The sequence below is a fragment of the Sinohyriopsis cumingii genome, chromosome 17 (assembly GCF_028554795.1).
Source record: "Sinohyriopsis cumingii isolate HCF-2022 chromosome 17, ASM2855479v2, whole genome shotgun sequence".
Lineage (NCBI taxonomy): Eukaryota > Metazoa > Mollusca > Bivalvia > Unionida > Unionidae > Sinohyriopsis > Sinohyriopsis cumingii.
The window spans coordinates 36,364,548-36,428,318 of record NC_142977.1 but is presented as its reverse complement, the minus strand read 5'-3'; the positions used below and the strand labels follow the sequence as shown (position 1 = coordinate 36,428,318).

Genomic DNA, 63,771 nt, shown 5'->3' with positions numbered 1-63,771 from the left:
TCTTTGTTTAATTCTATATTCCTCCGCTAATATATCAACTAATACCCTAGTAGGTTGGTTAAATCTGTGCATCACTCGAAAAAGTCTGTAATCCCCAAGAAATCTATCATCATTGAACCATACCACATATTCTTCACCATCTGGTTTATTCTCTATTTTCCAGTGGGGAGGGTTCATATTATATATCCATTGCAAATGATCTTGTCAAGAATTTGGAACTATCGAAGAATAAGGAAGAGCTGTTGGGCTCCATACTACAGTAGTGGAATCTCCTTGGCATGCGATGTTAGTGTTTCCATGTTCCGAGACCATCAAAATCATATTGTCCCATTCTTCATGGAAGGTGATCTCGTAGCCTGTGATGGCAGCCCTCAACATCATTCATGATCCAGGTGAGTGGATGCAGTTCAGCACCACTCGAAGTTCAACTATCAACAACATCAAGTGGTTGAACCAACATAAATGGCAAAAAGAGAAAAATATATATAACCTGAATATACTAAAAGTATAAGTCGTGATGTTTGGCGTAAATATATGTATCGCATTTTCTCTTGAGCTCAGCAGGTCAAAGGTGATGATGAGAATTTTAAACATTTTATCCGGGTACTAGATGAGTATATTGAACAAGTAAAACAGAAAAAAGGAAGAACGACACTAAAAGGAAGATTATAAACTTCAAGAAGTAGAAAAAAAGAAAATCAGGTGTAGAATAACACGTCTATAACAACGAAGGAAAAGAGAAAAACTGAGTCAGAGGCACTACAGCAGCGCTTTCTTGATCCACAAGCAGATCTGAACGACGAATCACTTGAAAAAGCAACTGGAAGTGGCCTTGTCACTCGCGATGTTCAAACTTATCAACGCCATAAAAAACAAATGTCTCATGTGATTTACGATAAACTTTGTCCCAATAACATACTCGCTGTTGTTGATCGACAAGAAATTTGGATTGGTGGAAGACACGTTGGCAATCATTCCCACGAAATCATCAATGAAGCAGCAGCATAGGCTGACATACAGGCAGCGTTTATTCACCGGTGGCTTCATCGATAGCCTCGTCTATCGGGTACTGATCAATGAAATTACCGACGATTGCTACAGTGATTGATCCATTAATAGGCGATAAAAAACAATAACATTCTCATTCACAATGCCCAACTGGACTTGATTTATACTGTAATACCACAACCAACGCGATCTGATTATTCAGCGAGAGAATAAGATTTTCCAAGAGAAACAGAGTACCTGAGACCCTTCTCTGGATGGTTCTATTTGGATAATAATAATAATAATAATGAGGACTTTGTTTAGCGCCTAATCTTTAGAAGCTCTAAGCGCTTTACAACATTAGACAACACCTATAAGATAAGAAACATAATAATATTATTACAAAAACAAACATGAAATTAGAAAAACATTAAAAAATAAAAAAACATGCTGAGAATATTCAAGGTAGGAAACATTATTAGGTCTTTAAGTTTGTTCTTGCTGTCGAAATAAGTGAGTTTTGAGAGCCCTCTTGAATGTGATCACTGTGTCTTTGTGTCTAAGTTCAGTGGGCAATTCATTCCACGTTGCTGGGCCCTCGTATGCAAAAGAACGCTGTCCACATGACTTAGTTTTCATAGTGGGAATAATGAATATACGATTGTCAGAAGAGGAGCGCAAGTATCTTGCTGGTGTGTACACATGGGTGAGGTCAGATAGGTATGTTGGACTAGAGTCCGACAGTGAAATGTAGCACAGAGAACAAACTTTGTGTTTGATTCTGGATCGAATGGATAGCCAGTGTTGGCTACAGAGCAGCGGGGAGGTGTGCTCTGATCATGGTACTCTAAGTATGATCCTGGCAGCTATGTTTTGAACTTTCTGAAGTTTCTGGAGTAGATATTGAGATGAACCAGACAGAATTGAGTTACAATAGTCCAGTCTTGAAAGTACTAATGAACACACAAGTGTTTTAGTGGCATCAACTGAAAGATATTTGCGAATTGAGCTGATGCGTCTCAGCTCAAGTTATCCAGCCCTGCATATGTTCATGACATGTTGGTGCAATGTGAGAGTACTGTCCAGAGTAACACCTAGGTTTCGTACTGATTGTGTGAATTTAATGTTGGCGCTGCTGATATTTATTGTTTGAGGTAAAGGATGTGAATGAGAAAGTCTTTGTGTTGTGATCAGAATGGCCTCAGTTTTATCATCATTCATCTGCAGCTTGTTACAAGTCATCCATGATTTCACATCAGAAATGCACCTCTCTACACCTTGGATAGTAGCATCAACTTCAGTTGGGTGGCTAGATTTGTATATTTGGGTGTCATCAGCGTACAATTGGTAAGACACTGGATGATGATCTATGACACTGGAGAGCGACTGAGTGTACAGAATGAAGAGAACAAGTACAAGAACAGACCCTTGTGGAACACCACAACATAGATCAACTGGGCTGGAGTGTATTCCATTTGCAGATACAATTTGTGTCCTGTTGACCAAGTAAGACTTGAACCACAGTAAGGCTTATCATGAATGCAAAATACATGCTGGGGATGGTGAAGTAATATATCATGGTCTATTGTGTCAAATGCTGCAGACAAATCAAGGAGGGTGAGGACTGTAATCTTTCCGCTATCCAACGCAGAGAGAATGTCATTAACTACTTTTAGAAGAGTAGTTTCAGTACTGTGGCAAGGACGATTGCAGATTATACATTGCTAAAAAGACTGTTTGAATTTAGATGAGATACAAGCTGGGATAGAACAACCTTTTCTAAGATTTTTGAAATGAATGGGAGATTAGAAACTGGCCGGTAGTTCTTTAAATCGTTATGGTCTAGTGTTGGTTTCTTTAGCAGAGGCTTTACAATGGCAGTTTTGAAAAATGATCGGAATTCCCCAGATGAGAGAGAGGTTATTAATAACATCAGTTAGTGAAGGCAATACTGGATCTAAGCACTCAAGCAGCAGTGATGTTGGAATTGGATCAAGTCCACATGACTTTGGTGCACTCTTCATCACGATTGTACGTACGAAATCCATAAAGACAGGTTCAAATGCTGCTAATGGTTGCCGCTCAAATTCTGTATCTCAACTGTATGGTGACGAGTCAATTGATATTGTGGTGTCAAGCTTATCTCTAATAGTTTGTACTTTGTCACGGAAGAAATTTGCAAACATGTCCGGAAGGTCGACTGGAGAGAAAATAGTTGGAAGCGGTGTTGATTTGTTCCTTGACATTAGCTTGTTAGTAATCTTGAAGAGCTCTTTGCAGCTGGAACTTTCCATAATCTTAGTAGTGTAGTGGGCTGATTTCGCTGCATGGACTATATTTGTGACATTCTTCTTAGCGACTTCATAGATTTGCTTATGAATAGTGAGTCTGGTAGAAAGCCTGAGCATCTCAGCTTTACGGCGGTCTCTTTTAGCAGTGCGAAGCTGGTCCCTAACACTGTTGTACCATGGAGAACACTTTTGAATTGATACTCTGCACTTGGTAGCTGGGGCATCTTTGTCAAGTAATGAACACAGACAGTTATCGAGCTGTTCTGCGGTAGGAGGTAAGCAAGTAGCAGAGAAAGGTGGAGGGTTAGGGACTGATACGTCAAGATGGCATATAATGCAGAGGTGATCTGATGCAAGGTCATGGGATACCAGGGAGGACCGTAGAATGTTATCATCAGGTCTATGAAGAATCCAGTCTAAAATGTGTCCATGTTTATGGGTGGGTTGGTTAACTGACTGTTTAAGGTAGAAAACAATATTGGAATCTATGAGTTTTGATGTATTTGAGTTTCCGGGACAGTCAAAGTGAAAGTTGAAATCTCAGGAATAATCAGGTTGCCACCTATCGAATTTCCATAGTCCATGAGATTCGGAAACTGCTCCAAAAAGAGAGAGTCAGCCAGCTTGTTTTTTTCTACTAGGAGGAGGGCGGTATAGGCAGAAAAAATGGACTGACCTTTGCTCCAGTGTGAGTGTGGTTTGGACTAGTTCAAACGATGTGTGGTCGAAACTGAATGTTGTGGTGTAGTTAAGACGTTTCATCATGGCGTTCTTTGTGGTGACAGCAATTCCACCTCCGCGAGAATTACGGGGGAACGACTGGATGGAATAACCAGTGGGTGTTAGATCCGCACACTTGGGCTCATCACCTGATGTCTTTAGCCATGTTTCTGTCAAGAAAAATATGTCAACATTTTCGTCGTTGATAAAATTAACTATTTCTGTGCGCTTTTCCGGTGGTCCTACTGACTGGGTATTGAATAATGCAATGCGCAGAGGTATTTATTGGATAGTTGACACAAAGGTCGACGAATTAATTGGTATTTGAATTAGGTTATCTAAATTAACGGTCGAAATTTTTTTAAATGGTTGTGCCGAAATAAGGGAGATAACTGGAATTCTTCTTCCTGTTCTATGCCGGCCAGCTTTGAAACAACGTTTCTTTTTTCGCTTCTGTTTGCATTTAGGTAATGATGAATGTAGTCCCAGTTCGTTTAGTCTAGAGCACAATGTAGTGTGGAGAGCCAAGGCGCGAACATTTAAAGCAATTAATGAGGGTCCATCGTAGCATAAAAGGGTTGACAGGCAAGTATCACGTGATGGCGGTTTGTTCAAATACAATGGAGCAAGACAACTGAGAAAAAGTCTAATTATTCTCGTTTCCAAAACAAGGAGATGAAGAAACACATACGCATTTAACAGCCAATACATAATGAATACAATAACGATGATGAAAACAGGTAACAAGCACAAATATCAGGAAAACGGCACAAAAAACGGAACAGCTGCTTCAAGCCGGTTAAGCGATAGCGGCCATCTTGTCTCCAAGGAGCATATCAATTCCTCAAGTAGAAGAAACCGCGAGCGCGATTGTATGTGGGCCATTTACGTGATGTTTTAATAGTGTCATGTGATAAAAACAAGATATCACAATGATGAACTTCAGTGGATGTGCTGACATCAAACCGTTCATGCTGAATCGTTTTTGGACGTAGCAGATAAATTTGCAAAATTGCTTGTCGTGGCAACCAATCTGTGACACCTGCTGCATCGGCGAGTTTGCTAATCACTGCTGTACCATTCAAATACCCTTTTGGACTATAATAAATTGACTCAATTATTACTAATTTTTATACAATATATTTCCTGCGTCCACGGCTAAGTTACCAGTCATGGCCGATCTTATGAACCAGTTAGCTAGTGATTGTCGTACATTTTTATTTTCACTTGTTTTAAATTGATCAATAACAACATTACTGGTTCGGCAGGCTTATACTAAGCACACATTAAACAGCCCGTTACACGTATAAACACTGATCGTCTGCTTGCGCTAGTGAAATGTTCTCTCTATGTGAAGTTATAAATTCTTCTGTCTGTCTTTTTCTGAAAAATTCTCTACGTGCGAGGAATTATAAATATCAGTCGGTGAGAAAAACTCTACGTGTGAGGAATTATAAATGTCTGTCTGACTGTGAGAATTCTCTACGTGTGATGAATTCTAAATGTCTGTGAGAATTCTCGACATGGAGAAAATGACTTTGAGCAGCAGGGAGGGTGAACAGACCACATGCTTTAAAGTTCATTTATGAAAAAAAAATTTCATACGAAAAAAATGAAAATTATATTGTCAATAACGCCCAACCAAAATCTCTAACTGAAACCGAGAGTTTCTCTATCTGGGTTAGCTCATTTTGTTACTTCATCTTTGTCGTTAGTGCTTTCAAATTTGCATGCCTGTGTTTGTTTACCTTTCGGACACTCATTTTTGGTTGCACTCTCCCTGTTGCTGTAGTGTGTGAGTAACTAAATCATTATTATATCAATAATGTAATCTCGCACAGCTAGATTCGCTCAAGAGCGATTAGAGTTAATTGAAAAATATATCCTTTTTCATGATGCTCTCAAGCAGCAACTACAAGCTCGTCAAGTCTCGGGTGGAATTTGCAGAATGTACAGAACAGTTTTTCAAACCAATTATCGAACCAACCAAGAAAATTGTTATAGCAACCGAGGCGGCTCATAATGCACTTAAGACATTGCCTGTCGATATTGCTGGCCGTCTTCAAGCAGCCCAGCCACTACCCCATCAGTCTCCTCAACCACAACCTGAAGTTCAACCATAATCTCTGCCAAGAGCTAGAACTAACATAACAGATAAATTTACACCTGAAGGTATTGCCGCTATCAAAAGCTCAAACATAATATTTGATATTGCTGGTAGAGATAAGTATGTTAGACCCGAATATGTTAAAACTTTAAAAACTGCCGATTGGATTAGGGATGTATTTCGTGTCGCTGATAATATTCAGCAAATCAGATCTGAGGAAGATGTTAATAAATTTGCTATTTTTAACCAGAAAGCAGATAAGTATATTGAACAATCCAAACAGGAAAGGATACAAAGAGAAGAAGAAGTGAAGCAGCAACTTGAAAAAGCAAACGCAGAAAGGAAACAAAGAGAAAGAGAAATGAAGTCTAATCTTAAAGAGGTTGAACGAGCAAGGAAACAAAAAGAAGAAGATTTGCAATTTGAAGAAATTAAACGATTGAAGAAATTAAGTTCTTCACCAAATAAGAAAAAAGCAGACAAAATAACAAGTGAGGAAGAAGGAGCAACTGGAAGTGGATTTGCTGCTCAAGGAAGTGGTCTTGTTACCTCATGCCCCAATAATGTACTTGCAGATATTAAACGATTAGAAATTCTGATCGGCGGAAAACGAGCCGGTAATAATTCCCCAGAAATCATTAATGAAGCAGCTGATATTTGTCAAAAATTATTTACAGGCGGTGTCATGGATATTAATGTTTATCGGTCCCTCATCGATGAAATCGTTGATGATTATCAGTGATTGAGGGTATACAATTAGATCAGTGACAAGTAAATAAGATGAATATGCATAATGCTCAACGTGGACCTGTCATGATCAGGGTGATAAATTCGCGATTACCAGTATATAAAGTTACCTACGGAGATGGACTCGGCGATGTTGTTCAGGCTCTATTTAGAAGGATAGCCCCGAAAGCAATACCGGTTGCAAAGCAACTGGAAATGAAAACTATTGACGTTGTTCGTGATAAAGGTATTGGTCCTGTTGGTGATGTTGCCGGTAAAGCATTCTCAGCAATCAAGGATAGACTAGTGTCACAGAATTAGGCAAATAAATAATTTGGTTTTGCCTTAGAACTATTCGACTATTTCTCGTTGTACATGCGTACAACGTTATCTAGGGTGAATACGTGTTTTTTCCAGGTAAGTGACTGTATTAACATGTACCTCGTCAGAAATTACTTGTGACGAAGTAACATTACTAACATGATATGCACGGGTATTTTACCCTGACTTTTTGCTCACTCTCCTATGGATTTAAGCAAGATCAATTTCTAAAACCGACACTCGTCGTTTTGGATCACGTCAAGGAGTGTACGCTCTGCATTGTTCTCCAGCCATAGGGGTAAGTGTTAAATTTACATTTTGATTTGATATGCGAAGCTTATTCGGTTTGTAATGTCTTATCGTGTAATAATGCATTTATTACAACGCAGATTTGAACTTTGAATTACAAGTCACTATTAGAGGTTAAAGTATTATCATATATCTAGAGATTATACAGAAACTATATTATGACCAATTTGGTTTTATTGTAGCTGATTGTGTTTGTCGCTGTGATTGTGACTGTCACTGTGATTATGACTGTGAATATGACTAGAGCTGTCTGTAGCTGTCTAAAGTTGTTTAGAGCTGTCTGGAGTTTCCAGAGTATTTAAGGCTGCGTGCTGTCGATACGTACGTATGTATGTATGTACGTATGTCTGTGCCACGGACGTAGACGTAGCAAATTAAAAAGTATGCTGTATGCTGTCTGTGCGTGTGTATACGTATGACTGTACACGTAGTGGATCCATAAAGGGCGCGAGCGGCCGATAAGAGTGTGGGCCAACCCAAGGAATCGTGCGACTGTACAAGGGGTCTAGAAGCATACGTTTGGATCAATTGTTGTTCCAACTGCATTTTATATTCATAAGATTATTTTGAATCTTCGTTGTGTTCATAAGATTATCTTGAATCTTAGTTGTGTTCATAAGATTATTTTGAATCTTAGTTGTGTTCATAAGATTATTTTGAATCTTCGTTGTGTTCATAAGATTATTTTGAATCTTAGTTTTGTTCATAAGATTATTTTGAATCTTAGTTGTGTTCATCAGATTATTTTTAATCTTAATAGAGTTCATATTCATGAGGTTTCTTGGATCTGTACTTGATATTGATTTAATATTTTGGTTTATTTTCAATGTGTGAATGTTGTGTAGAGTGATTTGAGTCAATCGTATGTTGAGAGCGTGAGAGAATCATTGTATGTTTACATCATATATTTTTATTTATTAATTCATTTCATAAATTTCCATCTTTCTCACATTGTGTTTGTCTTATTCATTTAGTCCACAAACCCACTCGGTTTCTATTCTGCGACAACTAGCACGATTAATACGAAGAAACCCCCAGCCAGTAAAATTACCCAGCACTGAAGTTATGCCTGCAAATGTTAGTAAAGTAATATATCAAGCTGCAAATCGAAAACTAGCAGAGTTGGCTGGTGTACCACTGTCAGAAAAATATAAATACAAGTCTGATAACAGGAAGTGGTCTATGTGTTAGACAATAGCAATTATAATAAAATGTTTAAGCGTATATCTGATCCGTCATTTGACATGGACGCGTCAGTTCTCAAAGATGAAACTGCGCGATTATCAATATTATTCTTATGACGCACGAGAGCCAAATCAGCGTGGCCGACTCGAACTTCAAGTTTTGGATATAAGTAGATATTATTGACCTGCTAAAGCGTTTATTGAAGGATAAGGTGAAATTCTGAAAAAAAAGATAATATTGAATATGGAGATGATGTTATAGTTGGTTTTGTTAATAATGGTATTATGGCATTATTCAACAGTGTTATATACATGGTTGACGGAAGAAATATTGAAATATGTCAGAACGACATCGACGTTGCCAAGACGACATTGGGTCTAGCAAGATATTCAGATGATTATTTAAGATCAGCTGGTCTGTCATTGACGTTTGCCAAGGATAATTTTGATCAACCTGACAACAAACAGTATCATATAAGAATACCAAGAAACAATGCCGGCGCTGCTGACGCTGATGTTGAAAATATGATTATTAACGTTAATGCAGAATTCAACTTAAGATTCGCAGCACGTCGATTAATGCAGAAAGATTGACGTAGAAGATTTTCGTTCGTAACTCCACTGTCACATATCTTTGGATTTTGCAGAAATGTCAGAGAGGTTATTTTTGGAGCTAAGTACACAGTTGTACTTGTAAGAAAAGCCAATGACGATGATCCAGTCTGGTGCCCTATCGGTCATGCTGGTAAAGTAATACTGACAAAACATTCATTATCGATGCCAGTAATGACTCAATCGACGAAGAACAACAGTTGCTCTCTTCTGAGCCAAGGTGATAAATCAACAATGTCGTGGTTGACGATGACTACAGATAGTGTTCAAAGCACAGTTAATGGTTTATTTACATGGCATATTGCATCACAGCAAGGTATTTCTGCACCAATATATACATTTGTTGCTTTTCAACATGCTACACGAGTAAACTCATAAACAAGCAGTCCAATGATATTTGACAAACTTGGTGTTACTGAAGTTTCATTAAGGATAAACGGGCATCAAGAACCAGCTGAGGATATAATACTGAACTTTGAGAATAATCATGTTGCACGTGCATATCATCGTTCGATGACATTCATGGCACGAGATCAAAATGTTGATTCTGGTTTGCAAATATCACAACTAGATTTTACAACGCTGTATCCAATTTGTTACTTTTCTCTGAAACATTTATACTTACTTGGGCAATCTGTCGTTAATATACACTTCCGAGGTCGAGTAAACGCATTACCCGCTGGTGGTAATTACAAAACAATCGCTGTCATACTCTCAGACAAAACAATGCTACTTGAAGGTGTTGGTGGACAAATGAGAGTTATTGATGCCCCAGTAGAAAACATGTAATTAACTCGCTCATGATCTGTATGATGTCATATCATCGTGTTAGTGTCAGTCTGACTCCTGGTCAGATTAAAAAGCTTCAATCAAATTCAGCAAAGAATAGTGGAATAAATATATCATTAAAAAAAGATCAGATCACAGGTGGTCAAAATAAACTATCACTGTCAAAACGTCAACTCAGGCATTTCAATGACGCCAAACAATCGAAAACAGGCGTTAAACGTAATCTTTCTGTGAGCACCATTAAAGATTCAATCAAGACTGGTGGTATACTTCCACTTCTTGCAGCTATACCAGCGTTAACAGCCGCTGAGGTTCTGGCCGTTGCAAAAGCAGCTGCACTTGGTGCTGTTGGAACTACTGCTGGAATGGCCTTACAGAAAGCAACAGGAAAAGGAATAAAGACTTACAAAAAAGGGAAAGGGTCTAAGATTACCAGGTACCCGTCACTGGAACGGAAAAGGTTAGAGACTTCCAGGAACACTTCGCTAATTCATCCTATGTTCAATTTTGATTTACTTGAGGCTGCTAAAAATTAAATATAAAAATTTCAGAGGCGTATTTATGTGTGACTAATTACCAAAACAACCAAACAGTATTGAAACCGACAGCATTAATCTCGATAAACGTTTTGGTCCAGGTCCTCATTGGGTTTCATGCGCGATTGATCCACGTAGAATTGTTTATTTTGATTCGTACAGATTGACTCCACCAAAAGAATTTTTATAATATATAAGGACGATAAACACACCAGTCTGTTATTCAACATTACCAACACAGACAATAACAGATCCGCCAATGTGTGGACCTGATGTAATTGCTGTACTATATGCTGTGTCACAGTCCCTAATACACCTCATAAAGTCGTGCACAAGTATGCCACGTTGTCCAACATTTTAAACAGATCTTAGTTAATATACAGTGGTAGATATTTACGGAAGATCTTCTCGCCTGAGTAAAACTAGGCAAGGCGACTTATCCAAATATGCAACCATTGATGAGGTCAAGGATGAACTCGCTAATCTTTTGAGTCTTGCAAATGTGGACCAAAATGAAGTCTTTATTACAGGATAAACAAGGACGATTAAAGACGAGTAATACTATCCCGTTTACATATATTATTCTGAGATTCCAGATGCGACCAAAAATAACTTAGTGGTGTTTTAAAAAAATCGGCAAAATTAATTAAAAAAAATCAGAGGAATCAGTTCTATCAATCAAGGGAGAAACTGCTGGACGTATCAGAATAATATTGGAGATATTGTGTATGGCGATCTCAATATGAGTAAAAATACAATTATTAATGTGAGAGAACCAAAATCAGATGATGATATGGTAACAAAAATATATGTAGACACCAACAACAACACAATAAGAACTGAGATATATGATCGTTTATTAACCGCAGGTGATACAATAACTGGTTCTCACAATATGACTAATAATAAAATTACTGGTCTTGGAGAACCAGAACCAAGCGATGACGCTGCAATGAAGAAATATGTCGATGATAGCAGCATGCCCATGATGAACTTGTTAATGACAAACAATGATGGACTGACCACATTTAGATCTGATTATGCTACTCACGTAAGCGCGTTTGTAAATTCTCGTAGAAACACAAATAGAACCATTAATGGATTTTTTTATGAAGTCCACCAGTAATCGACATTATGCTCTCCGACATAAAATAAAAATTATCGACAGTGTAGTATATACTGTAACATCTGGATCAACATTATGATCACCACTTAATAAATCCATTAAACGGGTGTTTTACTGTATTCATAATTTTTTGTTTAAGATCATCATTCGGATATTCAATCACGTACTGCTCAAATAGCGTTCGTAGATTGCCCCGTGTAATTCTATATTCTCGCGCAATCGCGCAAGAAATGCGCGTTGACTATCATCGACTTTGCAAGCAGATACAAAGAAGCAGTAACGATATCAACTAAAATATCAACTGAAGTCTCAGCCGCGTTTGAACGAATTTATTCATGTGGTTTTCTGCGTTGGCCACAGTTGATGCAAGTTGATCATGGTAAAGAAATTCTCGATGTAGTAACATCACTGATGCACCAATATAACTTTAAAATCAAACGCAGACATACCGCATTACATCGTGATCAGGCAATCGTTGAACGATTTAGTCAAACACTTGCTGAGCGATTGTTTGGACATCAACAGCCCAAGAATTACTGAGCAAGGACAGATCTCATAAATGGGTTGTGAGACTACCTCACGTGATAACCGCGTTAAAGAGTCGTGAGTCACTCACAGAGTCCAGTTCTGAGCAGCAACGTGATTGTGAGGTATTTATATGAACCTATTGAACTTGAGGGTGGTGCGAAAAGAGCAATCGATCTCGTCTGGAGTGTAACCACACATTCAATGTCCATCGTGGCAACATCAACTGGCAGGCCTGCAATCTACAGACTAGATTCAACACAGCACCTCAGTGTGGATTTGTCATTTAACAATTACAAGCAATTCCTGAAAATACACAATCACCACCAGGTTTGATTTACATTAGGAAAGGAAACTAGCTCCCCTACGACTGTTACGTTCAATACATGTCAGTGCGACATTTTCGCGTGTGTGGCGGAGACTGATATCGATCCTATCAACGGTAAATTGTCTTAAGTCATTAGGAAAATATTGCCACAACATTGTTGTGTTACAGTAGGCGCAGTGATTATTTTGTCTTTGTTTCAGAGTTATGATAAACTCAACATTAAGATTTAAAGGGCGGTGTTTTATTTTGTGTCATCTCGCGCATAACCATCTAATTATTTTACTTTAACGTGCTAGGGACTATTGTTGCCCCAGTTGTTGGAGTCTCTCAAGGGTTAAAATTGTCTATAACAATTCTGCTAGTTGCGATATTTTTGTAACTCTCGATACTCCCAAATATACTAAATTTGACCGTTTGGTGCGATCATCCAGATAGTGGTATATCCGCTGCGATGAGTGAATTGTTATCGCATATCCTAGATTTCAGCAAGATGGTTGTTGTGCAGAACCTACTCAACAACATAAGCGGGAACTTCAACGATATCATTAAGAACGAGCTTTTGCTGTGAATCCGTTCATGGAATCGTGACTGAAATATTTTGTCGTCGTTTATCCGCTGAACGATAACACAGAGGAACCGACAGTGTTGAAAATCTTTCCCGTTGAAGCTCAAATAGTGTATGTTGAAGTCAATCACGGACGTTGTGTCTTGATACAACTATCAGAACATTTGGGCGCCATAAGTTCCAAAAATTCAACATGGACGTTTCTGGAATCACACTACGCACTATCTCAAGCTGAATCCTGTCCAGTTGAAGTCTAGCATTTTCAGCTCAAGTAATGTTTCATCGAGCGATCGGTGGTTATACATTTCCTCTTAAACATCATCGTACGTTTTATCCCGGTGTGTGGCGATTCCCTTGTAAATGTAGAAGGATTTCCTTGATCGCAGCACATGATAAATTCCGTGTTTTTCGTCGATAGCCAAACGAGAAAAACTTTTAACGTGTCTTTGGACACAGTACATTTTTCATTTTAAATAATTATTTAAGGAATATTTCTCATTTAGACGCATGGGTGTCCACGCATCAGCACGCCATCATAAAAAAATGACGCGTGCATGACTTAACTCACCACTGTTCATCTCTCTTGCAATGCCGGTGAGTTGTTGTTAGAAAAATCATATCTGAATTTCTAAAACTTTTTATCGCACGTGTTGTTTTACCAGAACCAATTGGACAACCAGGACAAACTGTTTTATATCTCGCGACTGGATCATTCACTGACGGACTCAACGACGGCTGTGATAATTTATCGTTTCGTAAAACACTGAATGTCGTTTAATATCAGCTGGTTCAGAATAATTACTTATTTGTTCACGTTTTTTTTCTCCAATGACCCCAACGTGTGTTGGGTAAGTCAACAGTAGCGTCTTCGACGCCGTCGATAAATGGCTTTACAAGATCTTTGTTTTGCTCGACTTATATAAAACGCATCCGTGGCTACTCTAACAGCGTCATCTGGAAATCTGTTAATCATCGGTAAAAGGTTTATTACCAAATATGCAAGCATGGAAGATCTCGAATGAGTAAAGTGCGGCTAATCACCATCGTAGTAGCTAAGGATTGTGCCAATATTTGTACCGTTGTGTAAATTTGCACATCGCCGTGATTTCAATACTCCTTTTGGCACCGTATTTGCGATAACAAAATCAATTTCTGCGGGATCCGAAATTAATCTTGTACAGCGGCGTTTACTATTAGATGACGCACTAGATGTAAACTTAACAATACATTTTTCTGCACATGTCTTGATCCTCGCGCGGTAGCCTAACTATCTTCTCTGGCTTGTATAAAATTATAGCAGATGTTACTGTCAGCTATGTGAAAAAGTTAGCGTCCAGCATATATGGTAATAACATTACTGGAGCCCAACTACGTTGACTTTTTTGCACAGCAATCATTGAGATTAACATTGGTTTCTGGTTTATTAAAATGACGACCAAAACAGATAGGTATAACCGGATAAGTATTTGCTGAAAACTCAAAAGATTCGATCTCGGCAAATACAGTCAGAACGTAATCGACGGGCAGCGGACCATTTATTGCAACGCTGGTCATTTGGTGTGTTGGATGGCCGAATCGTTAAAAATACGGTTGATACTCGCCGTATCCAAGGAAAATAGAGGGGCAAAAAGCAACATTGTCAACAGAGATACTTTCTGATGGATTACATTTTGTGTTCCAAAGATCGTGATGTCCAAATTCGACACAAGATCGTGATATATCGACGAGTAATTTTTTTGGTGTTGGACGCCATGAATTTTGTTGTTGTGCTATATGAACAACAACAGACGATATTGTGAAACAGTTATTGAGGAATTCATCTATACTGGTGTCGGAGTCGCAGACGCTATCAGTCGTTTTACGACCGCCGTCGTTGATATATTTTACCACAATTTATTTCATCGTGTGTTGGAGAGTTTCTTTCCCATAAAGTACACCAGATGGTAGTAAAAACTAATCAAATGTTGATTATCCATCATCGTTGGCGGATCCCTCACTATGAATCAGCCAGACCGATACAGGATCGCACCTACTAATATTGTTAAATATCTTCAAAAATATCGCCGTTATAAAATCTGGTTGTTTTTTTCACATGTAAATGTTGTTACCATGTCAGTCCACGCTTGTGAATTAGGACCTATAATCGCTTTTTGGATGCTTTTACTACAATATTTGCCAGAATGATACAAAATCTAGTTAGTTATTGTTTTTACCACTATTGGAAATTTTAATCGCATTTCTAATGCGGCTACGTCATCTATTTTAGCTCCGTTGATAGGACACTCGGTCCATTCCTCTGTTTTTTTATTCGTGACTCTGTAAGTCCATTTCCTCGTCTCGAGCTCATGAAATGTTCTCTGACATGTTGAGCCACACAGTTTAACGTGCCCGTTTCTCATCGGAACAAGAGTACTAATACCAGGATCGTTTAAACCGTAAAGTCCATAAACTACTGCAGACACTGGATATAAATCAGTATACTACTACCGGTCAATACCAGTCAGTGTACCTGGTTTAGATTTTTATCCACTGTGACGATGCTGTTATGTCGTTATAATTCTTTAGCAGGGTCTAGTTTAACATGGATAATCCACGCTGGGCCTTCCTGGCCAACGTCGTGATCGACAATAAACTTTATTCTAAATATATACCGTTTATTATCCACAAGATTATTAATAATAGTCGCTTCGTGTTCGTCATTCATCACAGCATCAATAAAAAATGCCATTGTGATCTGTCCGGAATGTTGACCAAACATGAGCAGCACCATCACAGTTATACTCATCTTTGGCCAGTCTGAAAAATTAGTGTAATTGCAATTCAAATGACGGACGTATTTTCTTTTCTATTAATCTATCGAAATCAAATCTGGTGGTGTATTCTGGTTCAATAATTTCTAATCTTTTGCTCTTTCGTTCAAAAAACATATCTGGTTTTACCTCAGGCTCAATCGCGGCCAATTTCAAATTCCTTTGAGGTTAACAGTGATTTTTTCTGATCTCGTCATTTTTCCTGTGCAATGTTTGACCTAGAGAACTTAGTTTAACTCTGGTGAGATTATAATAATGTTTTCGCAATTGTTTTGCTACTGTCCATTTGCTCATTTTTATGTTATTAAACCACGTTTTTCTCTAATTGAATATTATCCCGGCATATTATATAATAATGTCACGAGCAAAAAATAGTTGTCGGTGGCTTATGTTGGGGTCAACAACCTACTATGAAAAACCATGATGTGATCAGTATTGCCCTTAGTTTTTTACTGTTAGAACGGGTCCCTAACTAGATGCTGTCCAAAAGACGTTGAAATCAGAATCCCCTGAGTAGGGGTACAACTTATAAAAACGCACTGGAATAATCTATGCACAAGGTGTGTTATTCATATCTGGTACGGATAAGACGCCCCTAATTTCATCGTTTCCTCTCAAAACGTAAACGTATGATATAATCTCGCTCGACGAAATTTCATGAAACAGTTCCTACTGTTAGAACAGGTCCCTAATTAGATACTGTCCAAGAGACGCTGAAATCAAAATCCTCTAAGTTGTAGTACAATTAGTATAAACTACTAATACAATCTATTAACAATTGCGTGTTTTTCATACCCTGTACCATTCGGACACCCCTTATTCTGCTGTCTCCTCTTGACGAAAGACATCAGGACTTCCTTCGTGGGCGGTCTCTATCCCCGAGAGATAAAATACTAAAGAAGGATCATTGTCAAAACTGTGTCGAGTTTATAAATATGAACTCGTACAATAATCTTCTTTATATAAGGTTGTCGAATTCTTTGAATTAGTCGTCTTGTTTTTATAGGGATTAGGTTCTAAGAATTTCGTGCATTACTTTCGTTAATATGAGTTCCGAGAATCCGTGTGAATTCACCGATCTTAGATGATTTCAAGTATGATAAAGATTTGAATGTATGTATTCACTGAAATAGCGTAGTTCAGACTTATAATGCATTTCATTCATTCACTTGTATAACTGAGACTAGAACGGAACCGTTATGTCTCGTGTGTTAATGCGAAGTGTTGAAATAGCCATTAGGAAGTACAGTAGTCTTATGAAACTAGGATTGGTCTGCCATGCTTGGGCCGATTAATAGCTTTGGTATCTGTTTCAATACCTATAGCAAGATCTAATAACGAGAAAAGAGTAATGATCTATCCCCAGGAGGATAACCGACATAAAATTTAGGTTGTTCTCTGTTTTAAAAGGGGGAAATAGCTCTTCAGACGTATTCCCAGGACGCATCCAAGTATCTGTGTATCTACATTCTTACATATCCACCTAACCACACAAAGTTTGAGGGCCGAAAGGAGGCGAGACAGTAGGGAGGTTGGGGGAGAAAAAGAAAGAAAAATGGCAAAAGGACAGAGAACAGCTACAGTGAAATTGGACTGAACCAGAGATAAGGAGGTAATGCAATTGTACAAGGCAACGACTTCGATTTTTCACTGGATCGTATGATGAACTATTTCAATCAGTAAATAGATCGGCTATTTTTTAAATATATTTGAGTTTTGAAATTCGGTGAAAGATTTATTCCAAAAAGAAGTGTATCTTCTCAATATATTGTATTATCACCATTGTTTATGTAATTGATTAAATTTTTATTTTTATGGGGGGAGGGGGCTTGAGTCATTCTGTTCTATATATCTGCTCAGATCTATATTTAATCTACCAATAAGTTTACTCGATCCGGGCAATAACACCCATGACGATCATCAGTAGTATATGGGGACACCCTAGGAACAATGGGACTTACCATTAAAAAACACCTTGAGACACTCTGGGGACAATGGAAATTTGACATGGGAGAAATTTCTGGGACACTCTAGGGACAAGGAGAATTAACATGGGAATCTATTTTGGGTCAGTCTAGGGACAAGGGAAATTTAACATGGGAGAAAAGTGGGACGATTCAGGGACAATGGGAATTAGCATTACAGACACCCCTGGGACGATATAGGGACTATATAAATTTAACATGGAGAAAACCCCTGGGACTGTATAGGGACAAGGGGAATTAACATTAGGGAATAGTTCGTGGGACTGTTTAGGGACAAGGGGAGTTGAACATGGGGAATAGAGTTTGGGTCTGTCTAGGGACAAGGGGGAATTGAACATGGGGAATAGAGTTTGGGTCTGTCTAGGGACAAGGGGAATTTAACATGGGAATAAATCGTGGGACTGTCTAGCGTCAAGGGGAATTTAACATATGGAAATTGAACATGGTGGGTCTGTATAGCGTCAAGGGGAATTGAACATGGTGGGATTGTCTAGCGACAATGATGGTAGAAGGTCAAACACAACAGAGACAGAGACATACATACACTAGTACAAGCGTGAGATTTATATATAAAGCATTATCAAGACCTGAAATCTTGCTGGGGTGTTCAAAAATTTGCATAATTGTAATGATGCTATAAATAGCTATAATCAAGGAAATGCTCAACGACAAAATGGATGTGACTAAAAGTAACGCTAAAATGACGAAATTGTCCCAGAATTTAAAGGAAAATAAACATATCCCCGAAAATTAAGTTACAATGGTTTAGACTAAAATGGATAAAATTAGTAACTACTTACAATATCAACTTGTGTGACGATCGTGGATAAACACCCATGTATCTATTTATAGCTATAATCAGCTACAATTCCTATGAAATCCCACTATCTATTTATACTACAACTTGTGGGTTATTCCTTTGGAAAACCCCACTATCTTTTTATAGCCTCAGCTTGAGTGACGTTCCTGTTTATGAACTCTAGTAAATATGTATAGCTACAACCTGTGGAAATCCCCAAGTCCATATTTATAGTCTCGAAATTTCCAGCGTCAGTGACGTCAATGTACTGAACACTAGGGGATAAATGTCAACAGTGTTGCAAGTGGCTGACCTGAATACACGCTACTGCAGGTAGGTAGGTAGAGTGTATCTGATAGGGATAAAGTGAGTTTTATAGGGACAAACAGAGACCAATACACACACACCCACACACACACACAACGTACGCGCGCAGACATACGCACACACACACGTACACACACACACCCACACACAGAGGGAAGAGGAAAAAACAAACCCCAAATATACTATCAACACAGAAGGGAGATAATACAAACCCCAAATAAACTATCCACACAAACGTACGCGAACGCATACAAACCCCAAATATACTATCCATCCAAACGTACGCGAACGCACACAAACCCCAAATATACTATCCACACAAACGTACGCAAACGCATACAAACCCCAAAATATACTATCCATACAAACGTACGCGAACGCATACAAACCGCAAATATACTATCCACACAACGTCACTAACGCGCACAAACCCCAAATATACTATCCACACAAACGGACGCGAACGCATACAAACCCCAAATATACTATCCATACAAATGTAGGCGAACGCATACAAACCCCAAATATACTATCCATACAAACGTACGCGAACGCATACAAACCCCAAAATATACTATCTATACAAACGTACGCGAACGCATACAAACCCCAAATATACTATCCACACAAACGTACGCAAACGCATACAAACCCCAAATATACTATCCACACAACGTCGCTAACGCGCACAAACCCCAAATATACTATCCACACGAACGGACGCGAACGCATACAAACCCCAAACATACTATCCATACAAACGTAGACGAACGCATACAAACCCCAAATATACTATCCATACAAACGTACGCGAACGCATACTAACCCCAAAATATACTATCTATACAAACGTATGCGAACGCGTACAAACCCCAAATATACTATCCACACAACGTCGCTAACGCATACAAACCCCAAATATACTATCCACACGACTTCGCTAACGCGTACAAACCCCAAATATACTATCCACACTCGGGAGGAAGAAGAAGAAAAAAACAGCCAAATATACGATCTACAAAACGTAGACGAACACACACACACACACACACACACACACACACACACACACACACACACACAGGGAAGAGGAAAAAACAAACCCCAAATATACTATCAACACAGAAGGGAGATAATACAAACCCCAAATATACTATCTACACATGGAAGAGGAAGAATACAAATCACATATCTGCTATCCACACGGAGGTGAGATGTTAAAACATAAACCCCATATCTACAATCCACGCAGAGGGAAGAAGAAATAAATAACCCAATATACACTATCCTCAAAGAGGGAAGAGGGAAAAGCCATAATATACTAACCACACAGAGGGAAGAAGAAAACCATTATACACTATCCACACGGAGTGAAGAAATAACAGAGAGTGAAGAAAATAACCCATTATATTCCATCAACACAGAGTGAAGAAGAAAAAGTTTTTTGAAAGCACCTAAGCCCTCACCTGCAATGACCAACTCTGCCAAACACCTACACCCCACCCCCATCCCCAACACTACAAAACCCGTTTAACACGTTATGTTATGGTATCAGTGTCAGATTTAGGAAACATCAAGACACAAAATGATGGATGAATAGACTGACTATTGTTTACCGACTTGCATGCCTAAAGAGCGTGCGTGAAGGAAAACATCCTTCCATTTCAATTCTAACTAAAACATGATCCAGAGGGATAGAGAGAGGTGAAAGAGCACAATTTCATAAAGTGTGAGTAAAAACAAAATACGCCATCCTTATTATACAATGTTAAGACCAAGAGACACTTACGTTTTCTTTCTGGTCTATTCTCTTCTAGAAGGTAGTATGAAATTTCACATCAGGGCCAATGCATCGGCTCACATTGTCAATTTTTCCATTTCCATGTCTTCAAGTTCTTCCTCATCTTCAATTTCTTCTTCTTCTGAATCCCTCTTCTCTTTTTCGTCTTGTTTCTGTTTCTTCTCTTTTCTCTTAGGGCACTCTGAATCCCAGTGTCCTTTCTCCTGACAACGATATTAGGTATCTTGACTTTTGTCTCTCTTTCTTAGACGAAGCAGGTATTCTGGAGACAAATACCCATTTACCTTTGCAGATATAGCAAACTTCATCAGCACTTACACACTTTCGTATGACTCTCATCAAATCAACGACCAAAAGAGTAAGTTTTGTTGCCACTTTCGCCTGTGAATTATGCTTTCGTATGGCTTTTAACATATATTTGACCAGCAGGTCGATCTGTGTTGACTCTTCCATCTTCTTGATCGTTTGAGACTGGAATGAATACTCTGACGCTAAGACACTCTCCCTATGTACAGGGACCTGCTGCGTATGAAACTTAGTCAAATATAATTTTGCAATAAGATGAAACGATTTCATTGAGAAAGTAAAAGGCAATGACGTGCCGCGTCGCCTCACACAAGACCTGAAGTGTTAGCTCAAAACCGTGTCAGCGATTTCGAAGACGACATAACTAAGCTTTAATCAATGCTCTCCATTTATACCACAAAACCACGAGTCCTGATTCACGCCAGAAGAAATTTCGTTCGGTCCATAAAAAATAGTATCACATCTGAGAAACGCAGAAACGAACTTCCAAAAAACTGAGAACGACGGCTTACACCTACAACGTGAAATGTATGAGTTCAAGTAGTGCGTAAAACTTAGTCAAATTAAATTTTTTATAGTCAAGACGAAACGATCTCTTCTCGAAGAAAGCAGACACCAAGCGACAATGGCGATCCGTGTCACACAACACTTTTCAAAATGTGTATTATTAGAGGTTTGTTCTAGCGATCTGCACGGTTAAATTAAATGTTGATGTATTTTTCAATAAGGCGGGCACAACTTCCGCTGACACGGATTTGAGCTAACACTTCAGGTCTTGTGTGAGGCGACGCGGCACGTCATTGCCTTTTACTTTCTCAATGAAATCGTTTCATCTTATTGCAAAATTACATTTGACTAGGTTTCATACGCAGCAGGTCCCTGTACATAGGGAGAGTGTCTTAGCGTCAGAGTATTCATTCCAGTCTCAAACGATCAAGAAGATGGAAGAGTCAGCACAGATCGACCTGCTGGTCAAATATATGTTAAAAGCCATACGAAAACATAATTCACAGGCGAAAGTGGCAACAAAACTTACTCTTTTGGTCGTTGATTTGATAAGAGTCATACGAAAGTGTGTAAGTGCTGATGAAGTTTGCTATATCTGCAAAGGTAAATGGGTATTTGTCTCCAGAATACCTGCTTCGTCTAAGAAAGAGAGACAAAAGTCAAGATACCTAATATCGTTGTCAGGAGAAAGGACACTGGGATTCAGAGTGCCCTAAGAGAAAAGAGAAGAAACAGAAACAAGACGAAAAAGAGAAGAGGGATTCAGAAGAAGAAGAAATTGAAGATGAGGAAGAACTTGAAGACATGGAAATGGAAAAATTACAACGTGAGCCGATGCATTGGCCCTGATGTGAAATTTCATACTACCTTCTAAAAGAGAATAGACCAGAAAGAAAACGTAAGTGTCTCTTGGTCTTAACATTGTATAATAAGGATGGCGTGTTTGTTTTTACTCACACTTTATGAAATTGTGCTCTTTCACCTCTCTCTGTCCCTCTGGATCATGTTTTAGTTAGAATTGAAATGGAAGGATGTTTTCCTTCATGTACGCTCTTTAGGCATGCAAGTCGGTAAACAATAGTCAGTCTATTCATCCATCATTTTGTGTCTTGATGTTTCCTAAATCAGACACTGATGCCATAAAATAACTGGTTAAATGGGTTTTGTAGTGTTGGGGGTGGGGATGGGGTGTAGGTGTTTGGCAGAGTTGGTCATTGCAGGTGAGGGCTTAGGTGCTTTCAAAAAACTTTTTCTTCTTCACTTTGTGTTGATGGAATATAATGGGTTATTTTCTTCACTCTCTGTTGATAGTATATATAAAGGGTTATTTCTTCACTCCGTGTGGATAGTGTATAATGGTTTTCTTCTTCCCTCTGTGTGGTTAGTATATTATGGCTTTTTCCTCTTCCCTCTTTGAGGATAGTGTATATTGGGTTATTTATTTCTTCTTCCCTCTGCGTGGATTGTAGATATGGGGTTTATTTTTGTACATCTCACCTCCGTGTGGATAGTAGGCATGGGATTTGTATTCTTCCTCTTCCATGTGTAGATAGTATATTTGGGGTTTGTATTATCTCCCTTCTGTGTTGATAGTATATTTGGGGTTTGTTTTTTCCTCTTCCCTCTGTGTGTGTGTGTGTGTGTGTGTGTGTGTGTGTGTGTGTGTTCGCGTACGTTGTGTAGATCGTATATTTGGTTGTTTTTTTTTCTTCTTCTTCCTCCCGAGTGTGGATAGTATATTTGGGGTTTGTATGCGTTAGCGACGTTGTGTGGATAGTATATTTGGGGTTTGTATGCGTTAGCGACGTTGTGTGGATAGTATATTTGGGGTTTGTATGGTTCGCGTACGTTTGTACGGATAGTATATGTTGGGGTTTGTATGCTTTTGCGTACGTTTGTGTGGATAGTATATTTGGGGTTAGTATGCGTTTGCGTACGTTTGTATGGATAGTATGTTTGGGGTTTGTATGCGTTCGCGTACGTTTGTATGGATAGTATATTTGGGGTTTGTATGCGTTCGCCGACGTTTGCATGGATAGTATATTTGGGGTTTGTATGCGTTCGCGTCCGTTTGTGTGGATAGTATATTTGGGGTTTGTACGCGTTTGCGTACGTTTGTATGGATATTATATTTTGGGGTTTGTATGCGTTCGCGTACGTTTGTGTGGATAGTATATTTGGGGTTTGTATTATCTCCCTTCTGTGTTGATAGTATATTTGGGGTTTGTTTTTTCCTCTTCCCTCTGTGTGTGTGTGTGTGTGTGTGTACGTGTGTGTGTGCGTATGTCTGCGCGCGTACGTTGTATGTGTGTGTGGGTGTGTGTATTGGTCTCTGTTTGTCCCTATAAAACTCACTTTATCCCTATCAGATACACTCTACCTACCTACCTGCAGTAGCGTGTATTCAGGTCAGCCACTTGCAACACTGTTGACATTTATCCCCTAGTGTTCAGTACATTGACGTCACTGACGCTGGAAATTTCGAGACTATAAATATGGACTTGGGGATTTCCACAGGTTGTAGCTATACATATTTACTAGAGTTCATAAACAGGAACGTCACTCAAGCTGAGGCTATAAAAAGATAGTGGGGTTTTCCAAAGGAATAACCCACAAGTTGTAGTATAAATAGATAGTGGGATTTCATAGGAATTATAGCTGATTATAGCTATAAATAGATACATGGGTGTTTATCCACGATCGTCACACAAGTTGATATTGTAAGTAGTTACTAATTTTATCCATTTTAGTCTAAACCATTGTAACTTAATTTTCGGGGATATGTTTATTTTCCTTTAAATTCTGGGACAATTTCGTCATTTTAGCGTTACTTTTAGTCACATCCATTTTGTCGTTGAGCATTTCCTTGATTATAGCTATTTATAGCATCATTACAATTATGCAAATTTTTGAACACCCCAGCAAGATTTCAGGTCTTGATAATGCTTTATATATAAATCTCACGCTTGTACTAGTGTATGTATGTCTCTGTCTCTGTTGTGTTTGACCTTCTACCATCATTGTCGCTAGACAATCCCACCATGTTCAATTCCCCTTGACGCTATACAGACCCACCATGTTCAATTTCCATATGTTAAATTCCCCTTGACGCTAGACAGTCCCACGATTTATTCCCATGTTAAATTCCCCTTGTCCCTAGACAGACCCAAACTCTATTCCCCATGTTCAATTCCCCTTGTCCCTAGACAGACCCAAACTCTATTCCCCATGTTCAATTCCCCTTGTCCCTAAACAGTCCCACGAACTATTCCCTAATGTTAATTCCCCTTGTCCCTATACAGTCCCAGGGGTTTTCTCCATGTTAAATTTACATAGTCCCTATATCGTCCCAGGGGTGTCTGTAATGCTAATTCCCATTGTCCCTGAATCGTCCCACTTTTCTCCCATGTTAAATTTCCCTTGTCCCTAGACTGACCCAAAATAGATTCCCATGTTAATTCTCCTTGTCCCTAGAGTGTCCCAGAAATTTCTCCCATGTTAAATTTCCATTGTCCCCAGAGTGTCTCAAGGTGTTTTTTAATGGTAAGTCCCATTGTCCCTAGGGTGTCTCCATATACTACTATCATCTCCTAGAAACCGAGAACCGAACAAAGCGGACACAATGAAAGAAGGTACAATCCGTCAATCAACCCATACCCAAAACAAAGTGGGGCGTTTACACATCGATTGTGACGATTCCACTCGACGCGCTTTTATTTTGACCCAAATATAGTAAATGTCCACCATTTTATAAGTCCATAGCGATAGATAATTTTTGTCTGGAAGTTTATTGGTGACAGTTAAGGTGCACATAATTCAAAAATCAGGAGTGAATAGACTTTGGTTACAGAAAATTTGTGTTAAATTTTAAAAGAACAATTTAAAATGAGTAAATGCGCATAGATGAAGCATGTGAATTGTGCTATGGTACAAATATTTGTCAAAATATTAGATGACCGAATTCGTGGTTAAGCATAAACACGAGATAACGACTGCCATAGTTGAAATCTAAAGCATTAGTAAAGTTCACAATGTATCACTAACAAACAGAATATTAAAGGAAAAAATGTGCCGCGTTTTGATTAACTAGAGCTCTCCATATTTGTTTTGATAACGTGACAATATGGCGTCAGTGTTCGCCTGACTTCGTACAGGTCTCACTGGACAGTTTATCTGGTGAATTTTCATCCGACAATGACCTATTCCAGAAAAATGAGAATAATTTTACACTGAAGATACAAATAAAAACAAATTAATGATTTTTGTAGAAAGCACGCATTTGAGATTTTGACTGCGACAATCAGGTTAATTCCTTATATAACTGGTGGCTATACTGAACCAACACTGCCATCAACCCCTCTTTTTTTTTCACAATCATTTTTGACAGCAAAGAGCGATTTTAAATATTTTCCTGTGACAAGGCAGCTAAAAGAATCAGCTTGTGCCTCATGCATGAATAATGTTCACTATTACTATATCAAATTAGCATATTTTTGATCACCCCTCAACCATCTCAATTTTTAGATATTTACCTCTGTAGCAGACATACGTATATACGTAAGCCAAGTTGGCTGTTCATTTGCAGACTGAGTTAGGCATTTGATCTCCAGTGCTAATCTGTGACAGGCAGTCACCAAACAAGCCAACCCATTTTCAAGCCTAACTCAAAGTATATCTAAACCACATTACAGATTTAGCTTCTGTGTGAATTTATAAATGCTATGTTTATCGTAATTAAGTTCATACCGTCTGCCTTAAAAATTAGGGACGTGTCAAAATACGAAACTATCCAGTGATACCGTAGCGGAGTGCAGCGCTGATCATACGAAGCAAGAAACCAGACTAACGATAGAAGTGTTACAATAAACATCAGGAATTTTATGCTTTGCAATTTAAGGCATATATTAAAATGCATATTTTTTAAATATGTGTAGTTAGTTTAAAGTTACTTCCAAGAGATTATTAGAGTGACTTAAATATACACTAAGTCATGAAAATTAAGTAAGTATTTGGCCAGGTGTTTGAAACTAATTTGTTGCTTTTAACACACAACCATGACCTCAGAATCAGATTGGTCGGCGTTTGAATAATATCCAAAATTGGATAGTAAATCGTCAGACAGCAGAGTAACTTATTTAGCTACTGTGGTGCAGAATAGTGGTTTGAGTAGATTGCTGTTGTTGTTTTTTGTTGTCTTTCTTCGATTCTTTTGCGAAGATGATTTTTCTCAGACTTACTACACAGGTGCTCGACGCGAGCGAGATGTTGAGAAATAAAAACAATATTCGAAGGAAAAAACCATATATATATTTTGATAGAGAGGGTCCTGTGTCAGAACGGGTCATGGGGGTAATCTAAGGTATTTTTGTCACTCTGTATTATTTTTTTCCTTTAGATTATTATTTTTTTCTTTCTCAACATCTCGTTCGCTTCGAGGACCTGTTACTTACTACGCCAAGATCAATCCGATGCATATTTATTCAGCGGGAATATACGAAGTAGTCCGAATATTCTACGGCACTTCCGGAGATGCTAAACGTGGTTGTAGTAATACAGAACAAGTTTCATTATGATGGAAATCAGTGATAGTTCATCAGACGATTCTTTGTCTTTTGAAGAACATATCCATTTAGATACTCTATCGGCCTTAGCGGCTACCAAAATTACAACTAGACTTAAGGAAAAAATGAAGACTGGATTAGAATCTGACGTCGATAGTGACACTATTGATAGTGATTCCGACGTCAGTGCAGACATTTCATATAAGTCTGGAGCACAGGATATACAATTTGCTTTAAACAGAAAGTCGCTTTTTGATGTGCTGGATACACGCAATCGTTCACGAGGTACTTATAACAATCTTCCCATTACCAGATATTTAAAAAAAATGTTTACAGCGATCTCGGCCCATAACTAGTCCTACAATGTATGACGCTAGTCCTACAACGTAAGACACATCACCGGATGTTTTTGTTCTGGGGGTGATGTGTATTCCTGCTTAACTTAGGCGCTGTGTAGCGTGTTTTTATGTCGACGAACAGTGTAACTGAAATCAAATTTTCAGAAATATCACACACAACTGGCAACCAATAACGACGCTTTTCTACAAAGTAAAGTTATGTTTTTGTCTGACTTTACTTACCCTGGTGTTTTTTCTCTAATAAATTCAAATTCTCACAAAAGAAATGGACCTGTTTTAAAGTTTTGTTGGCCTACATTTCATTTGGCTGGAAAGCGATGAAAGATGAGAATGCCGAAATTGGGTTAAGTTTAAATATTATTCTTTAACAGAATGAATAAAAATATATTATGGCTATTGGAACTGTAAGCAACATTTCATTTAATTCAGGAAACATATCCCCACATAAACATACTTGGCATACCACGACTACCTTTGCATTGCAACAAATTCAGATGTATTTCAAAAGAACATGAAAATGCATCCATTTGTTAGTATCATATTTTCATTCCACCAGGATAAAGACAGCATTGTAAATATATTAATTACACATAAATTAGTGGAAGAGGGTTGATATAGCAGGGATGATCCTGGCTTTTAAAAAGCTGTCGCCAAAAAAATTGCCAACCTCAATATTTTGTCGCCAATTTTCAAAAAGTGTCGCCAGAACAAGTAGTGTACATTTTTTGAAGTGTTAATTTAGTCCATTAATGTAACAGGCAATGAAAATTACAAAAGATGGGTTAGTTAATACTCTAATTACAATAAGCATTAACAAAATGTTACAAAGTGTTATATGAAAATCCGTCGCGATTTTAGGGCTGCCAGCTTGTTGAATGCAGTTTCAAAGTCTAATTTTTCACATCTGTACATGCTGATTCTCATTAAATTCTCGAGAGATGAAATGCAGAGTTTATTTCTGATGTCAGTTTTTATGAGGTTCATCTTACTGAATCCACGTTCACAGTCTACAGTGCTGACAGGTGACACCAGTAGTCTCTCGGCAGCCCCCACCCCCTCTCCCCCTTATGGCTAGCTTCACAAAGCTTGAAGTGAATTGATTCCTAAATCCCAAGAATGATCACTGAATGCTGTATAAATTTTCTCGACAAGCAAACTAGGATCTCCATTCCCACGAATGAAACTTACATGAGTCAACACCTGGCAATATTGGACCGTATATATAAGCATAAATTCACACCCAATTTAGGGATTCTTTCACTCCTGTATTTTATTAAATAAATAATTATTATTAATTATGCAAAACTGTTTTTTTTTTTTTTGCTATTTCTTGTTGCACTGGCGACAGATATAATTGTGATTGAGATTTTTTCCATTTGCTTTGTATCTATACGCAATAGTCGGTACTTCAAAGGTTATCAGTTTTCTATGAAGGTTTAGCAAAAGTACTGCATTGGTATATGTAAAAAAAAAAAACAACAACAGAAGGATTAGCCATTCAATTAATTGTATCTGTTCTATTCGCGTCTTCAGAAGTCGGTCAGTTGTAGGTATAGTTCGGTAGCATGATTGACTGTATCACAGCATACAGTACTCAGCCCAGATGTCAGCATAAGCAGATTATGATGTAACAATGCACTCTAAAGATGGGGTTGTCAATACGAACAAAGGATCGTTTGTGTAACAGATTGATTCCAATGCACTGCTTAGTCAAGTTTGTGGCTTCCTTTAATTCTCCTTTTAATTTATCCAGTCAAAATCCATGATTGTATATACAAATTAAATAACCAAAAAGTCTGTCGCCAAAAAAATCACCAGATGGGATATTTTTGTCGCCAATAAGGAAAAAAAATCACAATTTGCGACATTGGCGAAGCCCAGGATGATCCCTGATATAGGCTGCCAAGTGTGTGAGATATTTCTGAAAGTTTGACTACTCATTCCGATGGAACACGCTATACAAGGCCGTTATTTGGGTAGTAAGACATAGCACTAAAACAAAAACTTGTGCTGTCTTACATTGTAGGACTATGTAAAATGCCTGACCTGATATTTTTGTTCTGGGTGAGGGTGTGGTACAACGTCTTACTGCCTAAATAAGGTTCAGTTTCATTTGGTTGAAATGCATTGGTACCCCGAGGAATGCTGAAGTAGGTTTTAGCAGTGACTTGTTTTTTTACCGTACCAAAACTATTTTTCATGCCATTCGAAATAGCAGAGTTTCATTTGTTGCAGAAACAAATCGCCACTTAAGCTACTGCAACATACTTCAGCATTCCTTGACTACCATCACATTTCAAAGTATTTAAATCCAATCATTTGAATAGGGATAAAGACAGCAAACTAAGTAGGCTGATAAATCAGCCCAATACATGTAATGATATTGACTGGCAGTTAAGAGGCTGATACTGCCTTTTCATTACAATCTGCAAAAATCTTCGTACACTTTTGCCTGCACACATCGGTGCACATTTACACACTTACCTATATTTCTCGCAGCTGCTGAGCTACTGTTGGCTGAATTGTTCTTTTGGCAATATGTACATACTATTTCTGGATAAAATCGTGTGTTTGGTGACTTGTAAATTCATTTTCTATAGTACAACCCTCTATCCTGTGGCCATTTTGAATTATCATGCTAGATACAGCTGTTACCAAATACCAGGAATTGTCTAAACTGTACAAGGTGTGTTCCCAAAAGATTTGCATTCAGCAGAGTTTGTACAATCTAATAAACAGGTGACATCAGACCCACATGCATCTATTAGTATCGATGCAGTTTGGGGGTTTGATTTATTGGACTACAAAAGTAAGTACATGTATATCAATTGGACTTACATTTGTGGAAGAGTGTCAGTATGGGCTGCCAAATGTGTGAGGTGTTCTTGAAAGTTTGACCACTCATTCCAATATCAGTCAACCTCAGAACATGCTACACAATGCTGATGTCACACACCCTCGAAACAAAAATTTTGGTTGAGGTGTCTTACATTGTAGGACTAGACCATAACAAGCTGGGCCCATTCTGTAACAAAGTCTCCCCATTACAGATTCATTCCATAATAATTTAAGAAATCATGAATGTCTAAGTAGGGGTGAAACGATACATCGATACTTTTGCTGTAAAGAAACACATATAGATGCAAGAGACGACGAATCAATACAACACAATATTTACCATATGCAAGGTTTTGTTTTTTTCTTCAGCAGTCATAACTAATTATTATTAGTCTGCCTTGTTATTCTGTCAAATCAGCACAAAGTGCCATGGTTAATAATATACACCCCCCCCCCCATGCCATGATAATTATCTTAACCAAGCATTATGTCCAGCATATACTGTGCTTTCCAGATGTGTTCCACATGCATAATGACGTACTTTACTCATCGTTTAATAACCACTTTCACATGAAGTTTATGCTTGGAATTGTATCTTGACTCCTTGTGATTTGAAAGCTATGCAACTGGTGTGTCACATGGTAAAATATGTTTCATTGAATTCTCGTTGGTGGTTATTGCTTGTTCTGGACTAGGTTAAACAATAACTACCAATCTGAAATCAGTGTATCTTATTCCCTGCATGACAAACAGGAAGTATTGGCAAAGCGAGAGAGACTTTGTCCAAAGTCATTAATTCATATGTACAGTGCTAAAACAGAGATGCTGTCAAGGTGTGCAACTGCGTGAATTGTGCATAATTGGTAGGAATGTGCACACTTGGAGAACATTGATGCAAGAGAAATTCCACAAATTAGTTAAAAAAATCCTGCATATGAAAATGCTTAATGAAGTATACAATTTTTATTTAACCATTCTTGTCATGATATCTGTTTTTCAGGTAGGCAACCGTTTACACATCTGAGATCTTCAAACATTACATGAATGGTTGCTAAACTAAATTTGATTGGCACAGCATGCCATGGGATAAGCATTGTGTCGTAGTTTGAACCTGTGCTTTAAGGTAGTTTTACAAATTTGGGTTTAAAATACAGGCTACTCAGAAAACACAACATGTTTGATTCCCAGTGTGGTTCATTATGATTTCGTTTGGCAAATGCTGGCTTTTTATAGTGATGATAATAATATTTAAAGTTATGAAGTATATCAGATAATTGGAGCTGGGAAAGTGTTAATGAGATACCAATGAGTGATTTTGAGTCAGAAAATGGTGTTAAGTACATATTGGGTGGACAAAAGTAGACGCCATGATGATCAGTCTCCCTTTCAGTGGTATTTGAAGTGTAGAAATGGCAGAATATTGAGCCTAATTAAAATACATATAATTTAAAAGTATAATGCAGTTTTCATTTTTTTAAATCAACCAGTTTAGTGCTGCAGATCATACGCTACAAAACTATATATATATCCAAATAAGGCTTATGATAACCTGAATTAATATGGGCGAAACAAATTAAGACGGTGTATCTCCTAGGGGTGCAAGAGTAAAAAATCTCCTGGGGGTCAGACTGAGCATAAAACAAACTTTGTTATCAAAACTGGGGGGTCAACTTAAAAATGTGGGAGTCTCTGATGCGCAAATGGGAGTAAAGGGAAACACTGTTAAGAAGTAAAGATATTTATGTTAATATATCTGTATGAACTATGGAATTGATGGACTAAATATCCTAATACAGCATTATGGAACACATAGGAAATCTAGCATAGTAGTCATAGTTACCTCCCTCTCCAAAGAGCATTACATATAACACTAAGTGATATATGGAAAAAGAAAGGAAATATAATGAAGCAAATGCATAAAAATTACTTAAATGTACACAAAGAAACAGAAAAGTATAATAGATGTGGCTGATGGCACCAGTAGAAATGATTAGTTTTCCTTAAGGTTGCAGGAGCCAGTTTTTAAGTATAAATTTAATGCCTCAATCAGCACCCTAGTATAAAAAATCATAAAAAAATGAAATACACAAGTGAGGCCAAAAAGGTCCATATTTTAGGATACCTACCTGAAAACAAAGCATAAGAATATTAATCACTTGACCAGAGAAGTCATTGGCAGTTCATAGCAGAAGAAGTTTATTCACCCCAACCCAAATTTATACCTGCAATTTTCATGTCCGAAGGTCATTTTTGACACCATGTGATGCTCCCAGTGCAAACACAGTCCTTTTCTTAGATGACAATTTTGCAAAACAGTGTGCCTTTTGCAGTGCCAATGATTTGAAGAGAGTCCACATATTATATCAGCAATTGTTACTTCTTCATGGTGCCTCCAGTTGGGAAAGGCTTGTCAAAGAAGAAAAAGTGAACTGTGTGTTATCCAAACACTCCATCAGCTGTACCCCCAGTACCCCATGGAGAAGGACTGCAGGTTCCTGATGAACCAGAATCATTCTCAAGTCAAACAAGGAAGAGGAAGAAGATGAACAGTGAGTCCTGAACCATCAATGTCACATGACCCATATTTTCTCCCATCTGAACCCCACCTTATAACACAAGGTGAACTTAAGCACCATGATTTGGAACTAACCAAGAGTAAAACAGCTGTTGGGCTCCAGACTACAGCAGTGGATTCTACTGACAGGTGATGTTAGGGATTCCATGCTCCGTGACTTGTCCCATTCTTCTTCATGTAAGGTGATCTAGTAGCATGCAACAACATCGATCTTGTGGCAGCCCTCAACATTATTCATAATCCAGATGAGTGGAGATTGTTCATTGATTCATCAAAGACAAGTCTTAAATCTGTTTTGTTGCATAATGGCAACTTTTTGCCATCTATTCCAGTTGGTCATGCAGTCCAGATGAAGGAAACCTATGAAAACATAAAACAACTTTTGAGTTGCATAAACTCTAACCAACATCAGTGGCAGCTTTGTGGCAATTTGAAGGTTCTTGTCCTCTTGCTTCAGGTCTGCAGACTGGATACACAAAGTACTGTTGTTTTCTCTGCAAATGGGATAGATGTGCAAGAGATTCCCACTACATCAAGAGAGATTGGCCACTCCGACAGTCATTGGAGCCTAGGAGGAAGAGTGTTCAGCATCCACCACTTGTTGAATCAAGGAAGATTTTATTACCACCCTTGCACATCAGGCTGGATCTAAAGAAGAACTTTCTCAAGTCCATGGTCAAAACACAAGCAGCTTACATGTACCTTCGTGGAAAATTTCCAAGGTTAAGTTGTTGTTGTTGTTATGGGGTTTAATGCAATTTTTCAGCACACAATAGGCTATGCATGGTGGCCAGTATTAATGGTGGAGGAAGAACCCGGGAAGAACCACCGACCCACGAGAAGCTACTGGCAAGCTTTCTCACCTACCAACATTGGCCAAATCCTAGACTCGAACCCACGCAGACAGAGGTGAGATGGCAGTGATCTGTAATGGAGAGCGTGTTAGACCACTTGGCCACTCGGGGCCCCTCCAAGGTTAAGTGAAGCTAAGACAAAGGAAGGTGTCTTTGTTGGTCCTCAGACTCATGAACTTCTTTGAGATGATGCATTTGAGTGTGCACTGCATGGCAAGGAAAAGACAGCATGGAAAGCCTTCCAGTTAGTGGCAACAAATTTTTCTCAGAAACAACAAGGCAGACAAATACAGGGAGTTGGTGTAAAATCTCCTCAAGGCATACAAAAGCCTTGGATGCTACATGTCACTAAAGATACATTTTTGCACTATCATCTAGATTTTTTTCCACCGAACTGCAGAGCATTGAGCATGGCAAGCAATTTTCACCAGGACATTGCACAATGGAGAAACTCTGTCAATGCATATGGAACCCATCAGTGCTTGCAGACTATTGCTGGATGGTGACAAGAGATACTCTATTTAATGAATACAATAGACAAGGCAAGAAGTGCAGAGCAGACACTGAATAAGGACTAAACTATGTACTTGTATATACATAATAGTTTTTTGCCTTTTGTTTCAATATAAATTTTATTTATATAACATTTGCTGTTTTTTTAAGGTGTTACATAAACAGGACAGTTGAAATAGTATTATGCAAAGCAATCATAAACAATGGAAAAGACCTAGATTTACAATGCATGCTTAAAACTCTACTATCTACACAATATACATAGATGTAAAAGGTAAAATCTTAAATATCTTGGAAACAATAGCCAATCATTTGTTTTATTTTGAATTTAGCATTTCAAAATCCATAATAAATAGCACATTTTTATCTCTGAAGCAGACGACTCCTAAAAACTTGTTGACAAGTGTTACCATCCGCCTGAGAATAACTCTCTTCAACATCACAGTCATACAAGCCTATACACCCACATTTAACCATTATGACAACAAACTGGAGAATTTTTATGATCATCTGCAAGATGTCATTGACAACTCACCCAAGGACATTCTGTTTGTACAAGGAGAGTAGAATGCAAGGTGGGAGTTGATTCACGGACAAGTGGCAAAGTACTTGGGGATCCTTCTGCAATGCAGAAACAAATGAAAGAGGACTTGGGCTCTTGGAGTTTGCCACCTGCAACAATCTTGTCTCAAGATCAGCTGGACTGACAAAATCTTGCAAGGCAAAGTGTCAGTGTGCAAAAGAAGAGGCAGAGAGAAAAAGAGATGTGAAGATAACATCAAAGAGTGGACAGGCATGGGGTTTGGAGATTCCAAAGGGGCAGTAGAAGACAGAGCAAGATGGAGAGAATTGGTTGTGAAGTCATCTATGGTGCCCCAGTGACCTCTTGGGTTATAGGATTGATGATGATGACATGTTACAGGGGCTGTTTCACACTAGTTTAGAAATCTTTTTGACTGCAAGTTTATAGAAAATTTCCAGGAATTTTTTTAAAGAGACTTTATAATATATCAACAGCAGCATCAGATGAACAATAAGGACTAGTACAAAATATGCAAAATAATACATTATGCATAAATATTTTAATTTTTAGATCACGTCAGAATTATCATTGGCAGCCAAAGTTTTCAAGAAAGTTGGCAAATTAAGGGGCATTGAAGAAGCTGAATACAAAATATTATTAACATATGTGTTGTAGCTACTTCCAGCACCAAACCTGTAAATTGTTGGCTCCCAAATATTTTATGAATTTTAAATAGATGAATAAAATTTTGTTTGTTCATCCATGTTATATGAGATAGATTTTCTACCCTAATTAAATTTTTATACCAGTGCAATGGAACATGAAACAGTGATGTGTCTTTTTTTGTTTTGTGCTAATTGCAAAATGATCACTAACATCTTAAAAATTATTCAGAAAATGTTTCATATGAGAATATTTGTACATTCGTAATGTTTGAAGTTGTTTCTTGGTGGATTACGAGTACATGATAAATGCACACATTTTATGTACATCTTAACCATAAAGATGCTGCTGATGCTGCTTTTATTTGTTTTCAAAAGATTTATGCTAATTATTATGTAAATAATAAAAGAAAGTTAATGACAGAAATGCTCTGACATGCAATATTTGGAAAGGGAAAACTGACAATTATCTTCCGAATGTTATTGAATGGAAGATGGGATACTAGACCATTGATACATAACAAATTTGATGTGAAAATTAAGCATTTAAAAATTGGGGGTATTTATCCTGCAGGATTGGCTGAAAGGTATATTCTTAGCCTAAGATATATATATATATATATATATATATATATATATATATATATATATATATATATATATATATATATATATCAGCTACCCCCAAATATTAAATGATCATATGACTGCATTGGTGGTTACGGACCACTGTGTTGAGTGTTCCCGAGTTCTTCAAAGCAGTATATACTGGCATGTGATTCTTTAACTCATGGAAGAAGTTGTAATTCAGGTATGTCACGGTAATTTGTCGGTACCCAAATTTCATTTAAAAGGACAGTTACAATATGTTTTGCTCAATGTCAGATATTATTTTGTGACTGAATATTTTGACAAAACTTGATCTGGAATATAGCCATTGATCAAATAGAATTCGAAACTTTTTTCTTCAACTTAGAAAATGAATGAGCTCAGTAATATCAACTGGTCATGGAAAAGTTTTGGTTGATTATATTTTATATTTAAAAAGGATTACATTTTTATATTGGCACATAATAGGAAATTACCTGGCAAAAGACAAGTAAAGCAGAACTACAAAATACGGAACTACAAAATACGGCAATAAATAATCTTTTCCTGTCAACTTTGGCAGGCTGGATCCAGTGATTTCCAAATGTGGGAGCATGTTATTATTTGCTGTAAAAATAATAAAATATAATGTGTTTGCAAAAGATTTCTCTTGTTTATTCTGTAATTTTTGTTTAAGTAATGAGAATTTAATTAACAGCTTGTCATGATTTCAGCATATTACTCTATGCCCATTTTTGTTTATTCTGTCTTACTGCAATTAATAGTCCTTAAACAATGCATATGTCAGTGTGGAAAATTTAGTGTGGACAATGTGTATGTCAGTGTGGAAAATTTAGTGTGGACAATGCATATGTCAGTGTGGAAAATTTAGTGTGGACAATGCGTATGTCAGTATGGAAAATTTAGTGTGGACAATGCGTATGTCAGTATGGAAAATTTAGTGTGGACAATGCGTATGTCATTGTGGAAAATTTAGTGTGGACAATGCGTATGTCAGTGTGGAAAATTTAGGCACATCTACTTGGATGAAAATGCAGTAAATATTGTTTTTCTAAACGTTATTACTAATATATCTTAACCAAAGTAAATTTAATGTTCTGCACCCTAAATATGATGAAAATTTTCCAGATGAAAATTAGTGAATGCTGTGGACTTTTCTCAGTAATTGCCAGGTACTTGACTGAGTCAAAAATAAGAGGATGTTTAGTCTATCACAACAAATTTGAAGGTACTTTTTTTCTTTTTTAAAAATATATTTAACTCTCAATGTGTTATCACAACACATGGCATTCAATCTTGTTTGTCTTGGATCATAGCTTTAGGGTGACCTCATCCCAAATTTTTGCATACTTATTTATTTTGCTGTGTGTATATATATCTGGGTGTGAATAATTGTCATTTAAAGTTATGTGTAATCAAATTCTTGGAAGTCAGTACTGAATGTCCAAAAGACCGTTATGGATTGTACTTTTAACTAGATCGGTGCTAAAAAAAAACAAAACCTGATAGCCTTTCACCAGTGGCCCCTCTTGTATTCTAAGTGAAGTGCCCATCAGGCTTGTTGTTAAAAAAAAAGACCCTTAAATATGCCAGAGAAAACTTAGATGACACTGATAAAATGTGGATTTTTTTCTCATGTTGTGGAAGGACCAGTCAATTATTAGTATTTATCCCGATGTATGCATTTTCCTTTATGAAGATTGTCTACTTACCATACTTCTGTAAAGTCTTGTGTGCAAAGCGAAGCATGCAATCTGGCAATGGGGGCCATATTCCCTGGGTTAACTACAGCTATAAAAAAAATCACATAACATTGTTTTCCTAATAGAAAATGGCAAAGTTTGCATGCTTTGGTGAGCTATTTTCCCACTTCACATGGTAGTATGATCCGAGGTAATAGTCCTGCTAGTTATTATATTAAAGGTGTTTACATGCCATTACATCTCACCCACACCCACAACAATTTTTTAAGTGTCCCAGCTTGTTAGTTGATTTATTAGCTTTTAAAAATGTGAGTGCCATTAAATTTATGTAATTTTTAATTACACTGTTTTCATTGTGTCTCAGAGTTCTACCTATCTAGTTCCACTGATCAGCAGACTTCAGAGAATGAAGCCACTCAAGATGACAAAAACCGCACTACCAGATCTGGATATAAAGATGAAAATGCTGAAATGAAAGAAAAAACGTATGTACCAATCAACATAATACCTGCTCTGTCATCTCATATTGCTTGCAAATGGATTCTTTGGCTACATTTTGCAATGTTGTTTCATCATGAAAACACACAATGACAATGTAACAATTATATGCACTGCATTTAATGCCAATTTGTATGCAACAAAAATAAATAGTTTAGAAATAATGTGTACAAATGGAATTATTTTTTGGGGGGAAAGTGATCTTGTATACAAAATCTGACAGACATTGAGGTTTCTTGCATCAGTGGTATTTGTCGGCAATAATTTCAGGTTCATCCTGTGTACTGTAATTCTGCCAAATACATCATGTACTAGTACAATATGTTGTTTGAATTGCATACACCACTGTTAGGCTTTTCTGCGCATCTAAGGTTTGCGCCACCAATATTGGTGCAAAACGCATACTGAATTTGACCGATTTACAAAAATAAATTACTGCAATGCTTACCATTAGAAAGCATCAGTTGTCACCATAACATTCTGTTCAAAATAATGCTAATTTTGGACACACAGCATACTACCCCTGTGTTTTCATGACTCGCGATATGTCGGCCTATTTTGTGCATGGCTTTGATAATATGAAATGTTAAAGCATCAGGCTATGGAAATGAAAATATATTTTTTCTAACTCTTTCTGTTTTCATTTCAGCCAAGTCACTTGTTATGAATCTTGCATGAGAACTGCCTGACTAATGTTGAGATGCACATCTTTAAATGAAATTTAAATAAAGATTGAAAATGTGTGCCAAGCAGCATGTCCCCCAAAAATAATTCAGAATGAATGTTTCATTAGTAAACAGTATTAATTGCCTTAAGAGTTGAACCTGGGGAAAAGGATTGGATTAAATGGGAACTCTATATAGAGAAATTACTAAAATATTAAGACATCTATAGTAGTTAAATGTAGAACTTTGTGATTGGATGTGTGAGCTGTTATCAAGATGAATTTACATAAAAGTTTACATATTTATTGTTGAGAATCACCACACAGATGGAACATTCAAACTCGTCCATTAAGTCCTGATTGTTTTCATGTACGAGGATGTTTGATTTCTAGGTCTTGTTAGGAACAGAGTTTCTGCTTTATTTCCACTGTCTTTATACAGTATTCACATGTATACTTTGATTCTCAATGACATTAATTTGCTAATTTTAGACATTGAAAATTTTGTCAATAATATAACAAAGTTACATGCACAGAAAATATTAGGAGTGGTTCTTGGACCTTTTAGCGCAGAGATCCTGACACAGTATCATTTCAGCCTTCAGCACTTTAGAGCCCATTGATACGCAGTATGCCAATACTCGTTTTTCTGTTTCATGTTAATCTGTTAAATAAACATCCTGTCACCAAATTCAAAGCAATACCACACCTGTTCTTATCTCTTTTTGGGTATGTAATTACTCACTCTTGTTACCTTTTGCACCTGCCTTGGTACCATCTGATGAGATTCTACTGGTGGTGTGCATTATATATATATATATATATATATATATATATATATATATATATATTCATTTCCACTACCAGTTTGGAATATGTGACACATAATACTTTTTACGTTGAGCGAATTCCAAATGATCATTCTTGAAAAAGAGACAGACCACCTTCAAGAAATGTAAAATTGCCCTGTGCCAGGCTAGCCCCATGTTGGACTGGCTGTAAAGATCAGAGATTGGTAATATCAATTCAGATAGGATTTTCCCAACGAAAAATCATAAGCAATTAAAGACAGGTGTCAGTAGTGAATGAAAGATTTCATATACTTGGGTAGAAATCAGTTTATCAGATAGTAAATCTTACATGCTGCAAAGGGGCCCCGAGTGGCCGAGTGGTCTAAAGCGCTGTCCTTTACGGATCACTGACATCTCACCTCTGTCTGCGTGGGTTCGAGTCTAGGATTCAGCCAATGTGGGTATGTGAGAAAGCTTGCCAGTAGCTTCTTGTGGGTCGGTGGTTCTTTCTGGGGTTTTCCCAGGTTCTCCCTCCACCATTAATACTGGCCGCCATGTATAGCCTATAGTGTGCTGAAAAATGGCATTAAACCCTACAACAACAACATGCTGCAAAAATTAGGTTTAGATCTACTTAGTTACCAATGAGTCAGATAATGTTGGGATGATGGGGGTGTGGAGAACCATGTGTAATTCCTGGGGCAATATTACAATCTATTATTTTTATATTTATTGTGTGAGCAGTATTTTTAGCACATTGAGACCCTACTATAGTGAGCTCCATTATAACACCCAGTCACATTATCTTGACACCCGGCTGACCCGTCCTAACACTAACCTCTTAATAGAAAGCACCTAATGAGGCAGCTGTTAGTACCATTATTTTGTCTTGGGTATGACTTGGCCAGGGTTCCAATCCACAACCTCCCACATCCAAGGTGGACTCTAAACCACTTAGGCCACCAGAGGGGTAAAATAAAATTCATATCAGTCACATCCTGTTAGAAAACACAAACAACAAATATATATTTAAAAAATTGGTAGTCCTCGTTTGATATATATCCAGCTCGTCAACAAACACGCGTCACTAAACAATTCACAATGATATTCATCATTGCCAGTTGCATGTGGCTATAGTTGTTGACATCCTACATACACATGTATTTAAGTTGGATTAGATTTTGGTCAGCTGGAGACAGCTTTCTCTTGCTGAGGCTAACCAGAGGATGAGACTTTGTCAGATGCCACACCATCAATTAACTTGACAGCCCAATATCTGTGGTTTCAAAATATTGTAAATGTAATTTTTGTTGTACGCTGCTGTTTGAAAAAATCATAAGCACAAACTTTTCCGGCAAAATGGAAACTTTCATGTTGCAATAAATGTGTTCCACTCACTTTGGAATATGCAACAATCCATTAGATTCCATTGCTTTTATTAAGTTTGGTGCCAACTTCCTCTGATGAAAGATATGTGTCTAATTGAAGTCACTGTTAAAGGCTATCCTAGGAGGACCAGATAAATGCCGGTTGCTATTGTGGCAGGAACAACAAATAATTGTAGAACACAGATTGGGACTGAAATATTTTTTTCATTTGCTTAGTATTTATACCAAACAATCGGTGCTTCAAAGGTAACCAGTTTCATTGAAGTTTGAGCAAAACGATTTATTCTGGGTACATCTGAAAAACAAAGAATTAGCACCCCCCACTCATTTTTTTGGTACATGCATCATTTTCTTCAGCTAACTGACTTGATTGGTTATAACACTGTCAGATTCTGTAGATTCCAACCACCATTTTATAGTGGGGTCACACTTTAGCAGTAGTTGTGATTGTTATCCCTCGTATTATTTTCCAGATCATGTGACAATAAAGATTTCTTGAAAGAATATTGTATCTTACCCATGAGTTGTTCTTATATTTACATAGTACACTCACTGCAAGAATAAAAATAATTTGATCAGTAAACTTTAACTTATGTGTGTAATGCTGTATAAATTGCTCTCTGTTTATGCAGATGAGAAAAGAAGGAGTTTGTATCTTTCAGTTTTGCTGGTTTGAAAATGTAAATTAAAAATGTTTGGATTATTACTTCATTATATTTGAAATATTTCTCCAATGCATTTGAAATGTCAGATCAGCATGGTATTTTTGCTGAAAGAACTCATGTCTAGTTGGTCGTAATGAAAATGGTGCTGATCTGACAGCCAATATTAATGCCATAAGGGCCATAATGAAAGTCTTGTTTTAGTTACATCTCATAGATGGCTAGTCATAATAGTGTGCTGTGCTTTCACCAAAAGACTTCTTATCTTGTATAATTGTTCCTAAACAGAAATGGTGCCAATCTGATATCCAATATGGCCACCATGGCAGCCATACTGAATATTATATTTTTGTTACTTCTCCAAAACAGAAAGTCATCTCATCATGGGGTTTCCATCAGAAGATTTGTTATGATGTCTTGATCATCCTAATTGAGAATGTGACAGTCTGAAATCTACACTAGCTAATTTCATAATATTGTTGTTACTGAAGAACATCAGAGATGGTTGCAGCAGAGTCAGTAGTTAAAAAGAAGTTGTCTTGTCTAGAATTCCTTAATGTTCTGTTTTGCCAGAAGAGTATAAATCTTTTGAGGGATTCTACATGTAGTTCTTTTTTAGATGTCAGAATACATCACTCCTGACCCATTTTGTTTTTACAAAAATGAAAAAATTATGGGAAATGTGAAGTGGGTGTCAATATGTGCATAATGCCCTAACTTTATTTGGAAATTAAAGTAGCCGAGTATCTGAAATTTTAAAATTTTCTTCATTATTATTTATTTCAGCAACAAGTTGGGTTAGGTTAATTTCAGACAATTATCAAATTTCCATTGTTAATGAATTGACCATAATTGGGGTTGTTATAGTGCACTAAGTCAGATGGTTTTATACAATAAAAACACATCTTTCCCGAGCTGGAATTAACATCAAACGTCATCTTCCAATGTTAGTATTTGATAACAGTGTTGACTTTGTCAACATCAGCTTGATTAGCTCACACAACTGAGACACCAATTTCAGCACCCCGTCCTCCAAGAGATGTGTCTGAAATACAAACCACCTGAGTCCAACACATGAAATCACAAGCCAGAAAAGATAGGACTTTAATAATTATCTTCTCAATATTGAAAACTATAATACCAAGGCGACTTCTTAAAATAGATGTACAGACTCTAAGAGGTGCGAAAATTGACAACATCATGGCCAGAATAATGAATACTGACCTAAGCAAATACAACAAAATTATTATTTTAGTAGGTGGAAATGATACCAGTGATGGAAGGTCACTAAATCAAATCAGAACAAATTTTGAAAGTTTACTGTATGCTGCTAGCTATTACAGCCGAAATACATGTAAAATAATGATATCAGGACTACCTCCTTGTGTGGATGCCAGGGTGAAAGAAATAACTGATCTGATAATTGACCTGTGTGAAGACTTCAACCTACAGTACATTCTACAATACGCATCTTTCTTTCTTCAGATCCAGGATGTCAACCTAAGCCTCTACCATAGAGGCAAAATTCATTTAAGTAGACAAGGAACCTCTCAACTACTGAGAAATATTAACATGTATTCCCCCATATTCAGGCACTGTAATGAAGAGTACTGTCTCTACTGTGGAGAAACCGGGCACATGACACACCATGGCAAACAGATTGAGTGCTTCAGATGCCATAAATTTGGACACAAACAAAGACTCTGTCAATCAATATACTATACATACTAGTAAGCTGGCAAAGAGAATGCTTCATTTATAAGAAGTAAGAATGCCAATGTTTCATTACAACAAAACTAAATGTACGTAGTGAGACTCTTGACTGTAACTATTCAATGAACACTATTGTAAATGCAAAAGTTAACAGATTTTCAGGATCTGTATGTGACTTTGAAGATGCTAATATATATGAACATTTAAATATGGAAATAGAATGTCAGAATGATAAAAGTAGTATGGAGACAATCTCATTGAGTACCCCAATGCATGATGACATATATATAATTGATATGAAACTAAATACAAAAGGTCTTAACATGGGTCACTTAAATGTACAAGGTATAGTGGGAAAAATAGACCAGATTAAGTTAATGTTGTCTTCCAAGGAAAATAATATACATGTTTCATGACTCACTGAAACCAAATTAAATGATAACCACAATGATAATCTACTTCACTGTCAAGGCTACAATAAACCATTACGCAAGGACAGAGAGACAGCAGGAGGAGGTCTTGTTGTATTCATTGGGGAAGATGTAAATGCAGAAAGGCGGCTTGACTTGGAATCACGTGAAACTGAAAGTATTTGGGTGGAAATGTCTCAAAATAATGCAAAATCATTCCTAGTTGGTTTCATTTATAGGCCACCTTCCTTGAAAGCAATTTGGAATGATAACGTTTTGAAACAAATGGAAAATGTTCTTGCATAGGAGAAAGTAACATATACTTGGTGATATAAATAAGGACCTTCTCAATACTCAAATAAGGAACAACTGGATGGAATTTATTGAATCATTAGGCCGAGTCCAGCTGGTAAATGAACCAGCAAGGGTAACAGAATAATCAAGCACTCTTATTGATCACATTTATACCAACCTACCAGACAATGTGGCTTGTGTTAATGTATCGAATGTTGGTCTTAGTGACCACTATCCTACTTTTTTGACAAGAAAGGTTAAATGCAAGAGAAATAAGAAAAATATACGCAAAACAATCACAGATCATTACAATTTTTTAATGAAGAACAACTTCTCAATGACCTATATAAAGTTCCATGGAATATGATCCAAAATTTGGATGACATAGATGAAGCTCTGAGGGTGAGGATTAACTTATTTATGGATGTAGTCTCTAAGCATGCACTAATGAAAGTACATCGAGTAAAACTGAAATTCAACCTAATTGGCTTACTAATGAAATCCTAGATGCTGTAAAAACATGAGACCAATTCAAGGCTATGGGAAACCATGCACAATATAAAGTATAGAGAAATAAGATAACAAGTATGATTAAAAAAGCCGAATAAAACTTATTATCAGTCATTACTTGAAAACAAAAAGAGTAACACAAACTCCATTTGGAAAGTCTTCAATGAACTCACTGGAGGAACACACAAAGATCAGACAAATAAAATTCACTCACTTCTGGTAAATGACACCATAGTCACTGATGACTCTGACATTGCAAATGTTTTCAATGATTTTGTCACCAACATTACCACAAAATTAAAAGAACCAGTGATAGAAAACAACTTTAATGAACTGAAAAAGTTCTGCAGCAGTAAAGTCTCTATGGAGGTATGTTTCTCTATGCCACCAGTATCAACAAACTTTGTTATAAAATGTCTCAGTGAACTTAATACCAAGAAAGCTACAGGACTGGATCAACATTGTCAAAATTAATTGAAAAACATGTCCATGACTCATTATTGTCATATTTAACCAAATACTTGCTGTTACACCCTGGGGCCCTGAGTGGCCTAGTGGTCTAAAGCGCTCTCCATTACGGATCACTGCCATCTCATCTCTATCTGTGTGGGTTCGAGTCTCGGATTCAGCCAATGTGGGTATGTGAGAAAGCTTGCCAGTAGCTTCTCGTGGGTCGGTGGTTCTTTCTGGGGTTTTCCCGGGTTCTTCCTCCACCATTAATACTGGCCGCCATGTATAGCCTATCGTGTGTTGAAAAATGGCGTTAAACCCTACAACAACAACAACTGTTACACCCTAATAAATCAAGCTTTAGACAGAAACATTCATGTGAGACTGCCTTGATCTCCCTAACTGATAAATGGCTTCAGGCACTTGACCAGGGTAGAATAATAGGATCTGTATTTGTAGATTGAAGGAAAGCTTTTGACATGGTGGATCATGAAATTTTTTTCAAGAAACTGAAAATCTACCAATGTGATGAAAGCAGTTAGATGGTTTACTTCATACTTAAGTGAGAGAACACAACATGTTTATATAATGTTCTGAACCTGAAACAATTAGATATGGAGTACCACAAGGCTCAATACTCGGTCCATTACTATTTATTTTATTTATTAATGACCTACCACTTTTACTAAGGGACTCAATACCATCTACAGATCTCTATGCAGATGACACAACATTGTCAGACATCCAAAACACAAAGTATGAACTCGAAATTTCTTTGCACATGCTCTAAACAAACTGGACAACTGGTGCACATGCAATAGTATGGTGGTAAATACTGGTAAAACTAAAATATTACTTATCTCAACACGGCAAAAAAGAACAATTCTTGATACTGATGAACTGTGTTTGACATGGAAGGTACAAATTTGCAAATGGTCTGTCATGATAGACTACTTGGAGTTTTGGTAGATAATAACCTATCATGGACTGAACATATCAAACGTACATGTATCAGTAAAAAAAAGTCAATTCAAGTTTATGGCTTCTCAGTAGGATAAGAGATTTTCTTCCTGAAAGGCACAGAAAACTATTTTATAACAGTTACATACAACCCTATTTAGACTACTGTAATAGAGTATGGGGTATGCAGCTAAAATAAATTAATTCATTTGTATGAGGGCTTCAAGGTAGATTTGTTCTTAGTTAATTGTGTTACCCTCTGTAAATAAAGTCATTATTATTATCACTGCCATGATTTCTGTAAACATCCGCTGAAGTCAAGTCATTATTAGAAAGAAACCATTTGATTTTCTGAACAGGGTAACGGTAGTCGTACGTCTTTCAAAAACAATTGCCTTGTTCTAATTTGTGGTATATAAAGACTATATAAAGACATCATTCCATTCCTTATATTTTTCAAAACAAATTTATAGTGTGATGAAAGGAAAACTACGTACCCTGTTAGAAAGAACATTCTTGCCCCATTCATTAAATGATCAGTCCCTTAACACTACACGTGCAGTCAGAATTGAAACACACATAGTTCACAATTGTGTATATTCAACCCGTAACTGTGCCTGATGAATAAGTATGTTGTTTATATATAGGTGTTTTCTGTTTTGTTTCATTGTTTTTCTATAAGCTGTTATAAATGTGGAATTTAATTGTGCATGTCTCAGAGGATTACTTTTATTTTGTGACAGTAGGATAAATTATGCTTTTCAAGAGAAGTTCAAGAAGGAGCACCTCATCAAATCAATGCTTAAGTTTGTTCAGATTTCTTTGAATAAAGTAGAAGTATAAAGTTATTGGGAAAGAAGTCAATCGACCTTTTCTAAATATAAATGTACTGAATACACAAGACTTTAGAAATTATTTTTTTCTTATCCAAATATATAATCGAAATAATAAATTTGTCAGATGATATCTGGTTGTAAATCACTCTTGATATCTCATTCATGCCATTCGTGTTCTTCATTCATTGGCTGTTCAGATGTCAGTCAGTAATGTCAACCAGCCCCTGTATGGTGGAGTTTCCATCAGTGTGCCTACTGCAGCACAGAGGTGAATGTATGTATTTATCCCTCCTCCATGGACCAACAGTGGAGGAGATTAAGTTCCCCACCATGGTGTGCTGGAATTGAAATATTGTGTGATCTGCACTACACACACACACACACACACATCTCAAACACACACAATAATAAGGTATAGGTAGAGTTTTTCTGCTTTTGGAAATGTTCTTTTTTCTTTCTATTAACTAGTAATTAACATAATGAACACAGAAATTTTGAAATTGATATTGAAGAGCAAATCTTCTGATTGCTTCTGTTTTATTGCAGAATACAGCTGGCATCTAGTCTACAGTGCAACATACAGCCAGATAGCTGCTATGTGACATTGAACTGGCAAAAATCTCTCCAAAGTATGGGATCAAATGCAAATATGAACCAAGCAAGGAAAGACTCAGATAAGGAGGTAAAAGGACAATAATTATGTTGGTATCATTTTGTCAAGCCTGAGTATAATTGCCGTGGAAAGTATAAATTATTTTATTTTTAAATTTGTTTATTATCAAATAATTTTGGTTTTTTTTACCTTAATGTAGCAAACAACCTCTTACTTTTGGTAGTCTTTTGGAAAATGTAGCATACAACATAAATTATCAGAATAAACTTTTTCATGTAAAATATTTGATTTTCTTGTCCATGAAAGATATTGGTATGCATGAAGGATTTATGTTCCTGACACTCAAAGTTTGTTTGTTTGCCCACTTACATTGTCATTTTTAACTTGCTTAACTTATCTGACAGCCTGGAACAGCTACACATTTTTCTAGGCATTTAAAATTGATTCCTATTGACCAGATTTCAAGAAAGTATGGATCATTTTGAATTTTTCCTGCCCAGCTGACACTGAAAAGTCCTACATTAAAGTCCTCTCTCTGGACTACTTGATACAATCTTGGCTGCTTGATTCTTTTCTGACAGGCAGTTTAATGGGCTACTGTCTGGGTTTTGTTTCTTCATTCGTGTGAGCTCATGTATTGGTACCAGAAGAATGTTGTGCAGCTCTTTCATGGTTAAAGATAGAGATTTCTGACCAATGGAATATGATTTCCCTGGTGTTTATGCACAAAATACCTGTATTTTTGAATTTTTTATTCAACCCCAGGGCATGCTATGGTGATGGAGTGCATCAAAGGACAGGTAAGAAAAACTGGCTATGCAGATTTAGTTCCAATCATAGACAATTTTGTTAGCAGATGTTTTCCTATGTTTCAGTTAATGAAGAAAAGTGTGATAACAGATGACTTTGAAAGAAAAGAAACAATTCCCCCTTATGAGGAAGGTCTCAGACAGATGAAGAAGAAGAGAAGGGTTAGTCAGAATGGCATGTTAATGGGTTGCAATAGGTCAACAATTAATACACATAACTTAGTATAGTCTCATTAGTGTCATCTTTCTGTATACAGGTTAAAATTCCTATGACATGTGCTAAAACATCAGTACATTCAAGTCTTACTTTATCCAGAACTTTCCTACTCCAGACCCTTAGTTATGTGTTATTAACATCAGTTATCTTGCAAGATCTCTTGCATGTCTATGCATATAAAAAGTTAGAAATTATGTTTTTTAAAAATATCAGAAATAATTGACATGGCTGTTCTACATCTGTTATATGTCCAGAGCTACAGATTTAGAATTTTTATTGAACTTAGTATTTGATTGATGGTAGAACCATAACAAAGCTGTGTTATTGTAAAGCCTGAATATTTTATAATAATCTTAGTATTAATAACTGCATAAATGCTCATTTTATTTGACTTTGTGCCCTTTTGCCATTTATATCCTTGTAAACTTTTTCTAGCTAAGTGTTTCTTGAAAGTTGTGTGTAAATCATTTAGTTGACTCTACCCAATAAAGTTTTGTTCAGAGTGCATCAGATGCCTATGTTGTGAGCTGGATGTACAATATTCCAATCATCTTAGGACAGAGTTTCTACTTTTAGTTGGAGAGAGAGAAAACAAAGGGTAAAAACTGGTTCCAGATGCCAGCCCCAGAGATGACAGAAGAGAGGAAACATGATTTAACCATACTGCAGATGCGTAAGGCCCTGGATCCTAAGAGATTCTACAAGGGGAATGACATCAAGGCTTTGCCTAGATATTTCCAGGTATGTCAAGAACATTACCTTCTGTTCAATCAAAGTACTGTGCATAAAACATTTTATTTCAATGGGACTCTAACAGAGGGCACTTGGAAGAAAAATAGATGGATATTGAAGTATTAGATAAATACTGAACTATGACTGTTTCTTCCACCCCCTACTTTTTGTTTTAGCTCCCCCCCTCCATTTTTTGGACACGTGGGAGCCCCATCCCTCCCATTAGATAAAATCCTGGCAGAATCTATAAAGTGAGTTTTAGCTGGAGAAAAAGTATATAAGCTAGAGATCATTGGTTAACATATCCCTTTCATATTTCAGTACATTTATTTCTGTATTGTTTTTGTATGTGTTTTTTATATTTAAATTAGTACCTGAAGTAGAACACTTGTTACCATGAGTAGCCATTGAAAACTGATCATTGACAAGTCATTGAATTTCAGTTCTCCTGATCTGTATTTAACCTGGAGAAGTGACTGTCCCAGTGGCTTAGTGGTATGCAGGAGGTCGCAGGTTCGAACCCCTGCCAACTCATACCAAGGACTTATAAAAATTGTACTAACATCTGCCTCACTAGGCACTCAACGTTAAGAGGATAGTGTTAGGACTAGTGTCATGATAATGTGACTGGGTGTGATAACATGCTGCATGTCTGCAGCATGATGCCTTAGTGCAAGACGTCACTGTAAACTGCCATACTGCAGACAGCATAGCAATATGACTGGAAATTTTAAAAAATCTGTTAAAAATCCAAAACAAACACACATGGAAAAACACAAGTCATCAAATTAAATGAAAAAAAGTTGTCTTACATTAAGCACCAAATTACATGAGCTCAGCATCCAAACAGGCATTGCAAGAAGAACATTTATAAGAACTCTTAAAGTTTACCCAGCTGGATATTTAAACATTAAACAATCTTGAAGAGACACATGAATATGCTGTAATATATATCTCTTATAAAAGATATTTCAACCCCTCCATAGCTAGCTCTCTTCAGGTGGTTGCAGCAAACCATAAGTTCATCCCTATGATTAGTTATGGAATTGCACACATTGTTTTCTTTTTTAGTTAAACATGTTTATACAGTATTCTTATTGCCAGTCATGATGTTGCACTATTGAACCTCACTCCATTAAAGTTCATTAGTTTGACCAAAACATTTTCTTTGTTTAGTTGATACAGAAAGCTTCAATTTCCTTTCAAATTCCTGACTATTGGAATCGGATCAAAGTCTTTTATATCAACACCAATAACATTTATTCTCATAAGTTTGTAATGTAGCTTTCAGTGTTCTGCCAAGAAATGACCTCAGTGGGGCCATTGGGCATGAGTATAGCAAGAAATGACTTCATTGGGGCCATTGGGCATGAGTATAACAAGAAATGACTTCAGTGGGGCCATTGGGCATGAGTATAACAAGAAATGACTTCAGTGGGGCCATTGGGCATGAGTATAACAAGAAATGACTTCAGTGGGGCCATTGGGCATGAGTATAGCAAGAAATGACTTCAATGGGGCCATTGGGCATGAGTATAACAAGAAATGACTTCAATGGGGCCATTGGGCATGAGTATAACAAAAAATGACTTCAATGGGGCCATTGGGCATGAGTATAGCAAGAAATGACTTCAGTGGGGCCATTGGGCATGAGTATAACAAGAAATGACTTCAATGGGGCCATTGGGCATGAGTATAGCAAGAAATGACTTCAATGGGGCCATTGGGCATGAGTATAACAAGAAATGACTTCAATGGGGCCATTGGGCATGAGTATATCAAGAAATGACTTCATTGGGGCCATTGGGCATGAGTATAACAAGAAATGACTTCAGTGGGGCCATTGGGCATGAGTATAACAAGAAATGACTTCATTGGGGCCATTGGGCATGAGTATAACAAGAAATGACTTCAATGGGGCCATTGGGCTTGAGTATAACAAGAAATGACTTCAGTGGTGCCATTGGGCATGAGATGAGTATAACAAGAAATGACTTCAGTGGTGCCATTGCGCATGAGTATAACAAGAAATGACTTCAATGGGGCCATTGGGCATGAGTATAACAAGAAATGACTTCAATGGGGCCATTGGGCATGAGTATAGCAAGAAATGACTTCAGTGGGGCCATTGGGCATGAGTATAACAAGAAATGACTTCAGTGGGGCCATTGGGCATGAGTATAGCAAGAAATGACTTCATTGGGGCCATTGGGCATGAGTATAACAAGAAATGACTTCAGTGGGGCCATTGGGCATGAGTATAACAAGAAATGACTTCATTGGGGCCATTGGGCATGAGTATAACAAGAAATGACTTCAATGGGGCCATTGGGCTTGAGTATAACAAGAAATGACTTCAGTGGGGCCATTGGGCATGAGATGAGTATAACAAGAAATGACTTCAGTGGTGCCATTGCACATGAGTATAACAAGAAATGACTTCAGTGGGGCCATTGGGCATGAGTATAACAAGAAATGACTTCAGTGGGGCCATTGGGCATGAGTATAACAAGAAATGACTTCAGTGGGGCCATTGGGCATGAGTATAACAAGAAATGACTTCATTGGGGCTATTGGGCATGAGTATAGCAAGAAATGACCTCAATGGGGCTATTGGGCATGAGTATAGCAAGAAATGACCTCAGTGGGGCTATTGGGCATGAGTATAACAAAATGTGGAGTCAGTGATATAACTGTCAGTTTTGCATACATTTTTACATGTGCTAGTAACAAAAAATAAGAATATGTACCTGTACACTGTGTTAGTTTTCATTTAATATATTTACTTTTATTCTGTACACTATGCTAAATGATGGATGATTCTCAAGGTCTACTTTACATGATTATAATCAATGATTATTATCAGACACCATACATTTTCAAGATCATATATATATATATATATATATATATATATATATATATATATATATATATATATATATATATATATATATACGTATTCATACACACACACTTTTAATGTTGAGCTTGCTTGTTTCGGGACCATAAATTAACTGCAACTCGGATTTAAGAAAGTAAGGTACATAATGATTGATGGTTCAGATTTGTCTATACTTGTATATAACATATTAAACACACGTCTAATGATTTGCATTGTGTCAGTACTACACACTGACGGAAACTGTAAGTCAGCTTGATCTTAATCTATCCAAATCAATTCTAGTTTTTCTTCAAAACAAAAAGCATCCTCTTCTTAAAATTTCACCAGTGCTTCAAAACATCACTGAAGTCAAACTGTTCATTATTACAACCCTCTAGTTTAATCATCAAAAGGTCATCAACCACTCAGAAGACAGTCTGTTTCTTAGTGCTGCTTTTACATTAATTTTAGCATTAAACCCATGTTCACAGTCTGCCATGTGAATCGGTGCAGTATGACCCAGTGCAGTTGCCACAAGGTCATGTATGATATAATGATATACTAAATTGGGGGGTATTATAAAAAGGTAGACAGATGTGGCTCTACAATGATACCAAATAATCTGGACGTTATAGTATTTTGGACCCGTTTTATCCAACCAGAATTTGCCCTTGGTCGGAATCCGATTTTGTGTCTGGATTTTAGACTTTTGGCCTCAGATCTAAGGCAGACTGGTTTGAACTGCACACAGACAGGTGAACCTTTGCAGAATGTAGGATAAGATGGGCATTTGGAATAAAGAGTGGTCTCAATACGAAAATAATGGGTCCGTTAAGCGGGGGAAAAAAAGAACTTTTACACTTCTGCTCATGCGTGAGCCAAATAGCCAATGGAATACGATGTTTCTAACACAACTAGGCAATAGGCTAATGGAAAATATGTTGGAAGTCGATGTATTAGGATTTATTCAGAAATAGCCCCCAAAATGTCTTTCCTACTCACATTTCAGGCGTAAATGACAAAACCGCTAGTGGTTAATGAGTTAAACTTGTATAAAAAATCTTGGGAATGGAGTGGAGGGGTGCAGAGGCATCATGAATGGAGGCTGCATACTTGATAAAAAATGCACTGAAATATATCTGTTGTTACATAAACATATTGTTTGTTCATACTGACAAACCATCTTAACGGTGCATTGTTATATCATAATTCTCTCAATCTGACATCTGGCCTGAGTGCTGTATGCTGTGAGATCTCTTCTTTTCATTTTGACATTTCTGGTCAACCGGATGAGGCACTATCTCATTATGGATCTTTCAGATGAAATAGTGTCGGACTATTGACCACTAACTAGTAATGACATATTTATTTTGACTGACCTTTGTATGCAGATTTTAAATAAAATCCCTCTTCTTTTCATTCATATAATTCAATCCTTCAGAACACTCACATTTTCTGTAGTAATCCCTGTTAGAACAAACCATCTGACCGTGTATCAATCATCTGTTTACCTTTTTAAATTCTGATGCATGCATGCAGAAATGTCATTAAAAAAAGCAAATATAAAAAACTGGAGATCTACTTGAGGGTCTATCCAGTAGTCATGCTACCAGAACTAGTTACAATTGACCAACCTTTGAAGGCAAGAACAGTAACTGCTACAATTGAACAAACAATGGCTAATTTCTTTTTTGTTTTTAAATGTACACATAAAAAATAGTTTTGCTAAAACTTCAAAGAAAACTGGTTATCTTTGAAGTACCAATCATTCTGTATAAATACAGAGCAAATGAAAAACATTCAGTCTGAATGTTCTACAATTATTTAATGTTGTTGCCAGAAGTAAAAATGGGTATTTGTTTGGTTCTCCATAGATGTGCTTAGCAGTGATTTCACTGACAATACACACCCTTTATCAAAGAAAGCTGACTACAATCTTCATTAAAAACAAAGAATCTTTTATGAAATGAAGTCAGCACCAAACTTTAGTAAAACCGATGGAATATGATGGATTGTTGCATTTTTCAAGGTGACTGAATACTGTTATTGTGCTGTGAAAGTTTACATTTTGCAGGAAAAAGTGTATGCTTATGGTCGCTACCAATGGTGGCATAAAACATAAATTAAACTTACAGTCTTTGAAACCATGTCAAGTTAATTGAAGATGGTATATCTCTCAAAGATGTTTGCTAAACTTTTTAATTTGTTCATATGTTTTCATTTCCCTATAAATAGTCTCATCCCCCGGGTAGCCTCTGCAAGATGATAGCTGTCTACAGCTGACCAAAATCTAGGCCAGTTTTAGTATATGTGTATGTAGCAACTCAACAACTATAGCCATGTGCTACTGGTGACAATATGGTAATGAATTGCTATGTTACCATCAGATATGGATCAAATGACGGCTATCAGTTTTTATATGTGTTATTTGTATTTTCTAAGGGGATGTGACTGATTCATTAATTTTAAAACATTTGGTCTATCCTCAAATTCATGGATTTTTTTTATGAACATGTAAAATACTTAAAGGCTATGGGATTATACTACACAGATGTAAGCTGTCATTATATAAGTGTTATTCATACTAGTTTGTCTTCGTTTAATCAAATCGACATATTTCTATGCCTGCTTTTATTACCCATACCCACCCACCTTATTCACTCGTTAGGTACATGCGTAATTTTCTTCAGCTAACTGACATGGATGGTTATAACACGGTTTGGTCTATAACACAGTTGGGTTCTATGGACCCCAACCATACCTATGATTCGAATCCAAAGGATGTATTTCATTAAGTACATGTTAAAACCTTCATTGTTCATGCGGTAAATATGCTCACTAAATAAGAGCATCGAACCAAACAGTATTGTTTTTTGTTGTCATAGTAGTCGAATCACATTTTAATCAGATGTAGACACTTTCATGGCAAACTAGAAGCATAATTACTGATGCTTTGATACAAAATTCTAATGCAATAATGCATTAAAAAACCCATAATCAACTAGAGTCAAAGGGGAGAGGTTACCATTATAAACACATATAGCAACCCACAAAGCTGAATTCTTGTCATTGTGTGTTCAAATTATACTTAACTGAATGAAGTAGTAATACTAAGAAAGCTGTGGAAAACAAAATAAATTGATTGAATTTTCAAACAAATTATAATAATTTATAGCATTTCTATGTAATAATTCAGGATGTTAGTCCCTTAACAACCACAAAGTCATTTTGTGTTGTTCTGATCGATTAAATACATTGACCGCTTTGGAGAAAGAAAATGGTGAAGTGCCGCAACATTTATAGTTAATAGAAAATTTTTGGAGGGTATTCCAAGACTTAATATTTATATTAAGTGTTTACGGAAGGTACTCATTAAAGTATGTTAAATTGTATTGCTGAAATTGATGCATGTTTAGTTGGAGATTAGCTCATTCATTGTGAAAAGATATGAAATTCAGATTTTATTTTCTTATAGAATCTCTTTATGTAAATAATTTTGCAGTGGATAAAAATATTGGTATCGAAATAAAGAATATCACCATTGTTGACAATTACTTTTGACTTAGGTACTCAGAAACTAGAGCCTATCGTCAGCATTTTGCCAAGGCTGATTACTGGGTTGTAGAGTCAGCTGACAGTATTATCTGTTTCATATATTTATTTCTTTGCAGTTTGGTGAGGTTGTTGAGGCACCTGCAGATTTCTACCATGCTCGCATTCCAAAGAAACAGAGGAAAGCAACTATAGTTGATGAACTTCTGGCAGATGTAGAGACACGCAAGTAAGATTAAGTTTTTCTTTGTCAGAAGAATTCATGTAGGTAAAGGAAGTGTTTTGAATTTGCTGTTTTCTTCTTTAAATATATTACTCACTCATAATACCTTAGGAGAACTTATTCTACCTCACAATTTCAGCCCTTCCACATAAAACTTTTTATCTAAAAGAGCTAAAAGTTAATTGCCCACCTGGGTGGTGGTCAGGCAGAGTTGTCTCCTCTTGATATAGGAATAGGCGGCAAAACCCTTTAGTATCTCAGTTACAACTTCTATTTGTGCCAAGAAGCACTCTCTTACCACAAGAGACCTCCCAAAAAAAACATGTTCTGTTTCCATTTCAACCAGCCTAGGCCCACTACAAGGGATCTTTTTCCCTTAGACCTCAATACAATCATTTCCAAGACATTAATCTGTCATCCAGTCCATCAAACCCTTTGTATACAGGCAATTATGGAGACTAGTCTAACCTACATAGTGCCTCACTGCATGATGCCAAGCTTATTACCTCAGCTTCTGACAGACGCCACTTCTCATTTCTCTTACCATTGGTCAGTAGAAGGGACTCTTTAATCAGTGATCAATTGGAAATCACTGTTTCTACTTCAGGGTGCTCCACAATTTTTGTCAGTAGCAGACCTTGACACTCTTTATTAGCTCCATCACAGGCAACGTAAGAGACGTCATCTGTACCTCATGCAAGCAGAGACTGTTATTGTTGCTTTCAGGCTCCTTCACTTCTTGATTTCACTATGTCTTGTAATTTCACTATGCTGTGGGAAAACTCAGCCTTCAGAGCTTCCGTTAAAGAAGTTTCAGACCTTTTACCTCCATTGTTCTGCCCTCCTCCACCTACCGTATCAACCACCTGGACCAGAGCACCAGCATCTGTTGATCTTATCATGAAAAAGAAAGAATCCAACTTCAGATTAGTTCTGTAGTTGGGCAGAGTCAGACATTTTGAACTGTTTACATCATCAGTTACAAGACCCCAGCATCTACCATCTTTCTTTCTTACAAAAACACGTTCCATCAACTTTTAGTCCGTGGTTCTGCTCTTGCCATGCACCAGTTTTTCATTCCCAAAATACTAACAGTTGACTAGGATATCAAAACTTCACCGATGACAAAACCATACTTTGTTTTGTATGGATTGAACATCTTTCAATGACACTCAACAATTGGTCTGCAATGTGGTAGCAGTGGGCTCTATGTTGATATTGATGGCTAGCTTCCAACAGGCAGAACAGAGTGTATTATCTCTTACTCCAAATTCCACTGTACATGCATGGGAGTCTGTCTCCAGAATGGCCAGGGTCTTGAACAGAGCTGCTCCACATACTGCAGCCAATGACATCATAGCAGCTGCAAATTTACAATTGGCAGAGTGAGATGCACTGCTCACCACCTCCACTATCCTTAAGGATCACAACTGTTATCCTCTAATCTACTTTTCAGTGGCCATATCTGTGAAGTATGCAAACAAGCCACTGAAGAGAAAAATTTCCTGCCCCTCACCTGCAACACCAGTACTGGTACCTTTTGGGAAACCAACAATAGGAACCAAGGGACATAACTCAAACACAAACCTCTGACTAGTTATCCTATCATAGTCCCTCACATCAAAAACCATAGTTCTTGCAGAGAATTAGTGATTGATTAAGCCAAAATTTCTCTACACAACCACCACCATCTCTCAAAACCTGACATTGTATCCACACCGCCCTTTCCACAGATCCCAGTAGAAAAAAGGCTTCAGTTCTTTGCTGCCGAATGGGCAAGATTTGCTGCAATGATCATTGGACCTAATAAGTGGTTTCCAAGGGACTCTGCCTGACTTTCAAAACACCGCTTCCTCTTTCCAGAGTCCCATCAGCTACAACATTCCAACAGAATCCATTCAAAGCAGCAAGAAAATAATGACCTTCACACAAGGGTGGTAGAAATCGTTAAGAATATAAGTTCCCCAGGATTTAATTACAGACTTTTCTTGGTCTCAAAGGCAAATGGCACTCTGTGCCCTGCCATTGACTTAAGCAACCTGAATCAATTAGTTCATGCTCCTTGATTCTGAATGGAAACATCATGATGCATTTTGAATGCCATTCAAGAGGAAGACTTCGCAGTCAGCAAGAACTTAAAAGACACATATCTTCATGTTCCTATTCACAAGGCTTTCAGGAAGTCCTTGTATTTAAACTACGACATTATTTATCAATTCTGAGCACTCTCATTTGGACTCAACATCAGTCCCTGGGTCTACACTTCTCTGATGAACCATGTTCTGACTCGTGTCCAGACCATCTCCAGGGAGGTGACATCAAGTTAGCTGGGTGACATTCTGCAAGAACGTCAGGTGAGTTATATATTTGAACACAATATGATAACCCTTGTCATACTGCTTATGATCTGGGTTTCCTCATCAACAAGCACAAATCCAACCTGGTGCCATCACAACATTTTATTCATTAGATATGGAATTCAACACACAGGTAAACAGAGTACACCTCCCTCTCTCTGTGCATGGGAATTCCTTCACCATCTAGGCTTGTTCAACATGGCAGTGGAACTCATCAACCTAGGTTGCCTTTATATGTGCCCATTACAGATGATTCTCTTATCCCAATGGAGGCCAAAAGTTTACACACTGGACCAACCTCTCCCCATTTGCACAAATATGAGGTACCATCTGCAGACTTGGAACAACCTAACCTGGCTCAAAGTGGGGCACACCTACTACCATCTTTCTGGGATGCCAGTGGAATGTGGTCTCCCCAGGATCAGCATCTCCATTCAATATTCTCAAGATGAAGGCCATTTTGAAAGCATTCCACTGGTTAAAGGAATTGTAACTGGAAAGGTATTCCCCATTCTATCTGACAATTCTGTGTTGGTGACTTATCTCAAACAGCAGGGCAGAACCAAGTCCACAGACCTTTGCATGCTGTTGTGGGACTTTCTAAAGTGGTGTTACCAACAAATCCATGACAGCATATTCCTGGACATCTAAATGTAATAGGAGATTCTTTGTCCTGGAACAATCAGCTGACACAGATGGAATGGTCTTACCTTCCCTTGGTTGTCATTCAGATATACATCTGATGGGAATGACCATTGGTGGAGCTTTTTTTTGTGACAAAGTAGAATACCAAGCTCCCAACCTTTGTCTCACCAGTCCCAGATCACAGAGTCTGGACAGTTGATGTGCTGTCCATAGATTGGAATGGCCTGGATGCATAAGCCTACCCTACTGATTCCAGAGGTGATACAAACAGCAAGAGAATCAAAAGTTTTGCCGCATCCTCCCTCATTGTACCTCTTAGATGGGAGTAATTGTGAATCAATGACCTCTGCACTCTCACAATGGAAATTCCCCAGAAAATAGTGAATTCCCTCATCTACTCAAACAACCGCAATGGCAGTTGTTTCACCTCGACCCAGAGCTACTGAACCTGCATGTCTGGATCATATTAAACAGGCCCTAAGAAATAGTTCTCACAACCAGTCATGGAGAGAATCACTCAAGCAAGAAGGTACACCCCCCCCCCACCGAAAGTGTACAAAGGCAAATGGAAAATTTTTACACAGTGGTGTGCACAAGAACACATTCTACCACTACAGGCATATATACCTGAAATAGCTAACTTCCTTCTCTGGCTTTTCATTGAGGAAAACTTAGCACCAAGCGCAATAAAATTTTACCACTCCACAATCACTGACACCTTTTGTCATCGTGGAAGAAAGGATGTCAGACAAAACAAAGACTTTATCTGATCTCCTCTCCAATTTTGATTATACATGACCAAAAATGTTGGCTGTATGCCTGAAATGGAACCTCTCCTGGGTACTAACCTGGTTGAAGAAAAAATCATTTGAACAGCTTTCAGTGACATCTTTGGTTCACCTTTCATACAGGGGTCCCGAGTGGCTGAATGGTCTAAAGTGCTCTCCATTACGGATCACTGCCATCTCACCTCTGTCTGCGGGGGTTCGAGTCTAGGATTCAGCCATTGCAGGTATGTGAGAGAGCTTGCCAGTAGCTTCTCGTGGGTTGGTGGTTCTTCCCGGGGTTTTCCCTGGTTCTTCCTCCACCATTAATACTGGCTGCCATGCATAGCCTATCATGTGCTGAAAAATGGTGTTAAACCCCACAACAACAAATCACCTTTCATACAAGACCTGCTTCCTTATCACATTAGTGATGGCAGGCAAAATCAGCAAAATACATGCCCTATCAGGGGACCCAAATTACATGCAGTTCTGACAAGTTGGGCCAGTTTCACTTATGATGGTTCCTTCTTTTGTCACCAGAATCAGGCTTCCACCCATGGGTAACCAGACCTTTGTACCGAAATCATTGTATACTCTAGACACTTCCACTCTAGGCCACCTACAGGATCCAGTATGAGCCTTGCAGTAGTGTCTTAAAAAGACAGTCGTTGCAGCGAGGGAGATCTTTTTACCTCTCAAAAAGGAACAGGACAATATAACAGCACAGACCCTTTCATCATTGATTAAGTGGCTTATTCACTGTGCATATCAAGAAATAATTCCAACTTGGATGAATTGTTATGCATTTTGGCTCACGAGGTTAGAGCAGTTGCTACAACCATTGCCTTTGACCAAAACTGTTCACAAACTAATATTATCCATGCTGTGAAACAGAGATCTGAGTTACCTAGAAGCTGTCTCACAAACCTTAGGGGACCAGAGGTCTCTCCTCCAGGGTAAGGGGATGTACCTCCCTCCACCTCTTCCCTATTCTCCTAACTTATTATGATTGGGTAAAGTATTTAAAGAAGAACCCATTTTTTAATAGCAAAATATGTTTCTTCCCAAATATTTACTCAATCATAATACACATATACCCTTCCAGCCTCCCTGTAGTTACATCCATATAGAGAGAATGCTTTATGCTCCAGTTGTAACTGATTCATGGGTTTTGCTGCCAATCCCTATATCAAGGGGAGATCACTAGGTGGGCAAATAACTTTTAGCTTGTTTAAGTAAAGTTTTATTTGGGAGGACTGGATTTGCAAGGTAGCAGTAGTTCTCCTGAGGTATTATGATTGGGTAATGTATTTGTGAAGAAACATATTTTATTACAAAAATTTAGTTTCTTCTCTGTGAAGTTACCCATTGCTGCTGTTGAACGAATAGATTGGATAAACAGACTTATAAAGTAAAAGACATATTATACCATGAGAAGACCAGAAAATTTTGAAAAGATCTTAATTCATCGGGTGTCCTAGCATCCTTCATTTTGATATTATTTCTACCATGTCATGTTCCATAAGTAGATTACAAAGATACTAAGACCACATTCATAGTCTGTGTTGATGTTGTCTTGATACAAAAACCAGTCATAGTCTAGGTTGATGCTGATTTGATACTAAGACCACATTAATTGTCTAGGTTGATACTGCCTTGATACTATGACCACATTCATTGTCTGGGTTGATGCTATCTTGATACTAAGACCACAGTCATGGTCTAGGTTGATGCTGATTTGATAATAAGACCACATTAATTGTCTAGGTTGATACTGTCTTGACACTAAGACCACAGTCATTGTCTGGGTTGATACTGTCTTGACACTAAGACCACAGTCATTGTCTGGGTTGATGCTGATTTGATACTAAGACCACATTCATTGTCTAGGTTGATACTGTCTTGACACTAAGACCACAGTCATAGTCTTTGTTGATACTGTTTTTAATTTAAATTTTAGCAGTTACCTGATGGAATGTTTGACTTTGAAGTCAGCTCCAAAATAAAGTACAGGAAAAGTGGTTCAGAAAGCTCAGTGTTCTGTGAAAGTGCTTTAAATTTTGTCCGAAAAGCATTTCATTGGAAAACATTCATTTGCTTACATAAATATGTAGCAAACAGGGATAAGTAGACAAAGTTTGAAAAACATGATATGTAAAGAGTTAATTTGGGTCTGCTCATTAATATTCAGCCTATTTGAGGTTATCTCACCATGGTTAAATTATTATATTCTGGTTTGATTGAGCAATTAGGGCTAACAAAAAAGTTGGTCAAGTACTTTGTGATGGGATAATCAAAAGTGCCATTCATAAGTAGAGCCAATCAATAAACAAATAAACTTGTATTGTGTTTGTTGCCAGTAAATTAACATTTGATGTGGCAAGGTTGAAGATCTTAAAAAGAATGAAATGTCATCAGTATGAATGAATTTGTATTTTTTCACTCAAACATGAAAAAGTAAACAAGTTAGAAACTTAAGCATGTAAGTTCGCTAATTTTCAAACTGGTAACTAATGCACATGAAATGATGACAGTCCTATATCCCGTGCCCCCTCCAGCTGATGTACATGAAATGATGACACCCCTATACCCAGTGCCCCTCCAGCTACATTGTTTTTACACATCATTTAGCAAAAATGATTTGTGAGTTTCTGTCTGAGAATAAAATATTTGCATCTGAAATATTGTGAACTCTACATACCATAAATAACATTAATCTTTTGTTTAGAAACAATGAGAATAGTTTGAATTTCCTGATATATTTTTGATCAGTGTTAAATCTCTTTATTATCAGATTTCATCAGAAACTTGGGCCTATTGTTCTGATTTGCCCAAAGCTTTTAATTCTAGGATTTCTGCCTTGTTGAGTTGATTATCACTTAAAAACCTGTGGTAGAATCATTATTGTATAGTTTTTTTCTTCCCATCCACAGATACAACAAAAGAAAATATACAGAGGTTCAAGAAGCCAAGAGGAAAAACCTTGGACCCTACAGACATATGAAAAGATTGAAGAAAAAGAAACACTGATAATAAACTTAACAGTTTTTCATCTCTTTGTCATGTGATTATTTATAGCTTTAAGTAAATTTGTTTGCATTTTACTAGAGATAAGACACAGAATATGATGTACTGAAATTTGTGTTATATCGTAACATTTTCCACAAATTTTTTGTTGCTGTTTTTTTTTAAAACGTGATTAGGAGCAATGTATATACATTCCTATAGTTCATCACAAGTATTGTGCACAAAATTAACTCCTTTTAGTTCAGCAAAATATGTAACATAAGACACCAGTGAGATCTTTGTCCTGCAAGTTTGTGACCACTTAAGAACTTTCATTCAAGGCATAATGTGGGGTTATGTTTATGGAGTTGACTTGCAATGATAAGGGGGAGGGTATGTTTGAGAATATACATATATAGTAATAATCAATACTGATCCTGACTGGTGTCCAGCAACAGTCAACACAAATTCTGGACTTCTTCATTGTATTCATACACAAAATATCTCATCCAGTTTATTAAGGGATAGACATTGAAGATAGTGTATTGTGTGCTTAATAGTGTGTTGTGTGCTTAATAGTGTATTGTGTGCTTAATAGTGTATTGTATGTTGTGTGCTTAATAGTGTATTGTGTGCTTAATAGTGTATGGTGTGTTGTGTGCTTAATAGTGTATTGCGTGCTTAATAGTGTGTTGTGTGCTTAATAGTGTATTGTGTGCTTAATAGTGTATAGTGTGTTGTGTGCTTAAAAGTGTATTGTGTGCTTAATAGTGTGTTGTGTGGCTAATAGTGTATAGTGTGTTGTGTGCTTAATAGTGTATTGCATGCTTAATTGTGTGTTGTGTGCTTAATAGTGTATTGTGTGCTTAATAGTGTATAGTGTGTTGTGTGCTTAATAGGGTATTGCGTGCTTAATAGTGTATTGTGTGTTG

At 37.3% G+C, this 63,771-nt stretch overlaps 1 protein-coding gene across 1 annotated transcript; it reads left to right on the top strand.

Annotated features, from left to right (window-relative positions):
- The first annotated feature begins 27,160 nt into the window (after positions 1–27,160).
- Positions 27,161–62,885, top strand: LOC149778427 (deoxynucleotidyltransferase terminal-interacting protein 2-like). The gene is made up of 7 exons (XM_089939252.1): positions 27,161–27,507; positions 38,223–38,343; positions 47,581–47,716; positions 48,523–48,618; positions 49,250–49,414; positions 55,961–56,070; positions 62,767–62,885. Exons 1-7 carry the CDS (start codon positions 27,231–27,233, stop codon positions 62,861–62,863), a joined length of 1,002 nt encoding a protein of 333 aa, XP_089795378.1. The 5' UTR covers positions 27,161–27,230; the 3' UTR covers positions 62,864–62,885.
- The last annotated feature ends 886 nt before the right edge of the window (positions 62,886–63,771 follow it).

Excerpts from the sequence above, each read along its gene's own strand:
- LOC149778427 (XM_089939252.1), top strand. The coding sequence starts at position 27,231 with ATGATGGAAATCAGTGATAGTTCATCAGACGATTCTTTGTCTTTTGAA. Across the intron at positions 27,508-38,222 it reads TACACGCAATCGTTCACGAG|AGTTCTACCTATCTAGTTCC; the intron begins GTACTTATAACA and ends ATTGTGTCTCAG. Across the intron at positions 56,071-62,766 it reads GCAGATGTAGAGACACGCAA|ATACAACAAAAGAAAATATA; the intron begins GTAAGATTAAGT and ends TCCCATCCACAG.